This window comes from Notamacropus eugenii, chromosome 1 (genome assembly GCF_028372415.1).
Source record: "Notamacropus eugenii isolate mMacEug1 chromosome 1, mMacEug1.pri_v2, whole genome shotgun sequence".
Classification (NCBI taxonomy): Eukaryota; Metazoa; Chordata; class Mammalia; order Diprotodontia; family Macropodidae; genus Notamacropus; species Notamacropus eugenii.
The window spans coordinates 592,962,888-593,034,976 of NC_092872.1; the positions used below are offsets into that span (position 1 = coordinate 592,962,888).

At 40.0% G+C, this 72,089-nt stretch overlaps 1 protein-coding gene across 2 annotated transcripts; it reads right to left on the bottom strand.

Moving 5' to 3' along the window:
• Window positions 1-5,264: 5,264 nt before the first annotated feature.
• Window positions 5,265-51,823, bottom strand: OVOL2 (ovo like zinc finger 2). Of its 2 annotated transcripts, XM_072634530.1 has the most exons (4): window positions 51,501-51,823; window positions 50,397-50,656; window positions 32,425-32,614; window positions 5,265-6,370 (listed from the first exon to the last, which is right to left on the bottom strand). In XM_072634530.1, the coding sequence occupies exons 1-4, from the start codon at window positions 51,598-51,600 to the stop codon at window positions 6,060-6,062; spliced, it is 861 nt and encodes a 286-aa protein (XP_072490631.1). In that variant the 5' UTR covers window positions 51,601-51,823; the 3' UTR covers window positions 5,265-6,059. The 2 variants fall into 2 exon arrangements, with proteins under 2 accessions (XP_072490631.1, XP_072490632.1); XM_072634531.1 differs by lacking the exons at window positions 50,397-50,656; window positions 51,501-51,823 and adding an exon at window positions 50,065-50,273.
• Between the last annotated feature and the right edge of the window lie 20,266 nt (window positions 51,824-72,089).

The following is a 72,089-nucleotide window of genomic DNA, read 5'->3' on the forward strand; positions in this document are numbered from 1 at the left end:
TCATGATGCGTTCCCTCTATGATGAAATCAAATCACAGGTCTAGTCTCTATCCTTTCATCCAAAATGGTGTATTCTTTTGAATGTTGCTGAAACCATTTTTTCTGATTTCCAATCTAGTGCAGTATCCAACAACAGCAGCCCAAACATCTCCTTCAAACATCACCTCCTCTTTTTCCCCCTTTCCATATTTACAAAGACAGACTCGTAGTTTTGAGTTCTGAGTTATTTGAAGTCTGGCCTTGATTAAAATATACATTAAAAAAACCAAAATGCCAAAACACACCCCTAAGAAGCTTAAGTCTGAACCAACTTAATTGATCCCTAAGAAGTTAGGAGGAAGGAGATAGGAGGGAGACTGCTGTAAAAAAAGGAGATATCCCTAAAAACATACTGAATATTTTGCCTTATGTAGACACTCCCCTTTCCCTAAGTTACTGTCTCGTGATTTTGGATTACTTACTGTTACCTATTCCCCCAAATCTTTCCTCTTCCCAATTTTCCTATCCTGTGGAGGACACCACCATTTTCCCAGTCACATTCATATTACCCCCCATATCCAACCTGTTGTCAAGTGTTCTCAGTTCTGCTTTCAGATCACATCCCCTTTTCTCTCCTCCTACAGCCACACCACTGGTGTAGACCATCCTCACATACTGTCTCTTCTGATAGAATGTAAACTCTTTGTGGTCTAGGATTATTTCCCTTTTGTCTTTTAATCCACTGCACCTAACATTCTCTGGAACACAGTAGGTAGTTAATATATATATTGAATAAATTCCTTCAGTCCTACCTCCTCCATTTAACTAGCTGTTACTTTGTATTAGCATCTTGACCTCTCTGGGCCTGTTTCCTTAGCTAAAAAATGAAGGAGCTGTACTAAGGTTCCTTTCCAGCTCTAAAATTCTGTGATTTATAGCATAAAATTAATTTAGGAAGGTAAATACCTCTACCTGATCTTATTCATTTGGAAGCTGGGGAAAGGGAGGCAAAATACAAGTTAGTCAACCAACCAAAAAAAATCCATTGCCTTTTACTGGAATTGACCCAATTGCAAATAAAAAAAGGTTTGCCTTAATTATCCATCATCTTACCAGTATCTTGCACTATTTTATATTGTTCTAACCAACAGGATTCTTGACTTCAAAGAGAGATAACCAAGCAATGTGCTCAGAAAAAGATGATCAGTCATCTGGGGTGATAAGCTGTGGCTCCCAGTCATCCCACAGTTGGCTAGAGCTTTGGCTGCCCATGGAGGTACATTTAGGCTGCAATAAGCTCCAGCTCACAGCCTTAGACTGAAAGCTGAGGTTCCTAGAAACTTCTCTGGGCTCAGGTGAGAATGGGCAGATGTGAGAGGACCTGAATTTAACCCACAGATTCACTCTGGTTCATGGACTGGCATTAACAATACAGAAGGGCTAGAGGGAGGATGGGAAGACTGCTTGGCATTCTCTCCTTCATTCAAGTCAACAAATATTCATTAAGTACCTACTATGTGCCAAGCCCTATACTAAATGCTGTGGAAACAAAGAATGACAGGGGAAAAAATTCCTTACTCTCAAGAAACTTGCAGTCTAACAGGACAGATGACATACAAGTGGCTATTTACAAACAAGGTCCACATAAGAGAAATTGGAGGTAGTTTCCAATAACATTAAGGAGGATCAGGAAAGTCTTCTTTCAGAAGGTGGGATTTTAGCAGAGATCTGATAGAAGCCAGGGAAACTAGGAAGTGGAGATAAGGAGGGAGAGAATTCCAGGCTTGGGAGAATACCTGTGAAAATGTACAGTCAGGTTATCGATTGTCTTATGTGAGGAAGAGCAAAGAAGCCAGTGTCATTGTGTCTCCAAGTGGAGGGGAGTCAGAAGAAAGAATGCAGGAAGGTAGGAAGGGGCCACCAGGTCATGGAGAGCTGTCAAAGCCAAAGAGGAGATTCTTTTAGGGAGCCAAGGGAGTCCTCGAAAAGTGTAAAGGGGTCTTGGGACTAAGAAGATCATAGTGGTTTGAGGACCTTTGCTCCAAAGTTCCCAGGTAAGTGGTAAAACTTTGAAAGCAACCTTAGGGACCTCAGTAGCTTCCCAAATGAGGGCATTGCCTAAGAGGCAATGACGTAGAGACAGGATTACAATGCCTCTAGAAAAATCTCCTTAAGGCTAAAGGGGGGGAAATGATGTCATTGATGCTAAAATTCAATAGTAACTCTAGATAAACACTGATAAACAAGATAGCAAGATAAGAGTAGAAAGAGCAGTGATTTTAGAGTGTGAGGCCTGGCCCTAGACTCAAGGCAGTAATCTAGAGGCAGCTGGTGGTACCGTGGAGAGTGCAGGGTCTGGAGGCAGGAAGATGTGAGCTCAGATACTTACTAGCTGTCAGTCAATCATGCCATGGATAAGTTCACTTACCTTGGTAGTGTACTTTCCAGGGATGTACACATTGACAATGAGGTTGATATACACGTTGCCAGAGCTAACTCAGTGTTTGAGAGGCTCCAAAGAAAAGTTTGGGAGAGAAGAGGTATTAGACTGACTACCAAACTGAAGGTCTACAGAGCCGTTGTGCTGACCTCATTCTTGTATGCCTGTGAAACATGGACAGTCTACCAGCGCCATGCTGGGAAACTGAATCGCTTCCATCTGAACTGTCTTAGGAAGATTCTAAGGATCACCTGGCAGGATAAGGTACCAGACACTGAGGTCCTTGCTTGAACTAAACTGCCAAACATTCAAACTATGCTTCAGAGAGTCTAACTCTAATGGGCTGGCCACATTGTTCAAAAGCAAAATGTACACTTGCCAAAAAGACTGTTTTATGGAGAACTCCATGGAGCAGACAATCACATGGTGGTCAGAAGTGATATAAGGACACTGTCAAGGTCTCTCTTACGAACTTTGGATTTGATTGTGGGACATGGGAGACACTGGCATAGGACTCCTCAGCATAGTGTGCCCACATTAGAAAAGGTGCTGTGCTCTATGAGCAAAGCACAATTGAAACAGCACAAAGTAAACATAGGATGCACAAATTTAAATGTTCACACGGACTATCTGTGCCCAACCTGTGGTAGAGCATTACGAGGTCGTATCAGACAGATCAGCCACAGTCATATACATCATGTCGATGTCATTTTGGTCCTCTTTGAGAACAAAAGACAACCACCATCATCACCAGTAAGCACCTACTATGTGCCAGGTTCTGTGCTAAACTCTAGAGATATAAAAAGAGGCAAAAGGCAGTCGTCTCCCTCAAGGAGCTCATGGTCTAATGTGGGCAACAAGCAAACGAACAAATACATACAAACAGGCCAGAAAACAAAAGGAAATAAAGAGAGGGAAGGCATTAGATTCAAGAGGGGTTGAGAAGCGCTTCCTATGGAGTTTTAGTTGGGTCTTAAAGGAAGCCAGAGAAGGCAGTAGACAGAGAAGGGGAAAGAGAAAAGCGGGGAAGTCAGAGAAAATACCCAGATTCTAGAGATGGAGTGTCTTGTTTGTGGAACAAGGAGGCCAATGTCACTGGATAAAAGAAGATCTCAAAGAGAGTAAGGTATAAGACTGTGCAACCTGGGTCAAGTCACACAACTTGTTTGCCTCGGTTGTAAAACAGGAATCATAACAGTACCTACCTCTCGGGGTTGTTGTGAGGATCAAATGAGACAATATTTGTAGAGTGCTTAGCACAGTGACTAGCACATAGTAGGTGCTTAATAAATGCCTTCCCCCCCTTCCTTCCATAAAATGAATTATTACTTGTAAAGTACTTTTTAAACTTTAAAACTGTATAAATGCCAATTAATCATTATTATTCAGCTACTTTACTGATGACCATGACCATGGGCAAGTCATCTAACTTCTCTGGGTCTTAACTTCTTTCTCTATAAAACAATGGGGTTGCACTAAGTCCCCTTAATAAAAGGATTTGTTCTGTGAAGTTTGGATTCAAAGGGCCACCCTTGAGGACCTAGAGGGCCACGTGTGGCCTTGAGGTCAAAGGTTCCCCATGCCTGGACTAGATAATGCCAAAGGCTTCTTTTAGCTCTAAATCTGATGGTCTCTTCCACCAATCTTTCTTAAATTGTGAATTCCAGAGATTTCCAAAGACTTGCATTCTGGTTCACTGTTATTGCCCAACTAGTATTGATGGAGATCTAGACAACACAGCCTGGGGCCATTAGCACCTCTCACTTTGTCTTAGTTAAGAATGTTTAATTTGTTTTTCCTCACAAAGTGGGTTAGCCTCATTCCAGGTACAGAAAAAGAAGCAGACAAAGGTCAATTATCACACATGCTAGTGATAAGACACCTAACCTTGTGTGGATTCTGTCCCCCCACCCCCGTTTGTTTAGTCATAGACACAGGCTTTAAAACAGAACTTTCTTAGAAAAGCACTGGATCATAAAGTCCACCTCCTATCTCCTCAGATCTCAGGGTAGGGGTGGGGGCAGAGGGCCCAACTCCTGCCCTTTTCCCAAACCTTCCTGCCAATGCTCTTTTTCCCACCCCATGGAGAGGGAACCCTAAGTCTCCTTTCCATCCCAAAGTTCAGATGCACTCCTAACCTCCCAGTAGTGGTGGGTTGAGCCCCTCCATATCCCTCTACCTTGCTGGTCAGAGAAGGTCACTCGTGTGTATAAGCAAGATGCTCCTATCTACCATCCTGCAGGCAAAATGGAGTACCACCAAGCCTAACTATCTGCCCTGTTGTTGCACCCTCCAGACCTCCCAAGAATGTCTCCCCCAATAAGAATACAAATTCTAAGAGAACAGGGACTGTCTCAATTTTCCTTTCTGTAACCCTGGAATTTAGTGCACAGTAACAACTTAAATGCTTTTTCATTCCTTCCTTTCTAGATGAAGAACTTCTCCCTAGGAAGAACAGGTCAGTTATCCAAGTCACATAGGACGTATCAGACCGTAGTCATCTGAGATTGGAATTGGGGAATTCTAGTAACATAGGAGAATGGAAAGAGCTCTGAATTTGAGATTATAATCCTGGCTACGCTGGATAGCCCATTTGCCTCTCTGGGCCTCAGTTTTCTTATCTGTAAAATGAGAGAGTTGGACTAGATGGCTTCTAAGGTCCAATTCAACTCTAAATGTAAGCACTTGGAGATATCCTGGCATCCATAACAGACACAGAATTAGGACCCATCCTGCCTACCTGTGGGATAGATAGTGCAGAGAGAGAGAGAGAGACGGTCAAGTCTCAGCAATGTCTTATGTACGTTGTGGAGCTGCCTCCATGAAAACAAAACAAAATGAAGGGTTTGTGAATTTGCCTTCTTTTATTTTATTTTAATTTTTTTTACAGTTGCAGCAGCACCTTGCCAGTGTGACAACAAGGTGCCCACACGACTGCCAAGGGAAGGTGGGGGATCTTGAAGATCTGCATTTTGGATGCTTCATATTTAGCTCTGATTTTTTTTTTTTTGCCCCAGCTTTCAACTGCCTCAATTCAAAAAAAACAAAAAACTCCCTTCCCAACCAATCACAAAAACAATCAAAAAACATAATCTGAAGTCAAAGTCCACACCATAAAGCCTGACTTGAAAATATAGTTGGTCTCTTCTTAGAAAAAAAAGGTTCATAGGGCCATTTCATTTATTAAAATAATTTCTGTAAACTTGGTCAGAAAGGAAAGAATCCCATTCTCTTTTTATCAACATGTGAGTGAGGACACTTTCCTTCAAGGATCTCATAGAATAAAAATAATAATGTCTTCAACAAGACCTTTACCCATTTTTACAGAGTCCTAACAATGATTGTACAAAACACAGTGACCCCTGTTTAAAAAAAACAAAAAAACCTACTTTTTTTGCAAGTCTTGCTTCAATTTCTCTCAGTTTCAAGACCAGACACCAACATTACAAGTGGTAGTGTCATGAAGGATCAAAGGTGAATGAGGCCACCCTCTTGAGGGGACCAGAAGGGACAGAGAGATCTCTGAACTTTTCTTAATTTAAAAAAATCTAAAAAGAGAGGGGAACAAAGCTAGCATACAAACTTTTCAAACATGTAAACTTCATAACATCAGTCCCTCTCTTTTTCTCCTTCTTTCCCCTCATTTGTCTTCCTCATTTAGTTTAGCATTCCTCTGGAGAACAGAAGTCAGCTTCGTCTGTAATATGGCAGCCAGTTTTTTCGACGTCTTTTTGAGGAAAGAGCTTCCTGGGTGGGCATTGTTCACATGCATGTACAAGTCCTCTTGCGTAGGGCCTGTGTAGCCGCAGTCCTCACAGACATACAGCTTGTCCCGACGTTGTTTGTAGGCATACTGCTGCTGCACCCCATGGATCTTCTTTAGATGAGACTCCAAGGAGCAACGCTGTGTGAAGGCCTTGTTGCAGATCTCACATTTGTAGGGGCGGATACCTACAATAACAAAAATCAGAAAAAATATGGAAGCCCATCAGCCACTGACCAGGAAATGGAACCAATGCTCAACTCATGTTCAACTTTGAGGAAACCAAGCCAGGTTGAGTAGCTGAGCTCTTGCATATACATATATACTTCCTTTGGGGGGTGGGGAATCAGATTTCCCATATTACATGCATTTTTATTATTTCATTATATATTTCCTAATTAAAATTTTAACATTCATTTTCTAAAATTGAGTTCCAAATTCCTCCTGCCACTCTCCCATCCCCAAAGAAGGCAAACAATTATGATCTTGAATATACATGTGAAATCATGCAAAACACATTTCCATATTAGTCATGTTGCAAAAGAAAACAAACACCAAGAAAAATTTCAAAAGTGAAAAAAATATGCTTTAATTTACCCTCAAAGTTCATCAGTTTTCTTTTCTCTCTAGAAGTGGATAGCATTTTTTATCATGGTTCCTTTGTAATTGTCTTAGAAATTGACTTGATCAGGGTAGCTAAATCACTCACAGTTGATCACTGAAAAATATTGCTGTTACTGTGTACAATGTTCTCCTAGTTCTGCTTACTTCACTTTGTATCAGTTCATATAAAGCCTTCCCAGGTTTCTCTGAAACCATCTTGCTAGTCATTTCTTATAGGACAACAGTATTCCATCACAATCATACATCACAACTTGTTTAGCCATTCCCCAACTGAGGACATCCCCTTAATTTCCAATTCTTTGCTACTACAAAGAGTTGTTATAAATATTTTTGTAAAAATAGGTCCTTTCTCCTTTTCTTTGATCTCTTCAGGATACAGATGTAGTGTGATTAAAGGGTATATACAATTTTATGGCTCTTCAGGCATAATTCCAAATTGTTCTCCAGAATGGCTGGACCAGTTCGCAATTCCACCAACAGTGTATTAGTGTCCCTATTTTTCCACATTCCCTCCAGCATTTGTCATTTTCCTTTTTCTGTAATATTGACCAATCTGATAGATGGGAGGTGGTATCTTGGAGTTGATTTAATTTGCATTGCACTAATCTGTAGTGACTTAGAGAGCTTCTTCATGTGATTATCAATAACTGATTTCTTCTTCTGAAAATTGCCTGTTCCTATCCTTTTATCCATTTATCAATTGGGAAATGGCTCTTATTTTAAAAAACTGGCCCAGTTCTCCACATATATTTGACAAATGAGGTTTTTACCAGAGAAACTTGCTATAAATTTTTTTTCTTCAGTTTCCTGGTTTTCTTCTAATTTTTGGCTGCATTAATTTTGTTTCACATGTGTATTTTCAATTTTAGTTTAAGCTCAGGCTCCTAGCACTGTATCTTCATGGGACAGGTACCTTAATTGAAGTCTACTGAATTGAACTGAATGACAGCATAGGGTGTCAGTTCCTGTGTTATTAAGGGACAATCAGTAACCAAAAAATCCCAGTGAGGGAAATTCTCAGAGGTCATCTCCATCTAATCCAACCTGTACAAGAATCCCTTGCAATGGATAAAGTGCCAGACCTGAGGTCGAGTAGCCTTGAGTTCAAATTTGGCCTCAGACACTTACTAGCCGTGTGAGCTGGGCAAGTTACTGAACCCTGTTTGCCTCAGTTTCCTCATCTGTAAAATGAGCTGGAGAAGGACATGACAAACCATTCTAGTATCCTTGCTAAGAAAACCTCAAATGGGGTCATAAAGAGTTAGACTTAATTGAAACCCAGTTCCATCAACCAGTCATCAGACTGCATGATTTTGAAGTGCTTCACAATCCTCATCACTGCCCTTTATATAATCCCCAGTTTATCCCTATTTTTACTAAACTGTAGCACTGAATATGGTACTCCAGATGTTTCTGACTAGGAAAGAGGGGAGAAGGACACAATCTAGTAGAAAGAGATTGTAATCTGGAGTCAGGAGAACTCCTCTTTCACCATCTCTTCCACTTACAACCTGTGTAATCTTAGGCAGGTCTCTTTACAAGGACGTCAGTTTCCTCATCTTTATAATGAAGGCTTTGTATTTGGCCTTTGGGGTCCCTTCTGGTTCTTCATCTATGATGTTATGATTACTACCTGCTAATTCCTGAAAGCTATGTCTCTGTAAATTTAGTTTTTGAGGCTTCCATATTATGGAACCACCATTTCCATGGTGATTTGAAGTGAGCATGCAGTGCACTCATTCCCCTGCATCTTGTTCAGGTGAAAGGTCATTTGACCACATTTTGCCCATCTTGTATGGGTGAAGTTGCTTTCTTGAACCCAAGGCTCTACATGCATGCATATTAAATTATCTTAGTAAGTTCAACCCCAAGAACACAAGAAAACAAAACCAGTCCAGAGTTCTTGGGGTACAGGGAGGGGTCCAGAGGACTAAAGAAAAAATGATCATTAGAAAATGGTATTGGGCAGCTGGTGCAGTAAAGGCAAGGATTCACCTGAGCTCTCCCCAAGACATCCCCAAACCCTTCCACATGCCTTTAAATAATGACTCTAGGCAAATTCTAGAGCAGCAGAAACCACCAAAAAAAAAAAAGGAATGAAATAATTTCCCAGCCCAAGACAACTTAGAAGATCAGCAGGAAATGTCTGCTGCACCAGGATGAGAGAGGAGTACAGTCCAGTGCAGGCCACACCAGTAGGGACCAAGGCCCCAACAAAGCAGGAGTAGGCCTTGGGGCAACTAAATCAGTGGTAGCAATAGCAGTTTCCAGACCTCTCAGCCCACAAACAGTGAGGGGATTAGACAATGGGTCAGAAGGAGATTTACAGAGGTCCCTTTGCTGGCACCACGGGCTTAGTCCCGGAGCACTGACACACTAGAGCTTGCAGTGGCAGAGGAGTAGGGACCCTGGTCACAGTTCCAGAAATGAAAAGAATGCTTGTGGCTGTTCACAAAGCAGTGCATAGTACAGTAGAGTAGACAACACACTTCTCCCTAGATCATACCACCTTGGAAGAGGTGAAAACTTACAGGTCCCCAGAATTATCTCTGAAAACAGCTGCACAAAAAAACATGAAGCTTGGAACAGAGTCCCACTTTAGCAGAGTCAAGAAATAGGCTAAAAAATGAGCAAACAACAGAAAAAGATTCTGATCACAGAAAGCTACTATGGTGACAAGAAATATCAAAATACACACTCAAAAGAAGACAACAAAGTCAAAATCCCTTCATCCAAAGCCTCAAAGAAAAATCTGAATTGGTTTCGGGCTATGTAAGAGCTCAAAAGGGATTTTAAAAATCAAAAAAGAGAGGAAGAAGAAATATCAGAAAGAGAAATGAGAGTGATGCAAGAAAATCATGAAGAGTCAACGGCTTGGTAAAAGAGGCACAAAAACCCAATGAAGAGAAGAATGCCTTGAAAGGCAGAATTGGCCAAATGGAAAAGGAGGTACAAAAGCTCAATGAAGAAAATAATTCCTTAAAAGTTAGAATTGGGCAAGTGGAAGCTAATGACTTTATAAGACATCAAGAATCAATCAAACAAAACCTAGAAAACAGACCCAGGAGAGATAATTTAAGAATTACTGGACTACCTGAAAGTCACAATCAAAAAAAGAGCCTAGACATAATTTTTCAAGAAATTATCAAGGAAAACTGCTGTGAGATTCCAGAACCAGACAGTAAAATAGAAATTGAAAGAATCCACCAATCACCTCCTTAAAGAAACCTCAGAATGAAAACCCCCAGGAATATTGTAGTCAAATTCCAGACCTCCAAAGCTGCAAGAGGTCAAAAAGAAACAATTCAAATATCATGGAGCCACAGTCAGGAAAACATAAAAGGTAAACAGAAAAGAGAATTATAAGGGATTCAATAAGATTAAACTGTTTATATTCCTAGATGGGAAAATGGACAAGTCACTGAACCATGTCTGCCTCGGTTTCCTCAACTGCAAAATGGGCTGGTGAAGGAAATGGCAAACCACTTTAGTAGTTTTGCCAAGAAAACCCTAAACTGAGTCACAGAAAGTTATACATGACTCAAAAAATGACTCAATACCTTTCACATAGTTTGGACAAAAAAACTTGAACATAGTACTATTCCCATAAATTCATTTGGAACTACAAGGTCATTAGTCCCATTCTCTCTTTTTATAGATGAGGGGACCCTCTCATCATCACTCTAAATTACACATTTTCCATGATATCCAAAAATAAATTTAAACACTTAATCTGACCTTTATAAGACAAAAATTTTACCTGGTTTCATCCAACTATTTTATTTCCTGAAGGTCTACAAGCTACATAGGGTCTGTCTTAAGATTAGTTTAGAAAGCAGAAACTGTAATTTTCATTGAGGAGGGTTTAAAACAATCATGTACTTAGTAAATGCTTTTTTTTTTTTTTTTATGAGGCTCATGATAATAGACTTAAGAGTGGAAAATACCCTTAGAGGTGATCTAATGAACAGATTCTAGACTCGACTAGATTATCATCCAATCATTTCATTTTACAGATAAAGAATCTGAGGACAGAGAGGTTAAATTACCCGCCTATGGCCACAAAAGTAGTCAGTAGCACAACCACGATCTGAACTAAGGTTCTCAGATTCCAAATCTCTACAGGTGTTCTTAAAAAAAAAACAACTTACTGATGTTTTTTGCTTCTTTACATCACCTTTCCCACCCAGAGCCCTTTCATGAAGTCAGGAAGACCTGAGTTCAAATCCTGCCTCAGACAACTTGGTAACTGTATGACCCTGGGTTAGTCACTTAACCTCTGTCTGCCTCAGTTTCTTCACAGCTAAAATGAGGATAATAACAGCACCTAGCTGTTGTTGGGAGGATAAAATGAGATTATTTGTGAAGAGCTTTACAAGCCCTGAAACACTTTATAAAAGCTAGCTATTATGATTATATAGCAAAAATAGTATTTTGGAAAAGAAAAAGAAAAAATTAACACATCAATACATTAAAAAAGTCGGAAAATATGTGCAATGTGTAATACTTATGGCCCTTCCATATCAGCGAAGGGGTGGGGTGGGAGCGTCTTCTCTTCTTTCTTACCACAGTTGTTCTTTATACATTTTTCAAGAAATCTTACTTTTGATTTTTTTGGTGGTGGTTCTTTTTGTTTAGATTGTTGTGGTCACCATATATAGTTTTCTTGGCTATTCTCCACACATTATCAGTTCATGCAGATGTTGGAATGCTTCTCTATATTCAATCACATTTCTCATTTCTTAGGACACAATAACATTCCAATACATTCATTTACCATAATTCATTTAGCCATTCCCTGACTGAAAGGCATCTACTTTGTTTCCAATTCTTTGCTTATACAAAAAGTGTTGCTATAAATATTTTGGTGTATATGGGCACTTTCCCCTTTCTTATCAATGACCTCTTCAGGTTATGTCTAGTAATGGAATCTGTGGGTCAGTGGGTATTTACATAATCCCAAAGTGCTGTCCAAAATGACTGAAGTGATTTTGTAGCTCCATCAACAATGCACTAGTATGACTACGTTGCCATTACCCCTCCAACACTTAGTATATCTGCCATAGGCAGATAACTCATCTTTTGTAATTTTGCTCCCTGGCCTCTCCTTTTCTATTTTGCCTTAAAAATAATGTTTCCTGAAGGTGATAGAAAGGATGTTGTCCCCATGATAGTAATTCTTCTAAGTCCCTGATTGGGCAGTTCATTATTAACCCTTGCCCTCCCCACGGTTATTTTTCTGCCATTTATCATGAAATATCCCCCTTGGGTTCATGCCTTCCAACCTTTCTGGATGTCTACTGCACCCAGGAAGCTTGGACTAGTCTTCTGAGACAGGACCAGTGTTTTCTCTAGGTACTAAATCTCTGACGATTATATGCACTGTAAGGTCCCCTTCTCCCTTTTATATCTTTTCCCCTTCACATAAGCATTAATCAGTGGTACTCCCTCCCCAATAAAATCAGATTTTTTTCCCTTAACTTTCATCATTTCAATTCTTCCCTTTGTATCTTTATCCACTTTTCTCTAGGCTCTCTTCCTCTTAAGAGACTAAAGGAGTTATTTCCCCATTTGTTAACCTGAGATTTGATTATTTGAATATTTGATTTATTTTAGATTTGAATTACAATTAGAATTTTAGATTTGAATTATTTGAATAGTATGTATTCCCTTCTCCCATTAGGTAATTAATTCTTTCCTACAAAAAATACTGATTTCCCTATATGTGAATCATTGTACGGTTAGTCTATGATGTTTCAGACCTGTTTCTCTATCATCATTTCTATTTGCCTTCTTTTTTCATCCTTGCCTCCTGGTGTCCTTTTAAAAAGAAATCTCTTACTGATCTCTCTCATTGTTTTGTTGTTGTCCTTGGCTGCTCTATTTGTTTACCTTTCTGCATTTCAGTTGTCTAGGGTATCTGCAAAGCAAATAATTTGTTCAGGCCTCATTTTATTTCTAGAGATGCTTCAAAGGGCTCTTTTTTTAATTGAACATCTCACTTTTTTCATTAGAGGTTAGGTTCAGGTTTGCAGGGTAGGTCACTCTGGTTGGCGTATTGAATTTTGCTCTTCCAAAAAATTACTCCATCCCCTGTAGCATGGGTAAAGGATAGTTTTATGCTATTCAAATTAACTTTCTATTATATTTGAAGGTCTTTCTCCAGATAGGCACAATTTGTTGTTAGACACTGGAAATGTTAAATTTAACAGCTCTGGGTCTCAGAGTTTGTAGCACAAAGTTATTTTCCTAGAGGTGATCTGTGGTTTCTTCCAATTGGAACTTTGCTTTCTGTGCTCGAAATGTCTGAGCAGTTTTCTTGTATTATTTCTTACAAGTTTATTTAATGCATATTACACATAATACACATTCTTAAGTTGTTTAGGTTTTCTTTTAATATCATTGCTTTTTGTTTCTTCCATATTGTCCTTAACTTCCATGTATTTGAATTCTCAATAAATTATTCTCTCTTTGAGACTTGCTACTATGGATTCATATTTTTCTATTCTGCAAATTATTTCAGCTGTGCAATCCATAACTTCTGTCTTCACAATTCTGATTTGTCTTTTAAATCAGACTTCTGAGGGTGGAGCCAAGATGGCAGAAGAGAGGAAGCCTTCAGCTGAACTCTCCCACCATTCCCCTCCAAACAACTTTAAAATAACACCTCAAACTGAATTCTGGAGTGGCAGAGACAACAAAAAGTTCCAGACCAAGAAAAGTCAGAAGGCTAAGCGGAAAGATCTGTGACACAGGAGTGGAAGCTGGCCTGCAGAACACATATAGGCAACCCCAGTGGTGGGACTGGGTGGTGGTGACAGAAGCTGCAGCAGCTTCAGGCGCTGTCAAGCCAGAGAAAAGGGACCAACAACTCATCAGAAAGAGATTACAGGGGTCTCCTTGTGTCAGCACTTGGTTGTATGACTAGAGCTCCATTGCCTATTCTCACTTCTGCATCAAAATTCAAGGGCAAAGAGGAGCACTCTTGGTCAAGAAGGAGCAGGGGCCCTGAGCAGCAGATTTGTTTGTGAACTCAAGGGAGCAGAGGCTTGAAAGAGCAGGATTAATTGCAATCCCAGGAGATATGGGGCCTTTCCTGAATAAGGCTCAAAGCACAGCTTGGAATAGCAATTACACACCTTTCTCCAGATCACACCATCTTGGAAGCACTGAAAACATCCACACCCCCAAACCAGCTCTGAAAACAGGAGGAAAAACTGTGAAGCTTAGGACAGTCCCCTCCCCCCTGCCAGGGACAGGGTCCAACTTTAACAAAAGTCAAGAAACAGGCAACAACTAATAAAGAACCTGCCCCATTAAAAGCTAACGTGGTGACAAGGCAGATTAAAAAACAAACTATAAGCAAAAAATCATAAGGGATTCAATAAGGTTAAATGGTTAACATCTCGTTTAAACCATTCAGGAATATTCTGTTGTGTTTTTATGTTCTCTTGGAAATCTATAGTGTCCTCTGCCGCATCAGGTATTGGTGCCTTTTCCTTTGTCTTACAACATTTACTGATTCCTGAATAAATCTTTTCCCTGATCTGAAGGTTATTTTCCCTTCTGCTATTAATATCCTTCTTGTTGTTTTGTTTGCTTATGCTCATATTTTTTAACTGAGCTTCCTTCTTCCTGACATCTTTTCAGATTGTTTTCCTTTCTATATTCCCCTATTACTCACTTTCTGACTCTCTCTCCTTTGACGGTGATTCCCTTGGGGCTAGACCTCAAAGTCATCTTGGCCTCCTCCCATGCTGGGCAATTCACATTTTGCCAGCCTCAGTCTCTACCCCAGATGACATCGGAGTGCACAGAACTGGCCCCAGTTGGATTCTGGGCATTTTCCTCAGACTTACTGGAATGCTACACCTGTCTACTGATAGTTCCCTTGCTGAGCTCTGCTGTAGTAGACTACTGATATACTCTTGTCCCAGCTAGGATAAGCATCTGCCTTTTGGATTTCTATAGCAATGGCAGGAGGGAAAGGAGACAGCTGAATTTGTTTGAAGCTGAGGGTTGGTTGGTACAGCCCCGCAATATACTGAGTAATAATTATGTTAGGGATTAGCATTCTCTGATATTAGTAGAATAGACGGTTACTTCATTACAGTCCTTGGTGACATGGACCAGAAATGTCTAACTTGTAGTCTCCAAAACTCCCAAATCAGACTAAAATATAATTGGGAAATGTTTAACAAAATAAAGATAAAGCTAATTTGTAATTTTCTAAGGGATTCGTATCTAGCTGAATTTGACATCGCTGTCCTAGACCACCGAGAAAGCTAAAATTGCTTTATCTCTTACACATAATTCTTATTTTGGAGAAGTATGAGAGATCATGGGAATCTGAGAAAATGGCTAGCCCTCCATCTTGTTGACACAGCAGATAGAGCATAAGGCCTTAGCGATTAATCTGACTTATCCCTCAAGGCCCAGGTCAAATCCCATCTACTCCATGAATGAGAAGCATAGGCTTATCCAGAAATATGTTCACATTATGACTGTCTCCCTTTCTTTCTTTTGGGGATGATACCTAGTGTACCTTCTTCCTCATTTCCAGGGTTTCCATAACTTCCCTACTCCCTTCCGTCAGCACTGTACACAACAGGTATTGATCACTTTCCCCTTTCTATTCTAACCTCAGGGTCAAATTTGATGTCTCAGGATAAAAAGATATTATTATTATTCTAGGCTTCTTTTGGGAGGGGAAGTCAGAGGTGGGGAGGGGGAGTGCTTCAGAGAAAAATAAATCACAAGGAAAGTTCACAGGTAAGACAAATTTTGAGACTACTCTGTGGTTGTTTAGTCATTTTTCAGCATATCCAGCTCTTTGTGACCTCATTTGGGGTTTTCTTGGCAGACACTGAAGCTGTTTGCCATTTCCTTCTCCAGCTCATTTACAGATCAGGAATCTGAGACAAACAGGGTTAAGTGACTTGCCTAGGGTCACATAGCTAGTTAAGTATATGAGGTCAGGTCTGAACTCAGATCTTCCTGATTCCAGGCCCAGCACTCTAACCACTGCACCACCTAGATGTCCAGAGAATCCTCTGCATAGGTCTATTACAGATAATAGTCATTCTCTCTCCTTTTATGTAACACAGCTCAGTACTAGTGAATAAACATCACTTGAAGCTAGGCTAGGCACTGAAGGGTGAAAATGTAACTGAAAACATGCCAGTATTAACAGGTTTAGTTAAGTTACTGAGAAAGCTATTGGGAGCAAAGCTTATAGTGCACAATAAAAATATGAGTTATGATGATTATAAAAACATAGGCACCATAGGGTATATTGTAACAATCAACCAAGAGGCAGAGAACTTTGTCTACTTTACCTCTCTGACTCAGTTTCTTCAGTTGCAAAATGGAGGATAAAAACTATCCTAACCTAGCCCAAGGTTATTGTGAAGGTTCAGTGAATAATACTTTCCATATACTCCTTTTTTATAAAAAGCTTTAAAGTCTACATTATGTCTGAGTAGAATCAGTGATATAAACTGTAGTAGCCCAGTTTAAGAACTAGAAGGAAGGTCAGCAGCTGATTAATCCAACTCTCTCATTTACAGACCAGTAAAAAAGAGGTTAAGTGACTAGCCCAAGGTCACATAGCTAGGCAAGTAACAGATTCTTTCATTCCAAAACCTCCATTCTTTTGATTGTATCGCCGTACACTTCTCCCCACCCAAAATGAAGTTCTTAAAGCTATTTTTAAAATGGGTTACAAAAGGAAAGTCTTTCTTAATTATTTCTGCTCCAGCTATAAGCAAATCTAGATGTTATGAGTTACATATCAGTTACCCAAAATCAGGGGGGAAGTATCTGCTGCTTAAAAAACTTCCTGCTGTATCTTTCTTTTCCTTTTTCATAGGTAGGAAAATTAGACAAATTAAGTGATTTGTCAAAATTTCACTGGTAATAAGTGCCAGAAGGTAGGTACAGTGGATACTGCTGGCCAAGTTTAGTCAGAGAGATCTGAGTTCAAATATGACCTCAGACACTTACTAGCTGTGAGACTCTAGACAAGTCACTTAACCATGTTTGCCTCAGTTTTCTCATCTGTCAAATAAGCTAGTGGTATTTTGGCCAAGAAAACCCCAAATGGGATTATGAAGAGTGGGGCACTACTGAGCAACAGCAAATAAATAGGCAGAACCAGGCCTCGAACCTAGGGTCAGTCTCCATATTTAACATGTGGCTGTCTCCCCTCACTTTGAATATTTCTTTTTTCCATTTTAAAATGGAGCTTTTGTTCCTCCCTTGTGGTGGGCCAGGTGGTAAATGAAGGTCATCCTCTTAACTGATGTGTTTTGTTTTTCTCATCTGCTTTTTTTCCCCTCTCACCTTCTTAAAATCCTTATTATAAGGGATGGCTTACAGATAAAGAAAAAGGAAAAAACAGATTCAGAAGTGAAAGTTATTAAAAACAAAAGGCTTCATTAAAATAAGATTTTAAAGAATTTTTAAAAGAATTGTCATTATAAGCTATTAAGTAGGAGGACAGTTAGAAAAGATTAAAGTTTACTTAATTTTATCATTAGTTATATTATGTACATGACATGATATATAACATTATAAATAATTATTATTAATTTAAATTTTAAAATTCTTTTTCTCCATTGGCAGCCTGGAGCTAATCCTCTCATCCCAACCTTTTCTTTTTGCAGGCTCAATACCCAGCATCTCATCCCTACAGTTCTAGAGAGGTAGTAGTCTCTGGGCAAACACTATTTACAGACTTCAGCTTTTCCATGACTATTTACCTTCTTATCAATCTCATTGTTTCCTGACCCCCAAACCCAAGCAAGATAAGGCAAGCTTGGAGCACCAGCTTCTTCAGAGCAGAAGAATCCACATTTCTGAATCCCCCAGCCCTTCCTGATTTCCCATAGACAGCTGCAGCTACACTCTCTCCACTCTCCCACCTCAAACTCTGAAGTGAAGAAGGGAGGGCTAGGTTTATATAATCTAGGTTAGGGTTTGGAGGTTAGATCCTCCTGCCCTCTGGGCTTCTCACATGTCACAAGGGAGAGTTGGCTTTTTTTTAAGGCTTGCAAACTGCCCTTATGGCTACAGCTCAACCTCATACAAATGGATGACCTGGAGCAAAAAGGGAACTGGGTGAACCAAGCAAGCATGTCTATCCAGGGGACAGCAACAGCAGCTACAATTAGCGCTATTTTATCCTGGGGATGGGGGAATTCACTGTAAAAATGGGGGAGTATATACATGCTAATGAGAGAAGGAAAAGAACACAGAGGCAGCAGGAAAAGCTCAAGCTAAGGAATAGATGGGACTGTGGCACTTCAGCTGAGCCTCTGGAGGCAAATACAACTCCTGCTTGCTAAAGGTAAAACAGGACAATCCTCTTCATATAGTATTAAAAAAAAACTGAGGAGAGATCACTAGTGAAATAAATTACCTTGGATCATCATGGGTTTTTGCATCTGGTATGGTTCTTGGTTCTAGCTTTGGATCTGCCCTCTAGAATGGTGGTTCTTAACCTGGAGTCTGTACAGTTAGTCTTTTCTTAAATTTTGACAACTGTTTCTCAATATAACTGGCTTCCACTGTGATATTAGGTATTATATTTTATGCATTTAAAAACATTATTCTGAGAAGGGGTACGTAAGTGTCACAAGACTGCCAAAGGGGTACATAATACAAAAAAGGTTTAGAATCCTTACTGTAGAACAAACAGAATCATGATTTTTGACCAGCTGCTTTTACTCATCTACACCATAGGTAAGGCTCTGGCTGTGGCCAGGCAAAGCAAAAGTTGTAGGTTCAAAGCTGCCATAATAACATTCTTCACATGGTGAGAGCAACATACTCCAGGGGAGGCTTGGAGGAGGAGAGTAGTAAAAGACGGTGGACACCAATTCAATCCTTGTTGGTGCAATGAGTTCCCAGGGGAAATCCTTCGGCCAATCCAAGCTCCCAGGTTTTCAGGACTAAACAAAATGGCTCATGGACCCATGTGTGCCCCTTATGACCTAACCCAAGGAATCCTATTTCAACTGGACAAAGGTGGCCTATGTTACACCACAATTACTAGAGCAGGCTGCTCATTGGTTCTTTGGAAGATTTCATCCAAAAGTTCTAGACTTTTGATGACCTCCAGCAATCAATCAACAACAATTTATTAAGCACTTACTATGTGCTAGGAACTGTGGTAAGTGCCGGGGAGACAAAAGAAAAAACAAGGGGGGGGGGAAGGTCTACCTCCAAGGACAGCACATTCTAAGGACAGAAGCAATTTCGGTAAATCAGCACATATAAGACTGCCAACTGCCAAGACAATGGCCTTCAGTCCAGAAAACTCAGTTTCCTGAGCTCAAATCTGGCCTCATTTTCCTTTACTAGCTATGTGACCCTGGGCAAGTCACTTAACCCTGTTGGTCTCAGTTTCTTCCTCTGAAAAATAAGCTAGAGAAGGAAATGGCAAACCACTCCAGTATCTTTCCCAAGAAAATCCCAAATGGGGTCACAAAGGTTCAGACAGCTGAAAAAACGATTAATCAACAACAAAAATATGAGAAACAGGAGAGAGAATGCGGTACAATAAACAGAAAATGGGTTTCAAAGTCAGAGACCTGGTCGTCTCAAAATGAGTGTGAATGGCTTTGGAATCCATGACATGGTAAGATCAGTTAAAGGAACTGGGCCTATTCACCCTGACAGAAAGAAAACTCAGATGAGGATATGATCAAGTCATCTTCAAATATCTGAAAAACTGTCATGTAGAAGAGATATTAGGCTTTTTGTGTTTGACCTGAGAATAAAACTAGGAGTCATAGGCACAGCTGCAAAGAGGAAAATGTACCCTTAAGACCTAGGAAGCCTTTACCATAAGAGCTATCAAAAAGTTGAATAGCTCCCTTAAGAGATAGCCCCCAACCTTGGAGGTCTTCAGGCAGAGGCTGAATGACCACTTGTCACCTGTCATCCTGAGGATTCTTTTCATGTAGGTGAAGCTGTCTGAATTCAGTAATGTTTATTAAGCACCTACTATGTGTCAGACTTAGTGCTGGGGATACAAAGACGCAAAGGACAATCCTTGCCCTCAAGGAGTTTATAATGTAACGTGGTGGGTGAGGGATACAAAATGCAAACATAGATACAGAGCAAGCTATATACAGGAAATAATTAACAGAAGGAAATACCAGAATTAAGAGATAGCTAAGGCTTCCTATAGAAGATGAGATTTTACTGGGGACTTAGAGGAAGTCGTGGGAAGTCAGTATTTGGAGTGTAGGACAGAAAGCATTCTAGGCATGGCAGACAGTCAGAGAAAATGCCAGGAACTAAGAGGTAGTGCCTTGTTTTTGAATAAATGGGCAGCTTCTCTAATTAGCTTGTAGCTTCAGCAGCAGCAGGAGATCCAGTAGCTCTTGGAGATGGAGTGGGGAAACATCAAATACCATGGACATTGCATATTCCCCTGTTCCTGGTTGTATTCTGGTTTTCCACCTAAATGACTTTTGGTTTTATGAATATTACCAGTTCATTCACCAATTTTTTCTGTGAACAGAGTCCCTCACTGATCTACTAAAGAACCAAATAGAATTTTCATGGGCTAAGGCCACTTTTTTGAATTTTAATGTAGTTTTATGTCTCCTTCCCACCCACAACACACACACACAAACACACACACACACACACACTCACTCACAGATACACACACACCCCTTAATTTATGAGAAGCTTTTCATGATGCAGAATAACCCCTATAAGGTTGTGATAGGCACCATCCTCAGGCTGGCCAATGGGTCCTTGGATCTCTCTGGTACTACAACTATTTTTCCTGAAAATTAACTACTAAAAAGAAACATTATACTTCAGGGAATGCAGACTGGTGAAGGGTGGGGAGGGAGAAGAGCAAGAAAGGGAGAAAGAACCTCACAGTCACAGCTACATTTTAGAGGAGAAAATGAAACTTCATAGCCCATGCAACCTTATTATTTTATGGAACTACCACATCCCTTTGCACACACTGAGACTGCCCGCCACCTCAACGAGCGTAAATCATTGATGGGCATTACTCTTTAATTGTTCCAGTTTTTTCAAACAACATTTATCAAGCACCTGCTATATTTCAGACACTATGCTACAAACTGGGAAAAAGACAAAGACAAAAAGCAAAACAGCCATTTGTCCTTGAGAATTTGATGTCCTACTGAAACGACACATCCTGTACACAGAGGAGTAAACCCAAAGCGTATAAAACTAAATGAGAGGCAGAGAGAGTTTCTTGAACTAAGAGTCTGATGGGGCAGTGGAGGGGGAGCGGGGAATCAGAGAAGGTCTCATTTAGGAGGTGGTGCCTATGGTAGAGGGACCATATTTGTGGTTCAGTCATTTCGGCCGTGTCTGACTCTGTGATCCCATTTGGGGTTTTCCTGGCAAAGATACTGGAGGGGTTTGCCATTTCCTTCTCCAGCTCATTTTACAGATGAGGACCTGAGGCATCCTGGGAGATGGAAATTAGTCACTATACATTCTATACTTGAGGACTAGACTGCAAAGCCCCACAGGTGGGAAATGGAATGCCATGGATGAAAAACAGCAAATAGGTCCATTTGTTTTCCTCCACTGAACACTGGACTGGAAAATGTGTGAAAAGGAGTAACATGAAGCTAGAAGTTTGTGGCAACCAGTATGTAATCACCTTACCCAGGAAATTAAAACACAGGTTCTCCACTTACCAGCAAGGATGGCTGGGCAGTAGACTTAAAGTTCTGTCAATTTTACAGCAATTTCTGGTCTGACATGTCAGCAGTATCATCCCAGGCTCAATGAGTCACTGTTCAGTCGTGTCTGACTCTTCGTGACCATACATCCATATGGACCATATGGACTATACTGTCCATGGGGTTTTTTTGACAGATACTGGAGTGTTTGCTATTTCCTTCTCCAGTAGATTAAAAGGAAAAGGGCTTAAGTGACTTGCCTAGGGTCACACAGCTAGTAAGTATCTGAGGCTGGATTTGAACTCAGGTTTTCCTGACTCCAGGCTCAGCACTCTATCTGCTGAGCCACCAACTATCTCCTAAAGAGCTGTTCCAGCTAGCTGCCTCAGATGGCTCTGAGCCAACAGGACCTTCACACCAAAAGTGAGGTGGGGTGCTATTTCCAAGGCACCCTATATTCTATTCCCAATATCTTACAGGGAGGATTCATTGCACGGTACTCCAGCATTCTTGACACAGGCTCCATTAGGCCTTGTAGGCTGTGCCTGAACGTTTCTGGTGGTTATATGCTAGGTATAACATCAGATACTCTGGACAATCAACCAAGGAGTAGGCTTAAATAAGAGAAGACAGCAGGATTTTATGACTACTACCAACACCCTATCTCCCTGTGCAAGAATGAGCTAGACAACAATCATGAAGCAATTACAAGTAAATGTTGCAAAAATAGAAAAACAAGCAAAAGTAGAGATAAGAGAAGACTTCCTACCCCAACACCCACCCCCCTCCACCATCACCATTTCTTGGCAGAGGAATATGTGAGAGTGGTACATGTGGGTAGAACACGGAATATATTTCCAGATTTTTTTCAATGTATTGATCAGTTTTGCTCATTAGTTTTTTCTCTTGTTTCACTGTAAAAATATCATCTGTAATAGAGGATGGCTCTCTGAGAGAAGGAAATTTAGGTGCAATGTAAAAACCAAATGTATCGATAAGATTTTATTTTTAAAAAATCGACAAGCATTTATTAAGTTACTACTGTGTGTGAGGCAGCATGCAAGGCTCTAGAGATACAAAGGTGAAAAAGGAAGACAATATGAACATACTAAGATATATGCAAATGATAACCTGAGGGGAAGGGCACTGGGTAAAGGACAGGAAAGGCCTCATAAAGAAGATAGTGCTCCAGATGAGTCTTGAAATATATCTGAGATTCTGTGCCAAACAGAGAAATTAATTATATCTGATCACAAAGGTAACAGGGAGACAGTGGAGTTTGCTGAGAAGGAGAGGGACCTGATCAGATCCATGCTTCTGGAGAATCATTTGACAGCTGAGAAAAACATAGAGCGAATTGAGGAGACAACAATTAGTGGGCATAGTGTGATAGTCCAGGCATGTTCGGCTGTATGGGGGGAAAGAAGGGGTTGGATGTGGGAGGGGTTGTCAAATTCACCGGATACGTGGGACTGGGGAGAATGGCTCTGAGGCTACAAACCTGAAATGACTGGGAGGATGGAAGCACGAACAGAAATGCAGTTGTTCAGAAGAGAGGCTGAGCATCTACAGTGTTAAATGCCCAACCATGACCATGTGATGCCTCTGGATCTTTGGACACATGCTCCACCTCCAGTTATATCCCCACGTGGGGTAAGCAGGACACTATAATAAGGCACTGGAAGGAGGTGACAGGATGGGTTTTGAGGAGACATTAATGTTAGTGAATGGATAGAATTTGTGCAGCTGTACAGGATTGTGAGGTGAATTCCAAACTAGGGGGATGGAAGTAGGGTGTGGGGGACAGGGAGGATAGCCAAGCCAAAGGAAAGGGTAAGAAAGAGAGGGGTGGGTTGAATGTGAAAGCACAGTCTACAAAAAGAGCCAGCTTCCACATAAAATAATTAAGCCAAGGATGTTTGCTGTTGATGTGGAAGTGCAGCTTTCATTTCAAAAGATAAAAACTTCTTTTCAAAAGGCTGAATAAGATAATTCCAAAAAAACAAAACAAAACAAAATACCTACACTAGCTAATAACAGTTTACATTTACAGAGCTCTTTAAGGTTTACAAAGCTCTTTATTCACAACAACACAAGGGGATGGGTAGGGCGAATATTATACTGAGGACGTAAGATAAGTAGATGAAGTCCAGGACCACACAGCTAATATCAGTAGCAACATAGAAGCTCAAGTCTTTCTGACTCCTCAAGGCCTGCCTTCTTTCCACTTCGGAAGGAGGCATTCTTATTTCTTATGTAATATATGCTTATACCTTTGTTCCTGACACTGATTATGAACAGTATTAATAAATATTATTATATTTAATATAATTTAATATGTAATACATATAATAGTATATAATACATAATATATACATGCAAATACTATATGATACATAATATAATACAACGTGAATATAATATAGTCGTATATAATAAATACTATAGATAGTATTAATAAATAACTCAACATTTCATGGATGGGATCTCAACCACTCATCCTCCAATGATTCATATCACAAACTATGGGTAATATAACACATTGTCTATGTTATTTCACAATTAAGACACATAGTTATCCATGTCTATTCACAAATCATCTGCAAGGATCTATCCTGAGGAACAGAAGCTGCCCTCTAGTTTAGGTCTTTTAATATTCTGTAAATACCAGTTTCTACACTCAGGTTGCATTACTTTTTACTTATGCTATACCTCTAAGAGGCAGCTAAATGGACAGATCACAGGACTTGAAATCAAGAAGACCCAAGTTCAAATTCTGCCTCAGACAGTGCACTAGCTGTCAGGTCTATCAGTAACTGGTCAAATCAATTAACATCTCTCTGATTTCGTTTCCGCTGTCTGTAAAATGAGATGGTTAAACTTCAGATCTTCTAAGATAAGCAGTTGATCATTCTGAATTTTACAAGATATGGCCACCAGAACTGTTGTATCATTATGGGACAAATTTATCTTATTAAACATAGAAGAGAAGAATTTGGTTATTAATCATAAGCTAAAGGTAGGGTGGTTCATAGTCTGACCCAACAAAATAACAGAGAAAAAGATGAAAGGGAGTTTTTAGTACTGGATTGGCTGAATTGGAAACCAGAAATAATGGATATTACAGTTGCTGTTTAGGAGTTAAGTTCAGCTAAGCAGAAAAATAATCTGAAAGCAGAGAATCAGAGAATTCACTGGGTAGATCAACTGGTTTGGCTGAGCCTAGTAAGATATTAGCAAAGTGCAGCATGGACCAAATCAGCTTAGCAGTAGAAATACTGGTTCAACATACAGGTTATGTTTATCAAGAAACTTTTTTAGACCATTCTTGAGACAGAAAAAAGGACACTGACTGAAATTTATAATTCCAGAGTTGTAGAATTCCTCAACCATATAAGTTTCCCTCCTTTTGGGGGTATTTCTCTGTGCATGCCCACTCTCCTCAACAGCTACTAGCTACACTGATGCAGCCTAGGATAATTCCTACATTGACTGTAATATCAGTACCTGTGGTGTTTATTCTAGGTTTCAAATCTAAAAGTGTCATAGTTATGAACATCTTCTTTTTGTAAGTGGAAACACACTGGCAGGGGCTAAAGTGGTGAGCAATGAAATTATAATCCCCCACAACCAATTATTCTAATACTCTGAGAATACTGTGTGGTGATAGGATTTCTCTGTGAACCTAGAACAGTCAGCATGAGGGAATGACCAAGTTAACTTAGAGCCACGCCCACATGGGAGGTGTAAGACACTCCTGGACACTGTATTTACCCTTACCCTGGCAAAACACTTTTGGCAACCATAAGTTTCCTTATTTTATAACCTCAGCTGAGACTGATGACCAGAGCTTTAATGAAGAGTTATCTGTTTTTTTCATCTACGCAAGGAAAATACCTTGTGGAAAGACTGTAAGCCTACATTTGCTCCATCAAGTCAATTTGGTTTTTTTTTAATCAACATATCACAACTACAACTATAGTGGGAAAGTGGCAAATCATGAAACATAGAAAATATTAAATAAGAACAAATCCTGCCGTGTCGTCTAACGACAGTATTACTTTTCTAGCAGTTCTGATAAGGTACCTTTGGACTGCTGGTATGGCAGAGGCAGGAATCCAGGTACTCTGATGAGAGACCCAGTGTTCTCACCACTATAATATGCTACCTTCTGGTTGACCCACACTGGGGTCTTTTGTGATAGACAAGTTGTACACTGACCAGAAAATATGCAAAGCCTCAAATTTCTGCCCATGATCTACTAGTACTATTTTATATAAGAGTAGGACTGAGTAAAACTAAGAGGGTAGGTGGCACTGTGGATAGAGAACCGGGCCTGGAGTCAGGACGACCTGAGTTCAAATATGGTCTCAAACACCTGCTAGCTAGATGACCCTGGGTAAGGCACTTAACTCTGTTAGCTTCAGTCTCCTCACCTGTAAAATGAGCTGGAGAAGGGAATGGCAAACCATTCCAGAATCTTTGCCAAGAAAATCCCAGATGGGGTCATGAAGTATCAGACATGACTGAAATGACTCAACAACAATAGAGGAGGAAAAGTAGTGGAGAGGCCCAAAAAGGGTCTTCTCTTACTGCTAGTAAGGAATCCCAAGGAAGTATTTTTATACCTGGAGCACAATTTTTAGTTGTTCCTGGGCCAATTATCCAGGCAGACAACAAAATGTAGCAAGTGCCTAACAACATACTAGGCAAAGAAAGCACTGGGGATACAAAGAAAGACAAAATAATCCCTGCCCTCAAGAAGCTCATAGTTGAATGGGGGAGACTATGAGAACTATGTACAAACAAGCTATTAGACAGGATAAATAAGAAGTAATTAATAGAGGGAAGGCACTAGAAATAAAAGGAACTGGGAAAGGCTTTCTGTAGAAGGTAGGATTTTAGCTGGACTTGAAGGAAGCTAGGGAATTCAGGAGGTATTGATGAGAAAGGAGACTATTCCAGGCCTTAGCGTTGGCTACAAAAAATTCCAGGAGCCAAGGGATGGCATATTTTGTTCAAGGAACAATAAGGGGCCAATATTCCTTGACAGAAGCTTGGGGATCACTTGAGCCCCTCTGCTCTTTTTTTTTTTAAATCTACCACTTTAATACCTAATAGCACCTCAACCAAAAAATTGAGGCAGAAAGAGGAGGGAAAAGTCAGTCTACCTATTTATTAAAAGCTCTGTTAAAGTTACAATTGATTAATAATGAAATGTCTTAAGCTGTAAATTCGATTTAATTTCTACTATCCATGTTTTGCAGATTTTCTAACCTAGTTGTATCAAACTCATAGAAGCCAGCCACTTAACCCAACATAAAAGATTCCTACAGGCTACATATTGACTTAGAAAACCGCAAGGTAATATTATCTATGTTGTATTGTATTTTCATTAAATATTTCTATCTTCTCTACTCTAGAGTCAAGAGTTGAATATCTCTGCTCTAGACTTCTATCTTCGAAATGGGAATTATCTTCTCTCTTCCAATAAGATTGTGCATACAAAAACCTTTTTTTAAAAAAGGTAGAAGGACTCTATGTAAAGATAGTGTATTTTTTTTAAATTTAATACTATATGTGTTAATGTACCCTCTAAAAAGAAACATTAGTATTATCCTCAAGTGAAACATGCAGAAGCAAAATCCCACTATGCCAAGATCTGTAAAATACAATTTATCTGTATCTTTCAGCTCCAAGTGGGACTCAGAGGAACAGGCTATCACTGTGTATTCAGACCACACCTTTCTCTCTGTCAGCCAGCCATGGCCAAAGAGCAAGAAGGGGGGATAAACTGTACTACTCCACCTCACTCGGAGAGTCAGGGTTAATCCCACAGGTGCTAATTGGGGGTTGTTTTTTTTAACCCTTGAACCTTCAACTGAAACTACAGAAATAAAGCAGAGGAAACTGAACTCAAGTCCAACATTAACTGGCACATCCTTAAGTCCTAGACCCAAGGAGCTGAGCCTCCAGGGCTAGAAATTCTAGCCTGGGTGATCTATCTCCCAGGATTGATGTTTTTTCAGGCAAAACCAAAAAAAATCTCCTGCTTGCTAATCATCGAGTCATCTTTCTCAAAAGGCCAATTTATTTCCTCATTCCAGACTTGACTTCTTTTGTAATTCTTGAACATTTATTTTATTTGTTTCATTCTTTGTATTTGTAACTTGCCCTCCCAATTATCATAGACACTTAAGACTGACTTACTGATCTGAGTTAATAGTTATTTGTTAACCTACAGGTTTTTACTGTCACTTCTTCTAGCCTGTAAGCTCCAAGAGGACAAGGATTCTATCCGATGTGTTATCAACCTCACACAATAGTCACTTAATGAATATTTGGTGAACTGCTGGAACTAAAATAAAATTAATTTAATTGCAGGTTATTTCACCATCTGGAATGCCATCTCTGTTCCTCTACTATTCAACTCTGACCTTTTCCCTCCCTCACGACCAACTCACATTTAACCTCCTTTACAAAGACTTCTGTAAGTCCAGTTGGCTAACTCCATTTAACCCCAATTCCTAGGATTACGGATTGAGAACTGGAAGGAACTTTCGAGGTCATCTAGTCTAAACCTCTCCCCCATTTTACAGATGAGAAAACCGAAGCCCAAATATTAAAAATGATTTTTCTAAAGTCACATAGATAATAAGCAGCAAAGGCCAAGATGCAAACCAAGGCACTGTGTTTAAAAATCTAGCCCTCCTCACTGACTCTCCCATACACATATTCTGAGGCTCCTGAATTAAGTTTACATTTTGATTTAGCAAACTAATATGTGAAAATCACCATATTAAGCTGAAACTACAAAGACAGCTTAGTCTACAGGGGGGATAGCATATACAAAGAGTAAATATTTAGTGTCCCATCTTCTTTTTCTCTTGTTACACTATAAATTCCAGCTTAGGCATTCAGCACAGTTTTTAATCCACAACGAACACTCAATAAATGTCAATTCACCAAACTTGAGGGGCTGGCTAAATTTTGGCTGCCTCATATTCTGTTGAAGGAGGATGCAGATAGAGACACATGAGATCACACACACACACACACACACACACACACACACACACACACACACACACACACATCATTAAATTCCATTAATGGAGCTCTAAATCTGTAATGAAAAGAAAAACTTTTCAACTTCCTATGCCCTGAGATTTCAATTTAGGCACGATAGATTTTAGCCTATTATGGTGGAAGCGACTTGGAGTCTTTCTTGATCAAAGGGTGACTTGCTCCACTACTCCATCCACTGTAATTGAAGTAAAATGTAATTAACTGTATAATTAATGTCACATAGAAGGCAGCTTGGTATACTGGACAGTAGTGTAATAGAGAATACAGGCCCAATACATACTGGCTCTGGGAACCTCCATCTCAATGTACTCCAGCCAATTCTCTAAGACAATGAATTAGAACAGTTGTTGGTTTGTATCAGCAGAGGGAGTTTCCTCACTGGAAAAGCCCCATACCAAAGAAATCATATAAAATAATGTCACACATCCTAAAAACACACGCAGATTTTTCTTCGTTATCATTATGATCACTGACATTTACGTAGTTCTGTCAAGTGCTTTATATAATACCCAATGTGATCCTCACAACAACCCTTTGTACAAAGTAAAATGCTACAGATATTTTTAATACTACCAATTCACAGATGAGGCAAATAAGGCTGAGATCAGTAAAGTGACTTGCTTTGCCAATCATCAGACAGCTAGTATGTGAGGCAGGATCAAATCCAGGCTGTCCAAGTTCACCATCCACTATTGTCAAGTCTCCTCTGTCCACTCCAATGATGAAGAGACAACTATTGAAAAAAATGCTTCCATTACACCCACTGAATGAGAAAAGAATTACCCCAGAAGTCCACCAAATGGAGAATAGCAAAGATTGAGGCCTTCAGATGATATCTGTACTGAGCAGAACCTTCTCAATACTACCTGGATTCTAGCTATTTTAATTAATTCTTTTTCCTGAATCGGTTGTCTATGCAGTCCAAATACAATGACTATTTGGCTAGTCTCCAGTCTCCTTGTATACTGTAGAGACTCAACCTCAAAGAACCCTTCCCCTCACTTTAGTGCTCAAATCATTTTTTCATTACCAGTGTCAAACACTGGCAAATGCAGCTAGAACCAGATTATAATGTAATTGGGAAATATTTTTTAAAATAAATAAAAATACATTAATACCTTTACATTTTAAAACTAAGTCAGTATTTGACCTTCAGAGAATCCTTATGTATGTATGATTAGCAGGCCCCCTTCTATTTGAGTCTGACATGATTGGGATGGGGCAAGTAGTTTGGTGCTATGGATAGAGTCAAGAGGACGCACATTGGGCCTCAGACACTTACTAGCTGTGTGACCCTGGGCAAGTCACTTAAACCTGTTGGCCTCAGTTTCCCTGTCTGTAAAATGAGCTGGAGAAAGAAATGGCAAACCACTCCAGTATCTCTGCCAAGAAAACTCCAAACGGGGTCAGGAAGAGTTAGACATGACTAATAACAAAACACCATCACCACTGGGTTAGAAGACAAGGAAAATGTTATGCCTTATCTAAATAGGGACACTAAGGGACAAGGAGTTAAAAGCAGTGTATGCCAGGTCAGAGTGGGAGGCTGGGGCAGAATCTCAAACAGAATTAAGATCTCCCTTCTTCTGTTTTTGTCCTTTCAACAGGAACAGAGTGCCATTTAGAACTAGGCTCATTTCCCAGGAAAGTTGTATAAAATATCAGTGGGAACAGTGCCATTGAGAACTACATCTTAGTAGTCAAAGAAGACAGAGGAACACAGAATAATTAACAGTCACTTGGATTTGTCCAGTTCTTCACACTTTTCCAAATGTTTTCACCTGTACCATCCTGTTTTGTCCCCACAGTAACTGTGAGGCAGAGAGAACGGGTTTTATTATCCCCAGCTTACAGATGAGAAAGCCAAGGCTCAGATCACATGACTTGCCCTAAACCCTGTAGATGCTGAGCTGCAGAGCTTGCAAGAAAAACCAAAACCTCCTAATTTCAAATGCAGTGCTCTTTATTCCACATTGAGGGGGTGGGAAAGGAAGGGCAACAACTATTAGGTACCTACTTTGTGCCAGGCACTGTGCTAAGCCCTATACAAACATCTCATTTGTTCCTCCTAACTCTGTGAGGCCAGGGTGATTATTATCCCCATTTTACAATTCAGGAAACTGAGGGAGACAGAGGTGAAGTAGCTTGCCCAGGGTCACATAGCTAGTAAGTACCTGAGGCTGGATTTGAACTCAGATTTTCTGACTCTAGGCCTCACACTCTCAACCCACTACCCAATTGGAAAAAGAGCAAGATTGTAAGAAACGATGACTGAGAAGTACAAAGAATGGGAAAATCTGCAAGAAATAGCTCAAAGTGAAAAACAAAACAAAACACCAGGCAAACAACATATACAAGGCCTAAAAATAACAATATGTCAAGATAATTGCTATCATATTTCTTCCTTTCTCAATGGGTGGGGAAGAAGGTAAACAAAGAGAGGGGAGAGAATCTAGAACTGAAAATAAAGAGAAAAAAATATTTATAGCAGCTCTTTTTTTGTGGTGGCCAAGAACTGGAAATTGAGGGTATGTCCATCCATTGGGGTATGGCTGAGCAATTTGTGGTGTATGAATGTAATGGAATATTATTATGCTATAAGAAATGACGAACAGGAAGACTTCAGAGAGGCCTGAACAGACTTACGTGAAGCAATGCTGAGTGAAATGAGCAGAACCAGGAGAACATTATACACAGTAACAACCACAGGGTAAGAGGACTGTTTCTGATACGCTTAGCTCTTCACAACAATGCAAGGACGTAAAACTTTCCCAAAGGACCCTTGAGGCAAAATGCCATCCACATCCAGAGAAAGAACTATGGAATCAGAACGCAGAAGGAAGCAGACTATTTTCTCTTGTGTTAATGTTTTGTTTTTTCTCATGGTATCTCCCAAGCATTTTAATTCTTCTACGCAACACAACTAATGTGAAATGTGTTTAATAAGAATGTTCCTGTAGAACCCATACAAGATTGCATGACATCTTGGGGAGGGAGGGGGAGAAAATTTAAAACTTATTAAAGTGATTGTTGAAAACTGAAAACAGATAAATTAACTAAATTTTTGAAAAGCTGAAAAAAAAGAAAAAAGAAAACAACAAAGAAAGGCAGCCTCAATTCGGGGAACAATCTTGACCCCAGAAAACCAGTGATGAAACCCAATTCCCCAACTCTTAGTCAAAAGGTAAGGGCCTAGGAACTACGAATGCAGAGCATAGCAAATGCATCTGGACCTTGCCCCCACCTTGACTGTTTCGTTTCACTGTTAGGGGGTTTTTTTCCTTAGAATTAGGCAGGTTGAACGGGCTAGAAAGAAGCATATCAGGAAGGGACTGCAGCATAAAATAAGGTCATTAATAAAACTTTCAAACAGAAGGAACGGGTCCCTTCCATAAAAGTCCAGTGAATCATGTATGCTTTTTTCTTCAAACACATCCCTTCCATAAAAGATCACTGAGTCACCTATGCTTGTTTCTTTAATGGTCTAATGATTTTTCATCGGCATGGGCACTTCCTCCACCAAAGAAGACCCATCACATTTCAGCACTTTAAGAGAAGGAAGTATTTTAAGAGTTGCTGTGGCCAAAACATGAACCATCTGGAGATGAGTGTCTGCACTTGGTCAGACTGGTTCTCTGAGGACAGACTCCTATCAAGTGTAGCACCAGGCCCAGAACAAAGTCTTTCTGGATTGGTAGAACAAGTCAGAGTTTCTGTGATCCTTACAGTACCCCTGAGACTCCAGAGTCAATTCTGTACCAGGAAGAGACATGAGATGACTTGAGCAGAATTTGCAACTTTAAAAACACCACTACCACCACCAAACTCTTCCTTACCTGTGTGAGTCCGGACATGCCTTTTCAGGTCAAAAGTATCATTGAAGCCTTTGCCACAGAAGGTGCACAGGTGCCTTTTCACCTGGTTGTGGCACTTGAGATGCCTGTTGAGCATCCGCTGGAGACGGAAGCCTTTGCCACACAGCTCGCAGCTATACACCGTGGCTTCGTTGCAGGTCCCTGTTGTGAACTAGGAGGCAGAAAAAGAAGCCACGTCAGGAGAAAATGAGAAACTGATGAGAAAAGAGTGGATGGGGGAATGGAGGGAGGGGGAACCAGGTTCTAATTCAATAAGCTCACACTAGGTGCACTGTGCTAGAAGCTGGAGATATACAGACCAAAAAACAAAGGGAAAAATAAAAATCCCTACCCTCAAGGAACTTAGACTCTTCTGGCTTCTCAAGTTCTCCCAAAGGGCCTTATAAAAAGAAGTCAATAATCAAATGAAGGAAGTGTAGGCAGGGGCTTACTTTGAAGCATGTTTTGCCTAAAATAAGCCTCGAGCTTTGGCTGCATGTGGTTTCCACTATCTAAAAATACCAGGCAAATGGTTCATGTTGCATCAGAATCCAAATGGGAAAGAGGAAGGCGTAAATTATTTGTATTCTGTTTTTCCTCATCTTAAAAGTAAGTCTGAAAACCAGAGCAGGGGCAGGAACAAATCATGGGATACTAGATTTTGCACTGGAAGGGTCTTTTGAGGCCAACTACAGATGAGGAAACAAAGGCCCAGACGTCAAGCAACTTGACCAAGGTCAACAATAAGAAAGCTTCATACTCCTGTCCTTCTTAAAAAGTTATAGGGGTTAAAATTGAGGAGACAGTATGTGATTTAAAATAAAACCCTAGGGATCCAAAAAGCAACATTTTCCGTGGTTTCCTATGTAATGAATGAGACTGCATAACCGAACCAATCACTTATCTAAGGACTCAGTCTCTGTGACCACCGAAGGCCAGAACTGGAAGAAGTTTTAATGATCACTTGGCCAGATGAAGAAGAAGGTCCAAGGAAATAAAATAACTTGCTTAAGCTAGTAAGAGGCAGAGCCCAGACTGCGTGCAAAGATAAATAATTCTTCCACTGTACCAGCAAAGGTAACTGCCAGAAAAATTATTCTCATAAGAATAACTGTGACTGTCTCAGCAACAGGATAACTGTGTCTCATGCTGGTGTTACTGTAACCACAGCCTGTAATGCCTCCTCCTCTCCTTACACCAACTGTGCCCACCCTGCAGGATGCAGCCCAAACTTTTCCCTCTCCCCCCGCCACAAAGCCTTCCCTGACAACCTGCCCCACACAGTAAATCATAGATGTTCAGATTTGGAAGGAATATCAATCGAGCTCAAAACAGGAAATCCCCACAGCACCACACCTGACAGATCAGACATTCAACTTTGTCTTGAAGATTTCCAGCCCAACCCACTTTTGAATAGGTCTAAGAGCAACCAGATGGTAGAATGGATAAAGCACCAGGTCTGAGGTCAGGAAGACTCATCTTCCTGAGTTCAAATCCAGCCTCAGACATTTACTAGCTGCGTGACCCTGGGCAAGTCACATAAACTTGTTGGCCTCAGTTTCCTTATCTGTAAAATGAGCTGGAGAAAGAAAAGGCAAACCACTCTAGTATCTTCATCAAGAAAACCCTCAATGGGGTCACAAAGAATAGCAATGAAACAATGACTCAACAACTCCCACCAATTGTCTCTGGTCCTGCCCTGTAGGGCTAAGCAGGACAAGTCTTTCACAGGGTAGTTTTTCAAACCAGACCTTGGCCTCCTCTTGGCCAGAAACACTTCCTATCTGTGACACCCAAATTAGCACTTAGATTATCTGGTGTGTATTACTGCAGTCTAAGGGCTTCCCAACTGTCTAGTTTCTGCAACTAGATTATAAGCTTTGAAGATAGAATCTTATCTTGTATTTCTCTGTATCCACAATAGTGCTTACTTAATCCAGACCTGACGTTGAATAGACTTTCAGTAAATATCTGCTTTTTAATTAATACCTTAAATTCAATATCTTTCCCCCAAAACTCCATTCCTGTCCTTTCAAGACTGAATCGGAAACCTAGGCTTCACCTCTGACTCTTCCCTTGCCTCCATCTCATTTACTGGTCTACAAGTATTGCCGATCTAAACTCCACAACATGCCTACCATCTATCGTACTAATACCACCCTACTTCAGAGTTATCTTGATGGTTCTAGTACAGATATGCCTCTAATCCAACCTACACACTACTGCCAATTTAATTCTCATAAAAATGCATCCCTCTAAACACCTCACATCAAAAACCTTCCATGGTTCTCCACTGTTTAATGAATAAGGCCAAACTCCAGTATTTCCAGGCCTACCTTACAGTATACTTCTTGTACTATACACTCTGTTTGGCCAAAGTAGATTAATAAATATCTCAAGTTTTTTTCCGCCATTTCAGCCTCCCCTCCTCCCATCCCACTGTTCCTCAGGCCTAGAGTGAACTCATTCCATCTGTTGACTGCCATCTGAACCATCATTCAAGGCCAAGTTAAAATCTAATCTCATATTACTGGGGGAGGAGCTATTGGGGTTAAGTGACTCTCCCAGGATCACACAGCTAGTTCGAGTCAAGTGTCTGAGGTCTGATTTTGAACTCGGGTCCTTCTGCCTCCAGGGCCAGTGCTCTATCCACTGTACCAGCCTAACTGCCCCTCTCATTTTGTACTTCCCTTTTGCATTTATCTTTTCTTATTTCTATATATATTTGCATATATACTTGTACTAAACGGACAGGGAGGACAGAGACAGTGTCTTGTTTTTCTTTCCTCAGTATAGATCACTATGGTGAACGACACATAAAAGGTATTTAACAAATGTGTTCTTAGTGCAATTCTTGGCACATAATGGGCATTTAACAAATGCTAGTTTTTGATTAGTCAAATGAATAGCTATCAAGTCACTTGTGAAAGTGACCCTGTGCAAATCATATGTCCTGACTGTTTTATGCTTTCCCTATCCAAATGAACTTCTCTTTCACTAGGATGTGAAAGGATTGATTCCCACTTACTGACTATTTATAATCAAAGAGGGTTGCCTGAGGCTCAGAAAGGTTTAAAAAACTGGCCTATAATCCTACAGTATCAGAGGCAGCATCTGAACCCAGCTCTTGCTAATTTTAAGTCCAGCTTTCTACCCATTTTGCCACAATGTCAAAGGATTCGTATTTTAAGGAAATGTACAACCCAACCAACCTCTTTTGGCTTCTTCATCATCCCTGGAACTTCCTAGACCAAAGCATGGTACCTTTGGGTACCACATCCCTGTTCGTTTTATCTTCCTTTATTAGAATATAAACTTCTTGAGGGAAGGTTGTTTTTTCAAAAAATGCTTTGACATTTGTAACCCCAGGGCGCAGAACAAAAGTGCTTGGCAAATGACAAGCTTCAATAAATTCTTTTTCATTCATTCATTCTTTGGCCTATGGGTAGTCTACAGAGTGTAATGGAAAACAGAATTGACAAGTAATCTAATAAAGTCTAGTTGCACTGAGTAAAGAAAGCAGAGGAAATGCTCAGCTCCTAAGAATAATTCAGATGAAAACACTAGGAGGCAACAAATTTGAGGTCAAACACAATGGACACTATTTGCTCCAAGTTACTGAAATTCAAACATGTATCCTTCCTATCAATCTGTGAACAAATGGTAAAATGCAGACTGTCAGACACAATTTTTGTATGCCATAGTCTTGCTTAACAATCTGGTTTGTTGGTTTGTTTTTTTTTAAATGATATTTAATTCTTAAGTAACTGAGGTGTGCTCCGAAGAGGCCAGAGGCAACTTCATTTGTCTCTGTAGCTCCAGCACTGGTCACAGCACCAAGCAACATGAGTCAGAAGCTTTGTCAAATACTGGTTGATTGATGTGTTGAAATAAAGTACTGATTTCTAAAATAGTAGATAACCAATTCATATAAGATGTGAAGGAAATCTCCCAAAATTTTTTTTTTAAACTTAATGATTATAAATTTGAAAAAATTAAAATAAAATAAAGTTGTGTAGACAGCTGCTGTAGCCAGACAACCTGAGTGCTGCACTGGAACTAACATAAGAGCAGCAACACCAAAACCACAGAAAAATCTCCAAATTTCCATTAAGTTGAATTCTCTAATATGGAACCTCCTAAGCAGATAAGTTGGGCTGGGAGAGGAAACAGGACATAGCCAGTTCATTAGCTAGTCCTGGGGGTTTTAATGACTTGTCAGCTCATTAGAAGTCCACAATGCAACATGGCAACTGGATCTCTAAACTACATTTAGAGGGGCCTAGTGTCCAGGGCAAGGAAGGTGAGAGCTCTTCTGTACTCTGGCCTGGTCAGAGTCAGGAATGTGGTGTTCAGTTCTGATCTGAATTTTGGATACAACATTCAATAAGCTGGAGAATGCCCAGAGAAGGACCTCACTGGAAGTGTTCAAGAGAAGACTGGATAGACTTTGTCAGGTATTTTGCAGCAGACAGTCTCATGTAGGTATAAGAACTGATTGAGCTGTATGTAGGCCTCTGAGGTGCCTTACAACCCTTAGATTTTATGATTTCTGGAAAAACTTAGATAAAAATATATAGGATGAAGAGGAGATCAGTTGTGATCTGAAATAGGAGAAGTCTCAACACCAGACTCATCCAGACAATTCAATAAAGAGTGGCCAACGGACAAGGTAGACACTACAACAAACTGATTAAGTAAGTCTTTCTTCACAGTGGAGAAAGAATCCTGATGGCCCAAATCCTCATTTTTCTCCATTCAAAATCTGTGATTGTTTCACCCAATAGTGTAAGTACAGAATCATCCATGTTTCTTGTATTTTTATAAATCCCCATTTAAAAACAAACAAGAAACATAGTTTCTTTCTCTTTACAATCACACGTGTTCAGATCCAAAAAGCCTAAAGAAATGAGATTCCCTCAGTAGTAGAAGTTGGAGGGAAATCACAGTCAAGAGAGCAAAAGCCCCTAAGAATGCCCCTATATAATCAGCATCAGGAAAAGATAACAGCCTCCAACCAGGAGGAACAATGAGTATGTATTCCCATTCACAAAGTGTGACCTTTCCTCTCCTTTCTGCATTTATCCCTTTGCAAAGACCTGCAGCTTCCACAGTTTTCCTGGGCGCTAAAAGTGGGCAAACAGAATTATCTTCATTTCAAAAAGGAGAAAAAATAAGGTCCTAGCAAATCACTAAGCTATAAAGAGCTTTGTTTTAATTCAGCAATAGTTTTGTAGGTTTGTGGAAGTAGACTGGTTACTAACTACTCAATTCTACCCCCAAGTTTCATTTTTCCTATTTGACCCACCTCATCCCTTATCTTTCAGTTCGGATTAGGTGACCCTAAACCCATCAACAAATATATCTATTATAATCTAATCATCTTCATTATTAGCGTTGTATCTCTAGTGTCTAGCATGGCTCTTGGCACACGGTAACTCTTTAATAAATAGAATAAAAATTCTATTAACCTAATCCATTTATTATGACTCCTTTTTTTTTTTACTAGTGAACCTAGAAGCATTTATTAAGTGACTACTATTTGTCAGGTACCCTGCTTGATGATGGGGAATCAAATACAAAAATGAGATAATCAGCTCACATCAAAGAAGTTTATATGATTGACAGTAGGGAGCTAGGTGGTAAAGTAGATTGATTGACAGGCCTGGAGTCAAGGAGACCAAAGCTCCAATCCAGTCTCAGACACTTACTAGCTGACCTGGGTAAGTCACTTAAACCTGCTGGCCTCAGTTTCCGTTTGTAAAATGAGCTGGACAAGGAAATGGCAAACCACTTCAGTATCTTTGCCAAGGGGTCAGGAAGGGTGGGGCACTAAACAACAGGGAGTTACATGGTCAATTAAGTAAATAGGATACTATATTTAAGTAAATATAAGATATTGTACATATAAACTAAACATGAAGTGATGGGAGTCAGGGTGGGACATAATTGAGAGAATAAGGAAATGCCTCTGAAAAGAAGTGAAAATTCAGTTGTTCTAAAGAGAGCTAGCAGTTTTGTTGTTTGGGGTTTGGGTTTTTGTTTTGTTTTGTTTTTTGAGTCAGTCAGGGTTAAGTGACTTACCTAAGGTCACTCAGCCAATAAGTATCCCAGGTCAAATTCAAACTGATCCTGATTCCAAGACTGGTGCTTCATCCACTCAATCACCTAGCTGCTGCAAGAGACCAATGTGAGGCAGGAGAGCTTTCTGGACCCACCTAGCCTGGGTAAAGGCAAGGGCCCAATCACTAATCATTTACCTTTATTTTGATTTGTGGTTTTGATAGATTTTTGTGAGCTCATGTGGGAACCTAATCACCATGAAAAACATTCTTTCAAGGGGAAAAAGTTTTCAAGGTCCAACAATGCCTTTTCCAAGTCCTTCTTGTTCTTGGTGCCTTCCCTCTGAGAGTCTCCAATTTATCTCGTCTGTATCTTGTTGGTGCATACTTGTTAACATGTTATCTCCCCATTGGACTCTGAGCTCCTGGAGAGCAGGGACTAGTGTGCTTGTTTGTTGCCTTTCTTTGTATTAGCGCAGTGCCTGGCACATTTTGTTGTTGTCGTTGAGTTGTTTCAGTTGTACCGAACCCTCTGTGATGCCATTTGGGGTTTTCTTGGCTTGGTACATAGTAGGTACTTACAGTCAGCTGACTAGATTTGTCTCTGTTGTAATGAAATTTCACTGAGGGCAAGGATCATCACTTGGTACTGTGGTTGGTAATTGGTAAATGCTTAATGGATTGTTAATTGGTTGATGACTTCACCATCTCTCCAGTCTTCTGAAAACTCAGTAACCTTTGACTTTTCCTTCTTCCTTATTCCCAATATATGGTCACTCTCAAAATAATCTTAACACACAGGTCTCTCCGTGTCAATCTAAAACCTTCATTGGTTCACTCCCTATCATTATATTTTCTGTTCTTCATCCTTATTCCTTCAACCAGTTGTGACATTTAAAAAGATCAGTTTCTAGGTAATTTAATCATTTTATTAATAAGGCCAGCAGGTTATCTATAAAAGGATGGTCGTATGGCCATCTCTCTCAGACCAAAGACCCACTCCCAGACCCAGACTTTTTATTAAAAGGTCCAGTAATATTAACAAAATATGTTGGAAACAATCTCACCAATCTCCCTGTGACAGTTTCATTTTTTTTCAAAAATCCCAAAGGGAACTAAATCTAAGTTGCTCTTGAAATTATTCCCAAACACATTCTTTCTTAAGTATTGGTTATCATTTTGTCTTTGTTACCCTCCACCCCATGCCTTACCAAAGTAACTGGCTTATTTAATAAATGCTATTCAAATTGAATTGTGTGTGGTTTTTTTTCCCCCAAAATAGGGACAGTTGGTCCCTCACTTCCTAGTGTCTACCACACTTCCTTTAGTGTATAGGTTCACATTTTTTTTTTATCTCTTTAGGTTCATACACACTTATTCTCCCAAAGCTCAACATGGACCATCCAACCATAGTGTCAGGTTTCTGTGAATTGTAGACTTTTTCAGGGCAAGCACATCATAGTAATCTCAGCTGCAGGACCAGATTTTGCTGGGATACACTCCCAGTTACTTAAGACATGGCTCTCATAAACTTTTATCATAGAGCAAAGAGGTCCACAGAAGGCATCTAGACCCTTATTATTACAGAGAAGGAAAATGAGGCTCCCAGAGTTTTTCAGTTACTTGAAAGGCAGCTAATGTAATAAAGTTTGGGTGAGGTCAGAGAACCTGGATTTCGGTACAGTTTTTAGTCCTTAGAGCCAAGAGAATTTCCTCATCTGTAAAATTGGGATAATGATACTTTCACTGGCCCTGAGATAAGAACTGTGAGAGAAGGTCCTCCTTCTGAAACCCTAGGACACTAAGAGCTACGATTACAGTGCTAGGCCAAGGTCATCAGACAGAGAATGCAGCAGGGCCAGGTTTCAAACTCAGTGCTTCTGACCCCAACTACAGTGCTGTCTGAAAGACTGATTAAGTGAAAAGGACATACTGTCCTGAGGGTAAAAAACAGAGGCAGTCCAAGGGGACTAAGTCTCTCTCTAGATACAGGGAGAGAAAACATAAAAGATGAGCAGTTTGTGGCAAAAAGCCCCAGGGGCTTAAACGTTTTCTTGCAGACTGTCCAGTCTGTTACAGAATCTCAGCTTTCATTTTAAAAACATGCTAAGTTTCTTGCTTGTTCTTCTCACAAACAAAATCTCTGTGGCACAAACAAATGTCCTATTGTCTTACCTGGACTGCAGTGACAATAACAGCCAGAAAGCACTGGGAACACACCGAGGGGCATTTTACTTCAAAGCTTTCCTAAGAACTGACCGATAAACAAATCATACCAAAAAAACTCACCACCTTTTTTTTAAATCAACGATTCTTCCCCCAGATTAAGTTAATTAAATTAACAGGCCTATTTCCAGAGGGTATACATTTTATATCTCTTTCAGACTGCCTCAACCACCCTGGGATGTAGTCCTGGGCCTTCTTTTCGCTTTTTTGCAATAAGGCAGGCTGTTTAAAGCACACTAAAATATGTTTCCTCCCTTCCCCTCAGGATCACAGAGAGCTACGTCTATGTAACATTTTATGATTCTTTACCAATCCTAGGTGGAACAGAACATCCAGCTGCAAGAAACTGACATTTAAAGAGGTCTAAAAGGACTGGTGGGGACAGCTAGGTGGCATAGCCTATAGAGTTTGGTGTCTGGAGTAAGAAAAACTGAGCACGGAGCACGGAGCTTGGGGGGTGGGAATGGGGGTCCTGGTAGTGTTAAAGCTAGGAAGCCTTGTGATACCACAAGAAGGCTAGTTCTTCACCTGGGTCAATGAACTTATGTCCTTTTCAAATATTCTGATAACTGTATTTCAATATAATTGATTTCTGTTGTAATCATATATTTATGAATGTAAAAACCCATTTTTTTCTAAGAAGGGGTCCATAGGTTTCCCCAGACTGCTAAATTAAGTCCCCCCAGTCCCCCAGAAATCCTTCCTTTGCCACTCTTTTAAATTATATTATCCTCTATAACCCAGTGCCCCCCTTTAGGCATTCCACTTGTTAATCTCGGATGATTGATTTCATTTCATCAGAGGGATTTTTATCTTGAATTCTGATCGATCTGGCAAAGCCTTTTCACATTTAATTGCCCTCCCTTCACCTAACCTAGTTAATAAGATATGTAAGTACCAGGGCCCTACACATTTCGAAGAGCCCAGTTATAAACGATTTGGCTAAGTGTGGCTGTAGCCATTCCCAAATCATTTACTTAGATTTGGTCAGGAAGTTACCCCTACGCCATCCCCATCCATGTGTCCCAGTAAAGTCTCATGAATTGCCTGGGACACTGAGAGATCCCAAAGCCAGTATGGGTCACAGTCAGTTAAGTATGAAAATTAGGATCTCAAGTTAAGCCTTCTTGGCTCCAAGGCTGATCTTCAGTCCTTTATACCACAACTGCATTTTTTCATCATAGAAAATTTCCATAGAATAATACTCGGATTCTGTATCCCTCTTCCAAGGTAGCACACTATCCTTACCACTAGGGGAAGGGCGGAACAGGCATTGACATTTTATACTCTGGTTTTTATGAGGTGCTATGATCAAAGAATTCATCAAGATCTGGGTTTTCCCCCCTAGAATGAATTTTAAATATGGGATTCAAGAATGACCACAGGGTTATAAACAGATTTCTGGGGGTCCATGAATTTGAATACAAAGAAAAATTACATCCTTAATTCCATTAACTTCTAAATAAATTTATCATTTCCTCCAATGATGAATGGGTGCAACAAACCACAGTATCCAAGTTAACTGGGACTCTCTCACCTATAGAAATCAGATATTTCATATCACATTATAGTTTTTATCTCAAAATATCTTTTCTGCTCATTAGTACTTCAAAGTTATTTGACCTGCCATTAGAATGAGCATGATTTCAATCTTCCTGTTTACAGACTGTACTTCAATATAACTAATTTCCTTTGTAACCCAACATGTTTTATTTTATGCATTTTAAAAACACTCTGAGAAGGGATCCATATACTTTACCAGATGGCCAAAGGGCTCTGTTTCACAGAAAAGGCTAAGAATTTTTGAGTTGAGTCAAATCTTGTAGAGAGATCATCAGTTTCTATCCTACTGTTGGCCAGCTCTTCATACTTAGCTAAGGTCATTCCAGCACTGGCAGATCCTATATAGAGAAAGGGCTTTTAACCTGGGGTCAGTGAAATAATTTTAAAAATACTTTGATAACTGTTATTTGGTAACTTCGTTAACCAAAATAATTGGTTTCCATTGTGATCCTATGCATTTCATTCTGTGTGTTTAAAAACATTCAGAATGACATCAGTCTATAAGTTTCTCCAAAATGCCAAAGAAGTCCATGACTCAAAACAAGTTAAGAATCCCTGAACTTGGGGAAGCTAAGTGGCAAAGTGAATAGAGCACTGGGCAAGGAGTCAGGAGGACTTGAGTTCAAATTGGACCTCAGACATTTGATACTAGCTATGTGACTTTGGGCAAGTCACTTAACCCCACATGCCTAGCCTTCCCCCCATTCCCCCCCAAAAAAAGAAAAAAGAATCCCTGAACTAAACAGAGGCAGGAATAGCAAGTTGTAAGGGGGGAAAGCACAGGAATAGTAGCAAGAAGGCCTGGCTTCCAGCCTCACCTCTTTCTCTTGCTAGCGGAAAAGTCATAGGCTTAAGTGCTGAGAATTTTAAAAAAAGATAAAACAAAACACAAATATAAAGATAAAAGTTCCTGTCCTCAAGGAGCTTACAGTATAATAGAGCAGACAATACACACACCCCCAAGAAAACATGCCAGACCTGGAGTCAGGAAGACCCATCTTCCTAAATTCAAATCTGGCCTCAGACAGACAAACCGTGTGACTCTAGGCAAGTCACTTAATCCCCCATTTGCATCAGTTTTCTCATCTATAAAATGAGCAGAAGGAGGAAATGGCAAACCACTCTAGTACCCTTCCCAGGAAAACCCCACATAGGGTCAGGAAGAGTTGGACATGACTGAACAAAATGTCAAACTACAGATAAAACAGATATAGGGTATCCCTGGAGGGGAAAGCTGGGCAATCCAAGAAAGGTTTCATGCTGAAGGTGATGCTTAAGCTACGTTTTGAAAGACGTGAATTGGACCACAATAGCTGGAATGTAGAGGCAGACAGAAGGGTAGAAAGACAGATAGAGTGATAGATACAGACAGACAGAAGGATAAATAGGATATAAACAGAAGGATGGGTAGCTAGATAGATAGCATTTATTAACACTACGTGTGGGGTAGGCTGAATAACACTAAACAATGGGGACACAAATGTAAGTAATCAAGACAGTTCACCCTCTCTCAAGTAGTTTACCTTGCTAAGGTGAGAAGACAATATATAAAGGGGGATTTGGAAGTTAGTGAGGCAGTAGACTCATAGCATTGTCTGGTTGTCCACAGAAAGTGACACAGAGGACTGACTGACCTATCAGAAGCCAGTCAAAAGTAGAATCCAGGGTGAGAATCCACCAAGGACAGAAATAAAGCTGGAAAGGTAGATTGAGTCCAATAGACTTAAATGCCAAAAAATAGCTTGTATTTGCTCCTAGAATTAATAGGGAGTGGGTGGAATCTACTGAAGTGGGGAGTGAGGGGAAGGGAAAATTGGCATGGTCATATCCACATTTTAAGAAAATCATTTTGGTAGCTAGGTAGAGAGTGGATTGGGAGTCTGATAAGTTTTCTTTCTCCTTTTATTACTGAGATCCAGTCACACTGGCCTCCTTGGCATTCCTGAACACAATTCTCTCTTGTCCAGCGATAACTCCTATGCCTAGAACTCTTTCCCCTTCATCTTTGACTCCCTACTTGTCTGGTTTTCTTCAAGTCCCACCTTTTGCAAGAAGCCTTCCTTTGTAAGATTATCTCTAATTTATCGAACCAAAATCTTGTTTGCATGTTGTCTCTGGTATTAGACTGTGAGCTTCTTGAAGACAGGGGACTGTTTTATACCTTTTGTTTGAATCTCCAACACTTAGCATAGTGCCTGGTCCTTAATAAATGCCTGCTGACTTGGGTTGAAGTTCAAAATTAAATACACTGAAAAAAAATTAGGAGAATGACTTAGAGTAGGGAAAGGTTGGGAGAACCATTCATTCAGAGGCTATTTGTAGCATGCTGGAGGTGGCAAGGGCCTAGGCTAGGTTGATGGTCCTGAGTAAGTGGAGAGAAGGAGACAGATAAAAGAGATGTGGGGATATAAATAAGACCTAGGAAAGGACTGGATACATTGGGTGAAGGAGAGTGGCAGTGTTCTGTTGCTTCTCCTTCCTTCTGGAAGACGACCAAGGAAGTGACGCCATGCTGGGCAAGTGAATTGAATTTTAGGGAGGGAGGCTGTGCAAAGTCCCCAGACTTACTTGTTCCTCCGGAACCATCTGTGTCCAGTGACAAGATATAGATTAGGATGGCTGGAGATGGCCCTGATGCAGTGGGAGACCTTGGCCTTTTTAAGTCAAGGTCTTTCACAGGTCCGTTCAGTAAGACTAGATAAGATATGAGAAGAAAATGGTCTTTTTTATCTAGTAAAAAAAAAAAAATTACTCTGGGAGGAGAAGACCCTCAGGGTTTCTGGCCACAACAAAAACAACTTCAGTTTACATTCATTCTGAGCCAGTCAGGGCCCAAATAATGACCAAGTGGGGCTTGGCCTGACACTACTGTTGGCCAATCAGAGAAATGTAAATTTTGATCACTGAAACCTCAAAAGGTATCTTGGGATTTACAGGATAGATTTCTTTCTTAAGGACAGTCTCTGCAGAATCAAAATTGAAGGAAGGTACACTGAATGGATATTAGCAGTCTACAACACATAACTAATGAACTCCAAGGAAGTATGGGAATAAAGGATGAAAAAAGACTAACCATCAAATAAAGTCAATAAGCATTTATATATGTATATACATGCGTAATATATATATGTATATAACATATATACATACATTAACACACACATATATCTTGTATTTTTTTTAATACAATCAACAAGCACCAACTATGTGCCAGGCACTATGCTAAGCCCTTGGTCATGAGATAAAAGTGAATGTTAACTCTTTGCCTATATGTTCCACTGATATCTTCAAAGTATCAAGAGAAAATGGGGATGACCGCCAACACATTGGACAGACCCCAAAGTTTATGGGATGACAAGGACAAGTGCCACATAGGATGGATCGGCATGGACCGGTAGGTTGTGATCTACAGTTGGAACATCCCCTTGGATGTCTCCTCTCCACTCTGCATCTGCTGCTCTGCCTGGCTGAAGGGGAGTGAGGAGTCAAGAATATTACTGGGTTGTGAAAAGGGAAGGACAGCAATGCTTCAGAGAGCTGTAAGCATGAAAGGTTTTGCAAGAAAGTTGTTCTGAATATGAGCTGAGTTGCCAACAGGACATATAGCCTAAAACGTATTTAGTAACACAAAGGATTGGAGCTCAGAAGGGAATACCAGGGACAGATATGTAGATCTAGGAGCCACCCATTCAGAGAGGGTAGTCGACACATGAGATTTGATGAGGTGATCCAAGGACAGCCTTGGGGTACATCCAGAGTTAAAGGAGTTGGCACAGACAATGAAGCAACAATGGAGACTCAGAACAAATGGTGGGAATAGTAGAAGCTGAAGCGTCACAAAAACTCAGAGGAGAATAATATTGGGAGGGATAATCAGTAACTTCATATGCTGCAGAGAGGTCAAGAAGATGAGGCCTAGAAGAGGTCACTGGCTCTAGCAATTAAGAAATCACTGGTAACTATGGAGAGTAATTTCAGTTGAGTGATAAATTTAGAAGCCACATTATAGAACACAAGAATGAGAGGAAAAGATGAGTGAAGAAAACTTTTTCAAGAATTTTCAATGAGCAAGGGACATCCAGCAGGGATGGTAGGCTCCAGGGAGGGTTTGATTTTTTGTTGTTGTTTTAAGGAAGGTTCTGTGTAGTATTACGTAAGCTCTTAGAGAGCAGAAACTTTTTTGTTGCTGTTGTTGTTCTAGTACTGGTCACATAGAATTGAATGAACTCTGTAAGATTCCATCTAGCTCAAAAAATACCATAATTCTAAACCAAATATGACTTGGGGGTGTGGGGGTGGGATGAGGAGAGAAAGGGATGGGGAGAGAAAGAAGTTGTTGCTAGGAATCAGTGAATCGTATTCTCATCAATCCTTCTAGAGTTTTCTTTGGGTTCTGATGAAAATTAGCAATACCTCTATAATTTAGAGACTTAAAAGGGGCTCAGGGACTAAAAGATTAAATTACATGCCAAGGATTGTAAAGCCAGTGTAAGGTTGGCAGCCGCCTAGAACCCAGGTCAGCCAGACAGAGAGGCCGGATCTATCTATTCTACTCAACTAAGGCAAACAAAATATGCAACTGGACTCAGTGCGATAAATAAGCAGTGAATAAATAATGCCTCCCACATATACTATTTTCAAACGCATGTAAATATTGTGACTAATAAAATGCAAATTCACTTCAAACTTTCTGGGATGCATGGTAGCTTTTTGGTATCATGTATTTTTCTCACTCAAAACATAATAAAAGTATCATTTTCACTTGTACAACATTTTCTGACAGACAGAAAGAATCCTTCATACGTGAAAAGGTAAGCAGAGCACTCACAGACCTAGGTCATCCACTAACCAAAGAAATGAACTCCCCTCCTGCTATTAATATAATGCCCTCTCCCACCATAAATTAGCACTCCAAGTACAAACACCTGAAAAGGAATTTTTTAAAGACTTGGCCAAACAGGTTTCTGATATTTTCCTCTTTAGTTACTAAAGGAAAAGTAGAGCAAGGAAACTGCACTGAAAAAAAAAATTATTCCCTTTGAAGAATTCTGTATTAAGGTCAGTGGTTTATCTTGGACTTGGAGCGTCAATTGCCCATGTAACACGGACTCAGAGATGATTTTAATATCCCAGTGCATATGCTTGGGAAGTCAGAACCAATCAGATGGCTTCAGTAGCAATGGCTTTTTTTTTTAGCGGGGTAGTGGGGACCACAACAAAGGAGCCCTTCTGCTTGTTGGCAACAATTTTGTTGAAAAAAAGTTAGGAGGCCTGACACTCTTGGGATAGTTATTTTCCTGGATTAAAGATATATGCATATATTTTAAACATATTATTTAAATATACATATATTTAATGTATATAATGCAGTTATGTATATTATTTAAACTATATGTAGTTAATATATTTAAATAAATAAAAACTTTCCCCCATATATATGCTACTTCTTTCTTGAAGCCTGAAGCTAGATGATTTCCAAATCCTAAATTTCCAACCCAGATCACTCTCCAAGTGCCTAGAGAAGATCCCCTTACATGGACAGCCTACTGCTGGCAACTCAGACCCAAGCCATCTCAAATCAAGCTTATTATCTTTCCCCCAATCCAGCTCCTCCTTCTGACCTCATTATTTCTGACATCATTCTCAGAGTCTGCCATATTGAAACTAATTCTTTTTTTCTCTCTCTCACTTTTCCTATCCAATTAGTTACCAAATGCTCCATGATATTTCTCAAATTTGTCTCCTCTCTTTTCCCTCTGCCACCACCTCAGTAGAGGCGTATTCTCTACCATCTGCTTGTACTAGAATAGCTTCCAAACAATCCTGGCTAGGTTTATCTTTCTTATAACCTGGTCAAATCAATCATCTTTACTCATTACCTTTCTGTTGCTCTATGACCTACCAAATAAAGTTCCAACTCCCTTCCCTGGCATTAAAGGTCCTCTTCAACCTGGTACCTCCCTACTTTTCTGGCAGTACACCATCCTGCTCCCCTCCACTTATATGCTTTAACCAAACCGAACTACTCACCATTCTCAAGACACACTCTCCGTCCCCCAAATCTTTGCTGTTCACCATGCCTGGAAATCTTTTCCCGATTTCACCTGTTGAAACTCTACATGCTTTTCTTCACTGAATGTACAAATTAAACTTCCTATCTTCCCCCTGCAAACTACATAATGTTAGTGTGCATAACTATTGGCACTTCATAAAATGTTGGGTGAAAATTGCTTCTACTTTCCAGAGTCTTTTTATCATACTAGCTGGCTGACCAAGAATACTCAAACTAGACACATAATTCTTCCCGTTAGGCAGTATTCCCCAGACAAGCTTCAAGTGATTACTCCCTTTGTTTTAGAGTTAACAATTGACACTGAAAGGAATTCTAAATTTCTGGAAATTCACCAGTCACATGGGTTAATGTTAATCCTACATATACCACAATCCCACAGGCCATTCTGAGATATTCCTCACATTTTGAACTACCTAGTACTGTGGCTGCATAACAGAAAAGAAAGAAATTTTTTTTTTTTTGTCCAGTGGGGGCTAGGAAATCAGATGAGACGAGATACAATTAAGTTGAAAAACTAGAAATGCAAAGAGAGAGGGAGAGAATTCCTATTCTGTTCATTACGGACTTGAGAAAAATGGAAATTATTCTATAAGAGCACAAGGTGCCACTAAAGCTAAATTTGCACTAAAGCCAAATCAGGATGAAAGCTTTAATCCCTAACCTTGTTCCCCAGCAATTTATTCTCCCTTTAACACAAAGCTGTGGGGAGGAGGGTGAGCACGACGGTTAATTGCCCCAATTAGAAAAAGATCTAGTAATTCTGACAAGTTTATGGATAAAGTGATTGGGTTGCTCTCGGGTATTCCCACACCTCCCTCGACGCCTTTCACTTTCATCAAGTGGGAATAGTGTGGAGGGAAATTGGAAGTATGGGGAATAAGTAAATTCCTTCCTCTCTTCCAGCTCAAGTAAAGGATTTAATAATCACTGAATAAGACCAAATTAATGTAATCAAAGATATACATAGTGATTCAAGACAAGCCACCTCCCGCAAAGAAGATTATTACAGAAACTTCTCTTATCGACCCAATGTTTGGTGCTACTTGCCCACCTCCACCTCTCACAGTCCTAACAAATGGTGAAAAGACTTAGTCCCAAATAGCCCCCAGCAACCCCTCCCAACATCCAACCCCTCCCAACAGAAAGCACACAGAATTAAAGACTAGTCAGTTTCCTCGGAAATAAGTGTTTCCCTTCTGAAAATAACTCGGCCTCACCAATTCACATGGAACCACATAAAGCCGGAGGCTCGATCAAGGCTGGAGAACGGAGCACTGAAAAAGTTCTGTAGGAAAGCTACTATCCCATTTTCCAATTAACTGATTTCCTCGACCTTTGGTAGGCCCCTTTGTCCTTCCATTCCCTTTAAAGGAGAATGTCAGTCTGCCCTCGGCGGAAGGGTGGGAATTCCCTCCACCTCCGACTCTACTAAACACCCAGAAACAACAGAGATCAATGGAAATGCAAACTACTTCGGATTACAAAGCCACCCCTTCGGTGGTCTGTACAAAAAACCCAAACATTTTCAATATGGATTCCCGGCAACTTTAGATGTGCAGATCGCGTGGGGTCTAGCTCCGCTACAAACAACAGTTACTGAACTGCAACAAAAATTGCACCCGACGCCTCCACCAATGACGCGCGAGGGCCATTTTGTAACAAGCAAAAAGCTACAAAAGGTGTAATAAAAACACCTACTACTCGAGCGTACGTGGCTACGCTCCCCTTTGTGCACACATCCACTGGTGATGAGAAAGCGATCCATCTGGGATCGTGACGGTGCCCCAGTCCCGGGGGCAGCGGCTGCGGCTGCCACCCTGCCTGCAGGAAAGCGCAGCTGGCCCGGGCCCAGAGTCAGGTGCACCGACCCGGCGACGGTTGCGTGCACAGGTTCCCGGGCGCGGCGCGGAGCGGAGCGGGCTTGGGGGCGGGGAGGGGCGAGGAGCAGGAGAGGGGGAGACGCCAGGGCGTGGTGGTGGTGGCGGCGCGGCGGGGGCGGGGGCGGGGTGGGGGCACAGTCTATCGCCTACCTTGATTTTAGACCTGGCGGTGGGGCGCTTTCCTGCCAGGTGCAGCACTGGCTCCTCGTGGGTCCTGGGCTCCGGGGCTCCCGGCTGGGAAGCGAGATGGTCCCTGGGCTCCGGCTCCTGCCCGGAGCCGCCACTGCTACTCTCCAGGCAGCAGAGGTCGGCGCCCCCGGGGTCCCCGCCGCCGCTGCTCTCGCTGCTGCTGCTGCTGCTCTCGCTGCGGTAGTCCTCCGTGCTGTAGCGGAGCATGCAATCCAGGCTCACTAGGGGGGAGGGGAAAGCACAACACCGAAGAGGGGCGAGTCAGTCCCCGAGGGGGTCCGTCCTGGGAGCCTGGGGCAGGGGGGGAACCGAGGGGGTTGGACTAAGCAAGCTGTTTGACCTCCGGGCGGTGCCTCGGTAGCAGCAGCCGCCGCCTCGGCCCCGGCCCGGGACCTGGGAACGGTGCCAAGTATTCCCAAGTGGGAAAGGCGTTTGGGTGGGGAAGCTGGGAGCCCCGGGGAGACGACAAAGTGGGTTCTCTCGCTTTGTCCGCAGGAGACGAGAAGGGGGTGGGGGGAGCGGGAGCGCGGCCCTCCCACTCCCTATTTTATCCCAACAGCAGCTCCCGTGGGCGGCTCTGGGGGTCGCCACCGAACCTTGGCAGGGCAGTGTCGCGTGGGCACACGGGTGGGCACCGTGCGCCAGGGTCTGGGAGCAAGCCTACTAGGAGAGGCAGCGGGCGAGCTGAATTGCATCTCCCGCTTCTAGCGGAAATGAGTGAGGGGAAGGTCTCTGGGCAGGAGCGCCCGGGAAGTGGAAATCAAATCAGGGAAATAGATATCTCTCGTAGAACCCACCCCACTTCATTCCGTATAGGCTTCCCCCCCATCTACAGCAGGGGGTCCCGTCGTGCCTCGGTAATAGCGCCCACTGGGGACACTTTGTCCAATGTCCCCGCCCCCCCTCTTCTACCCCTCCTTGGTCTTTCCAGTCCTTCCACCCCCCAAGCCCCTCAGCGGGGATGGGAAGCCATGCCCCGGCCCATCAGCGCCCCCGCTTCCTTCCTATTTGGGGACTAGGGGCCCACGCGGTGAGATCCCAGCTCCGTTCCGTTTCCCCGCTCACCTGGGATGTAGGTGTCGGCTCTTTCCTCGTCTGGAAGCTCATCCCAACTGCGGATCGCAGCTACGGGGTTTCTTCTCTTCACCAGGAAGACTTTGGGCATGGTGGGATTTGGAAGGATAGTGGAGAGCCCTTCGAGCAACCTTTACCTTCACCTGGTTCCAGCTCCCCCCTCGGAGTGGCGAGCTCACGTCCCTGAACTTTTCCACGCGGGTAGCTGCCCCTTTCTCCCCCTCTTCTCCTCCTCGCTCTCAGAACTCCGCAAGAGGCGGCTGCTTCTCCTGCTTGGGGATTCCGGGGCTCCCCACCCCACCTTCCCGCCTCGCCTCGCCTCGCCTTTCCCCTGCACTCCCCCCCCCCCCCCGGGCCCCGAGCCCTCTGGTGTCCTGTCTGGGCCCCCACCCCGGCCTCGATCTCTCCGCCAGCTCCTCGCTTATTTCTTAAATCGTGGGTGAGACCACACGGAGAAAAAAAAAAGTTTCATAAGGTGGAATAGAAAATGCACCAGGAAACTTGGGAGTGAGCATGCGCCCTGCAAACATAACGGTGTCAACAAGCCTCCTTACCTGTCTGACCGGTTCAGGCGGCTCGGGTTTGTTCCAACCCTTCCTTAGGCATGAATGTTTGCAAAAGAATTTAACGTCTGAAAATTTTTTTTTAAAAGGGAAGAACATTTTTTCATGACTCCTCTCCCCCACCCCCCACCCCCAACGCGCACACACGCTCCTGCCCCCATTACATGCATAGTCGATGCAAATCCGAGAGGGAAATCCCAACTCAGGTTATTTTTTTTTAAACTGGGCATTGTGCTCTCTTCCCCACCCACCCACCCCTCATGCGAAATGGCCGGGGAGATGAGTGGGTTTGTCTCAGATCGCTTTGCAATCTAATGGGTCCGTTCTTTCGGGTGCTTGAGGATGATTCCCTGGGCTTAAGTCGTGGCGGGAGGGGGAGAAGAGAGGCAGAATTTCATGAGACTGCAGATGCAGTAGCTTTATGGGGAGGGGGTGGCAATACCTGGAAAGAAGGGGCTGAGAAATGCCCTCTCTTGGAGCTTAGGAACGGGGATATATACTTATTTCTCCTTTCACTGGACCTCTCACCCCCCGTGATGATAGTGAGATTCTGCTTCCTTTCTTGCTGGGTTGGTAGAGCACAGGTAATGGGGGGTGGGGATGGGGGGTGGGGATGGAGAGTGGGGAAATAATCCCGAAGCGTTATTTTTATATTTAGTAAAACATTCTTAAAGAGAAATTGACGCAGTTTGGGATCACAGGTCTGCCCCTTGAAAAAGGTAATTGAGGCAGAGGAGGGAGGGAGTAGGGAGATGGCCAGGCTTCTGAACCCATCTGCACACATGTGAGATCAGGGCTGGCTTTGTGGGAACATACAGTACATTCCAAACTTATACAGTAGCAGCGTGGCTGGGGTTGGAACCCGACCTCCGAAGCTCCAGGCACTTTGTCGTCTGCTTTGCATGGAGCGATCTTTTAGATGTCTACGTCCTCCCGAGCAGGGTGGCTGGAGGTGCCGGCCGTGCGCCGCCGGAAAGGAAGGCTGGATTCTCCAGCTCCTAGATCTAAAAATCTCACCTGTCTGTGTTTTCCGTAACCCGAGAGGCTTCGGGCCCTTGCAAACACAACAGGGAAATAAACACAGCGGTTTTTTTCTCTCTGTCTCTCGTCTTCCGCCTTGAAGTGGACCTTTAGAAATGGCAAACCCGTTAACGGATTTCTTTGTTTTGTCCTAGGCTGAGTCTTTAGTGGTGTACTTTGAGCCCTCAATATACAAGTCACTATGTAGGAGTCCCTTTCCTCAAGGAGTTTACGTGCAGGCAGGATTCCTGGCCTAAGAAAGCAAAGAAAATAAGGGTTCATCTTGCTCGTTTATGTCCTTTTTTTCACCTGTGGCTCAGCTATGGAAACTGAGGTATTGTTTGGATCCCAGATGTGACCCACGAAATTCTGCTGACAAACAAAAGGGCTTTGATCTCAAACAAGCCACCCGAAAGATGTATAATATTCAAGGCAAAGAGATGAAACATCGGCTTTCTTCCTCTACTGGACATATTTATATAGAACTTTGAGATTTGCAGAGCATGTACCTAGCAACGACCAGTGTGTTATTATCTTTGTGTTAGAGGACAAAACTGAGGCTCAGAAGTTACTTATCCTACCTGGATCTTTCACATAGTAAGTAAGGAGAGCTGCAACTTAGAATGCAGGCCTGCCTACTGATAGGAGAAGGCATTCTTTCTACTATCTCACAATACCTCTATTACAGCTGATCTTTCCGAGGCAATCCCTTCCCCCACCGTACCCCACTTCCAATGAACAGGGAAATATCCCCAAACCATCAGCATGGCTGGATGAAATTGTATAAAAGTAGAATCACAATTATCCAGTAGGTTAATATGAGGGAGAGCTGGGTGTGAACTCTGAGAATATGTATGTAATCCAACCTCATGGTTTTATGGTGGAGCAAATCAGTCAAGCCAAAAACATTTATTAAGTGTTTACTGTGTGCCAAGTCCTCATATTCTTTAACACGATATTTGTGGCTTATTGCACCTAATAATTGCCAATGATGATGTGCTGGTAAATGTTTAACAGCCTGTTCTAAAAAAAGTGTACACGCTTTTAAGTTTAATCTGCATTATTATTAACATTTTTTCCAGGACTTTCTTAAGACTAACAAAAAGGTCACAAAATAATAAATCAAGCCTTGATTTTTGTTGGTTTCTGGGGTGTAATACACTGAAAATTTAACAGTCAACAGAAGGGGTGAGGTAAGAACTGGCTTGAGCACACACAAATACTGTAGCCATGAGTCCTTTATGGGGGTTTTTGCTTTATTTTTTGGCCAGATGGTTAGCACTTACCACTTCAGTAAATGAACCCAGAGGCATCAAGATATTCTTATAAGACGTGAAGAAGAACAATTTGAGAAATCTGTGACTGTTACATGAGGCTTAGCAGAGCATATTCACAGAAAATTCATAGACTAAAACAAACTTTTTGGATCATGCACTTCTATCAACACTTTTTTTTAAGCACACACCCTAATTTGGTATATAACATCCCCAGACCCTTAGTGAAGTTTTTAAGCTATTATTTATAAATCACATATACGTACTATTGCCCTTCTAATTATAAGCGTACATCATAAAATAGAAAATAAAAATGAAAAGAACATAAAAAAAGGAAGACTGGACTGAGGAGAATAACTGGCAACTTTGTTGGAGGATGATGGATGGGAGTGGAGAGAGGCTTTAGACTGAGTTAATTGAGGCCTTTACAGTGGTTCATTGGAGAACTGACTAGGGCCTATTTGTGTGAATGCAGAGCAGTTGGATATGAAAGATATAGAAAGAGAATAAGACTTGGCAGTTTACTCAAAGGGTAGGAGGATAAGGGAAAGGGAAGAATCAAGAATGACACCAACATTGTAAAAACCTGGGTGACTTTGACAGTGATTAGGAAGATGGTAGAGTGGGGAAAGATAATGAAATATCTATGATATGTCACACTCCATTTCTACCTCCTGATCTTGTATGACTGGAGCTGTCTCACCTAAAACTAAAATGGGCAAGGCTCCCTGGTCACTATCCCTAGAATGTAGAGGTGGGATTTTCCAAATGGCATCTCCACAGGTGCTATGGAGAGAGGTTGGCTTAGGCCCTATAGGTATTTAGTCTATAGCTGGGGGTGGGGGTGGGGGGGTGGGGGCGGTTTGCAGAGAACTGGGAGGGAACTATAAAAGTGGTGGAGATAAAGGTAGACATGATTGTGTTGGAGACAGGCCCCAGGATTAGCTATTGATTTGCTATTCAGCAAGGGTGAGATGAGAAGGCCCTCTGATTCTTTGGTAACACTAGGGTCTAGATGTCCCTATTCCCTCTTCCCCTTCCCCCAGCTCCCCAGGAGACCCTGGCACTCGATTTGGGGACCATTGGACTAGAAAACAATCATGCATTCATTGCTGAATTTTTTCTTTAAGCCTTTTGGAACTTTCACTAAGGCCTTTTATCACAGTCTTGAAGTCCTTTATATCCCTCATATTGATTTGTCTTTAGGTGTGGGAGCTGGGTTAATGTGAAGAGCTTGATAAAATGATAATTGCATGAAAAGTTCCACAATACCTTTCTTTTCTAACCTCATGTAAACATAGAAGTCTTTTTGAAAGACAAATTTTATTACCTCTTGTTTTTAAGTCATTCACTACCAGATAGCCTGACCATATAACAAAAAAGTTTAATAAAACCAACCAAAACAGGGACTGTGTCTCATAGTGTATGCAGCTTTCCAGACCTATAATCCCCCACCTCTGTCAAAAGGAGGAAAGTGCATTTCATCCTCTGTTTTCTTGAACTAAGATTGGTCGTTACGAAATATGGTTTAAATACTGATCCAAGGGTATTGAATTTATGATTGATGATATATGTTATGACTATTCTGAGTATCTAATATCCATCAGGCTGGTCCTATCCATTATGTGATGGTACTATTTGTTTCATTAAACATAATAACACCTCATTTATAAAACATCTATTTCTGAGGAGCTCAAAGCATGATATAGATTTTTTTTAAAAAGGTAATCCATCCTCATCATATCTCTGTGAAGCAGGCAGAGAAGAGTGTAATACTATTCACTCTTTACAAATGAGAAAACCCTAGGCTTGGAGAGATTAGGTCTCTCATTCAGTCAAACATTGCAAAGCCAAAACTACAACTTCTGCAGCTAAATTAGAAGTCTAGAAAAACAACATTCATTCATTCAACAAACGTTTATTAAGTTTGACCAAGAAATATTGGCATTCCTATCATGTGCAAAGTACTGCATATCCCTGGTTTCTTACTCTAAAAATTCCTTTGTCAACCAACAATATTTGAAGGATACCAGTTTTTTTCACAGGTTGATTTTGCCTCCAGTTATCTCCATCACCAAGATTGGGCAACCTTTCTGATAACATAATACTGTGTAGCCACTCAACTTGTGCCTACTAAAGAATGTGGAATTACCTGCAAGGTATCTCCACCTGGATGCAACATCATCTCACATTTATGTCCAAAAGTAAACTTCTCATCTTATGCTCAAAACCTTCCCCTTCCCCTAAATTCCCTATTTCTTTTGATGGCACCACTTCTAAATCTCAGAATTACAACCTTAGAATCACTTTTGGCTTTTCTCTCTCCATTTACTTCACACATCCAAACAAATAGCAAGTCCTTTTGGCCCTGCTTCCACATCTCTCAAATATATATGCTCTCATTTCTACTCCTGATAGAACTATCCTGGCTGAAGCCCTCATCAATTCTCACCTAAATTATGGCAGTAACTTCCTAACTGATCTGCCTGCCTCTAGTGTTTCCCCTTTTGCAATCCATCCTTCATGCCACTGCCTGAGCAATTTTCCTAATGCAAAGCTAATTTTATACCTTTTCTCTATTCCAAAATCTCTAATTGTTCCCCATAGCTATCAAACAATGTAGAAAGTCATTATCCTGGCATTCAAACCCTCTATAATCTGCTTCCAACCAGATGTGGCATCGATTCTCAGCCTTATTTCAGGCTGCTTCTCTTGACATTCTTTATATTGCTGGTCAAATAGACTACTTTCCTTCCCATTCCTTTCTGTCTTTCTTCCATCTCTATGTATTTGCTCATGTTGGTCCTCAAGACTGGCATGGACCCGTATCATACAAAGCTGTCCCACCTATGAAGCCATCCCTAACAAACTTCTCTTACCCCCTCCACTGAACTCAACCGAAAAGGATTTTTCTCCCTCTTTGCCTGTCCTTCTTTGTACTTACCTGCTTCTTCCATGTATCATTGTTGTCTCCTTTTTTACCACCCTCAACCCCTTGTCACTTGGATTATAAACTCCTTGAATATAGTCCCTACATCAACTCTCATCCTTGCCACCTAGCCAAGTATTGATTTGAATGTGACCTGGTGAATATGGTATCATTCTTGATTATTTGGTTTTCTGGTCTTATGATTCAAACTTTAGGGATATTTTGTTGTTCATTTAAGTCACCCTGAGAGGACTGGACAAGCGGAGGGCCAGGGAGAAACAAGCATAGTTTACTACCTGACTGACCTAAATCTTCTATACGTTTTGGTTTTGTTAACTTCATGATTTCTAAATCTGCTTATCACTGTCTTCTCTCTAAACAAGCCACAGATTAGGAAAAGAGAATCTGTCAGCAAGGCTTCAACTGAGAAAGACAGATTAATTTTATACTTAAAACCAGTGTTGCCAAGTAGTCAAAAGTGTGTGAGCTATTGACTGAGAAAAAAAGCAATTTGCATATTGCTTTGCATATGATTTGCAGGTGATTCATTTAATTTTAAGAGATTTGTATTGATAGCTTTTGTCTTTACTTTCCCTGGATTTTCCCCGGTATCCTTTCCTCTTCCCTCCCACTTACCCATTATAAAAAAGAATTTGTATAAAAAGAGAAAGACTAGAAAAACATTTAATGAAACCTATCAACACAAGGTAAAAAATAAGGTGGTACATGGAGTGTGGACCCCAACTTTTTCAAAGAAACAAGAGGAAGTATCTTCTCATATCTCAGGAACCAAACATTCTTTTACAACATTTAATTTCAGTTGTTTTTAGATTCATTAATTTTAACTTAAATAAATAGGGCTTATGGACATCTATCTCCCACTCTTTTTAAAAAATAATATTTTGGTTTTCTTCCCCAATTACATGTAAAAACAATTTTAAGCATTTGGGTTTTTTTTTTAAGTTTTGAGTTCCAAATTCTATCCTTCCCTCCCTTCCTTTATCTTCAGGTCTTAAGTCTTTCCTTCTAGTAACCCACAATTCTTTTTTTTATTTAATTTATTTGTTTTCAGTTTTCAACAATCACTTCCATAAGTTTTAAATTTTCTCCTCCTCCCTCCCCAAGATGGCATGCAATCTTTTATGGGTTCTACACATACATTCTTATTAAACACATTTTCACATTAGTCATGTTGCATAGAAGAATTAAAACAAATGGAAGAAACCATGAGAAAAAACAAAACATAACACAAGAAAAAACAGTCTGCTTCATTCTGCGTTCTGATTCCATAGTTCTTTCTCTGGATGTAGATGGCAGTTTATATCAAGTCCTTTGGGAATGTTTTGGGTTCTTGCATTGCTGTGAAGGACTGAGTCTATCAGAAACAGTCCTCGTACACTGTAGCTGTTACTGTGTATAAAGTTCTCCTGGTACTGCTCATTTCATTCAGCATCAGTTCATATAAGTCTGTCCAGGTTTTTCTGAAGTCCTCCTGTTCATCATTTCTTATAGCACAACAGTATTCCATTTCCTTCATATACCACAACTTGTTCAGCCATTCCCCAATTGATGGGAATTCCCTCAGTTTCCAGTTCTTGGCCACCACAAAAAGAGCTGCTATAAATATTTTTGTACACATGGGACTTTTTCGCATTTTTATGATCTCTTTGGGATACAGCCCTAGAAGTGATAATGCTGGGTCAAAGGTTATGCACATTTTTATAGCCCTTTGGACATAGTTCTAAATTGCTCTCCAGAATGGTTGGATCAGCTCACAGATCCACCAGCAATGAATTAGTGTTCCAGCTCTCCCACATCTTCTCCAACATTTATCATCTTCCTGTTTCGTCATGATAGCCAATCTAATAGATGTGATGTGATACCTCAGAGTTGTTTTGATTTGCATCTCTGAAATCAATAGTGATTTAGAGCATTTTTTTATGTGACTATAGATAGCTTTAATTTCTTGCTCTGAAAACTGCCTGTTCATATCTTTTGACCATTTATCAATTTGACTTGTTTTCTTGTATATTTGACTCAGTTCTCTACATATTTTAGAAAGGAGACCTTTATCACAGACCCTAGTTGTAAAAACTCTTTCCCAGTTTTCTGTTTCCCTCCTAATCTTGGTTGCATTGGCTATGTTTGTGCCACTAACCCACAATTCTTATTTGTGAGACAAGATAAGCACATCTATGTAATAGTGAATGGCTTAACCAAAGCCAAAGAAAATTTTTTTTTGCCTGGGACCAGAGTATTTTTGAGGGAATGGAGAGGAAAAAGATTAGAAATTCATATTTTAACTATTCATGTTAATTAAGTGCTAAAATCAGTTAATTCCATATACAGCTGAAGGACTCCATGCTTCCTAAATTTAGGTGCCCAGGCTAGGAACAAAGTCTTGGTCATTGTGCTCTGATTGTGGCTCTCTGGTAGCAGCAAACCCCAGAATACTAGAGCTAGAGGACTTCCTGTGAAGCTGGAAGGAAAACATTTTAAGAATAATGCAAGGATATGCTACTTTACTCAGTAAATAGTACAATTTATGGAAGATATTACTTGATGACGCATTATAGATTTAAACAATAAATACTTATTTTTCTACTAACCTCCCCTCCATCATTTTGCAGATGAAAAATCTGAGTTCTGGAGGGGTTAAGTAAGTTGTTAAGTATGTATATATACATAAACATACACATACAAAATAGAAATGTTTTCAATTGAATTCATGGATAATTGATCCATAAGGATTAATAAGGAACATTAAGAATCTCTAACATTTTGTGGTTGTCATCACGGAGGACAATTGTGTCTTCCAACCAGGAATCATTGAGGGATATTTCTATCCCACAGGGACAGAATGTTAAAATATTCTATAGATCTTCTACATGTCAGTCATTACACTTCTTATATCCCCTCATCATCAACAAACCAACTGGTATTTATTAAGCACCTACTGCGTACTAGGCACTGTACTAAGTTCTGGTGATGCCAAGCCAAAAATGAAATACACTCGTTGCCCTCAGAGGATTTACAGTCTCTCAGGGGGCATAATATGTACATATATAAATATATTAAATAATTTGTTATTTGGAAGAGGAGAAACTAAAAAAATTAGAAAATCAACTGATAAGAACCCCCAAAACACTCAAATCCTGAAAATCAAAGGAGGTAATAACACAATTAAAAGCAAAAAATAAAGCCAATGAGTTAATAAGTGAAATTAGGAGCTGATTTTTTTAAGGAAAAAGTTAAAAAAAAAAACCAATAAAACACAAGCCACTGACTATTTTAATTTAAGAAAAGAAGGAAGAAAACCACAGTATTAATCACAAAAATGAAAAAAGAGGACAGGAGGCAGAGTTTAAGTCGTGGAGTGGCAGGTCCTATTTGTGCTGGAGGAATATCCATTGAGCAGTAGTGTGGAGGAGGGAGGATTGCCAAGACAAGAGATATGAGGTTGGAAGACCAGTTAATAGACTACTTATTGCATGAGGCCAGGGGAGAGGTGATTAGAGCTTGTACAAGGGTGGTGGTGTGTTAGTGGAGAGAAGGGGACAGACACAACAGAATCTACAAGACTTGGGCTTATAATTGGATTGGATATGTTGAGTGACAGAGAGAAGAAGTAAAGGATTACTTCTAGTTTCCTCATCTCAATAACTAAGATTAGTGGTGCCCTCATCAGAAATATTTATAAGTTAGGAAGAAGGACTGGTTTTGGGGAAAAAAGAGTGAGGTCTATTTTGGACATAGTGAATTTGAGATTCCTATAGTACATTCAGTTCAAAATGTTCAATGGGCATTTGGTTCTATAGGACTGGAGCTCAGGAGATCTCTGGGAGTCATCTAAATAGAAATGGTAATTAAATTATGGGAACTGATGAGGTCAGCAAAGAAATAACATCTAGGTGATACAGCAGGTAGAATATAGAACCTGGAGTCAAGATGATTTGGTTTCAAATTCAGCCCCTGACTCTTATTAGCTGGGTGACCTTGGGCAATTCACTTAACATATCTCACCTTTGGTATCCTTATGTGTAAAATGAGGATGATAAAAGCATTTGTGAAGCACTTAGCATAGTACCTGACATATAGTAGGTGTTATATAAATGCCAACTATTATTAGAGTACAGAATGCAGGTTCTTAATTTTTTTTTTATCATAGACACCCTTGGCAATTTGATGAACCCTATGCATCTCTTATTATAGAATTATATATTAATACATGAAATAAACATGATCACAGAGGAAACCTATTATTGGAATAGTTATAAACAATTTTTTAAATTCCATTAAGTCAGATTAAGAACACCTTATATACCAAGAGAAGAGAGCCCCGGATAGATCTTTAGAATCTATGGCTCCATTAGGAGATGGATGCTAATCTAGCAGAGCATAAGAAGGAACAGCCAAACAGATAGGAGGAGAACCAAGGGTACTGTTGTGAAAACTGCATACCCCTGGAGAGTATCCAGGAGGACAGGAGTAGTCAACAGCATCCAGTGTTGCAAAGGGGTCAATAATGATGAAGTCAAAGAAGAAGACTGTCAGATCTGGCAGCATCAAGATCACGGATAACTTTGGAGAGAGCAATTTCAATTTAAGGACGAGGTTTGAAGTCAGACTGCAAAGTGTTAAGAGATGAATGAGAGAAAAGGAAATGAGAGTAATTCTTTTTTTTTCAAGGAGTTTGGCTGTGAAAGGGAAGACAGATATAGTATAATAGTTTGAGGAGTTGGTAGTGAAGGGAGGGGGAGACCAGAGTATAATTTTAGGCAGCAAAGGAGTCAGTAGAAAGGGAAAAATCAAAGATTAGAAAGATAAAGGGGATGATAAGAGGAGGTGGAGTCTGCTGGAGGAGGTAGGAAGAGATCGGATCAAGAGTATGTGTAAAGGGATTGTCTTGGTCAAGAAGAACCACTTCAGACGATCATGGTAAAGGGTTATGAGTTGTAGAGAAGGGGAAAATGGTAGCTCGCAGTGAATGAACTCAATTTTTTCAGTAAAATAATAGTTGAAGTCCCTTTTTGAGACAGTAAGTGGAAAGAAGAGAGAGTTTTGAACTCTTGTGGGCAATTCTGTAGGGAATTCTTTGGGGAGTAGATAAAGGATTGCCTTGCTGTAATGAGGGCCCCATTGAGATTAGATACAAATTTTTGTAATATTTTGACTTTTTTATTCTTTGTTACAAGGGATGGCTTTCTGGGTGGGAAAAGGTGGAGGAATATATTTGAAAATAACTATTGGAAGAACAAGAGATGTCAATAAAATATTTTTAATTGTTACAGTAAGATGGTTATCCAGGTAAAATAATCATTTAATTTCATCACCGTATAACACTTACTAAATATTTATATCAATTGAGAAGCTGTATAAATTCATATTAAAAAACCATAATTCCTGTTTGAATGATTTTACGATTTACTAATACGAAACATGTCAAAGTGGAAAGACCTCAGGGGGTTTGAGTCAGAGGATCTGTATTCAAATCCAAGGTCTCAGAGCTTTCTGTGTGACCTTGGATAAAGAACTTAATTTCTCTAAGCCTCATTATCCCTATCTATCAAATGAAGGGAATTGGATTAGATGACCTCTAAAGTCCCTTCACATTCTTAATCCTATGCTTATTAAACTGGTTTATATGTGATAAGCCCTGACAGAGGAGCAACATGGAATAGTAGAGGGCTAGACTTGGAGTTGGAAAAACTTGAGTTCAAATTCTGCCCCAGACACTTATAGCCACATGACCCTTGGTCAGTCACTTAACCTCTCAATTTTAGTTTTTTAATCTGTACAATGGGATTTATAGTATTGATTTCACAAGATTTTTGTAAGGATCTAATAAAACACTGTGTACAGCATTTTGCAAAGCTACAAATGTTAGTTCTTATTATTTTTTTTATTATAGTAAATAAGTGTTTAGCCTTGGAGGGAGAAAGACCAGAGTTAGAATCTGTTTCTCTAATACTTATTACCGGTGGGAACTTGACCAAGTCACTTAACATCTCAATGCCTCCAGACAATAAACTTTCTAAGACTATAATTTACAGATGCTTTGTTGATCTGCATTGTTGAAGTTTTTATACTTGGAGTTCCTCACACAAATAAACCCAGAAGACTGGGTCCCCTTCCCCCCCAAAAAAAGAAAAACCTAAAAAGCCATAATAAGCTCTTTCAAAAAAATTCATGTCTGATCATTGTTCTAGATAGTAAGATTTTCCACATGCTCCTGTTTGCAGATGACATTGTACTGATTTCATCAGGCTTCAGAATAGTGCAGAGCTTCCTAAATGAGATCCATAATCACACAAAAGAGATTTAGCTGACACAGGAAAAACTGAGGGGATGAAAAATGCCTATTGTTCATGCTATGATATTCAATTGGATGGACAACCTATTCACCATTTCTCCTTCTCCACTTATCTTGATCAAACCTTCTCTGAATCCTATAATCTTAGAGAAGTACCTGGAACACTTATGGGCAAAGTGACGTTCCGAGGGTTCCTCAGTCAGAGATGGGACTTGAAACCAGGCTTTCTCGGCTCCAAAGTCAGCTCTCTATTCACTATGCCATGCTACCTTTTGTACGTATTATTTAATAATATGTGAATATAATATGTATCTTAGACAGACATTGTAAATGGGCAATTAGCTGGCTTCAGAATTAAACAAGAAGAGAGCAAATTGAATTGCTTTTGGAAAATGGCAAAATTCTTTTCATGATCCCAGACTTCTCCTTGATACAGATTCATTTATTTTTTTGGGAGGGGGAAGTCAGTTGGGGATTAGGTGATTTGCCCAAAGTCACACAGCTAGTAAATGTCAAATGTCTGTGGTCAGATTTGAACTCTGGTCCTCCTGACTCCAGGAGGGGTGTTTTATTCACTGTGCCACCTTGCTGCCCCAACACCAATTGTCTGAATAACTGTATTCTTCTGATGTTGCAAATTATCGAACAAAATCACAAAATTTCCAGACTGCAGTGGCCAGAAGAGAGCTATCTAGCTGAATCCATACTTGAAAATGAATCTCTGCTACACCTTCTCCAACAAATAGCCATCTAACCTTTTCTTTTCTCTTTTTTCCTTTTAATTCCCTCTATAGGATCAGGAAGTTTGGCTTTTACACTGAGAGGGAATGCACCCTTAGCGTAACCCCAACAGAACTCATTCCCCCTTTTGTTTGTTTTTTAATTTAACCATTCTGAATTTAACAAATAAAAGGTTGTTTTTTTTTAAAAACACAAAGCAAAACACAAAAGATGATTATGCATGAAACTGAATCTCCACACCACTTATTTTTAATACACATATATTAAAAAACATGTTACTTTTAAAACTGTCCTGCTAATCTTTCCCTCCTTCTGAACTTTTTTCTGTTCTTGTGTACTTTCTTTTTTTTAACATTACTATTACTATTTCCTTCTCCATACTCCTGCAGTTAAAAATAGAAGAAAAAAGGCCCTCATAACAAATAAGCATGATCAATTTTTAAAAATCCAAACTATGACCATGTCCCAAAATATATGTCTCTTTCTATGCCTTTGGAGCCATTAGCTCCAGAACACAGACCCATCTCATTACCCCATGATTGAGTGAACCCTTCAGTTGGACTTCTGGATCACATTCGTTCACTAAATCTATAAACTCTTTTTAGGTTTTTGGTAATGACTTCTGGCTTCCATTGAAGACATGACCCTTTGCCTTTTGCCTTGTGATCATGAATACTAGATCTAGCCTTGCAAGTCCAGTCCATGTTTCTGGTCCTTTTAGAAAAGAGTGGGAAGGTTCTAAATATGGCCTGTCTTTTTCCTTGATCTTGGAAAATTCAAATTCTAGCTCATGGAAATTGCAGGTCCCAGGACCATTTTAGGGCAGTGTTAGGATCAATATTACAACATTACCATCAGAAAAAGGAACTGGGTGCTGTCCTTACCCTCAAGGAGTTTACTATGTAGTAGGGTTGTAAGAACTGTATATGAATAAATATATTAGAATAAGAAAAGTTAATTGTAAATACCAAAGAGGCATGAAAGAGATTGATTAGAGAGAGCTTCTCTATGTCTGGGGAGGGAGTCCTTAACCACACAAGGATAGAACAGACCACAAGTGATAAAAATAGATCGTTTTGATTATATGAAACTGAAAATTTTTATATGAAAAAAAGACCAGAATTAGGACACAAAGGGAAACTTTTGAATGGGAAAACAATCTTTACCTGATAAAATATTCTGATAAAAATCTGATATCTAAGATAAATAGGGAAATAACATAAACATGTAAGACCGAAAGTCATTCCTAATGGATGAGTCAATGGAACAAAAAATTCAAATGAAGAATTGCAAACTGTTAGTAACTATGGGAAAGAGGGCTCAGAATCACTAATAAGAGAAATAATTGAGAAAACTTTGAGGTTTTACTTCATACCTAGCAAACTGTCAAACATGACACAAGATGGGAATAGCCTCTTTTGGAGGGGCTGTGGGAAGATAGGTACACTAGTAGATTGCTGGTGGAGCTATGAGTCAGTGCAAACATTTTAGGAAGTAATTTGGAATCATGCAAATAAAGTGACTAAAATGTCCATGCTCTCTGACTCAGAGAACCTGCCATTAAGCATATATCCCAAGGAGATCAGACAGAGGAGGAAAGGTCCCAAATATGTCTAAATATACATAGCAATATTTTTTTGTGGTAGCAAATAAAGTAACTAACCACCATTTGAGGAAGGTGTGAGGAGAAAATATTGAAAGATGACTCCAAGATTTTGATACTCTGTGATCAGGAGAATGATGGTTTCATTAACAGAAATAGAATAGTTAGGAGAATGGATAAAATTAGATTTGTGGGCCAGGGCTGAGAAAGGAAGGATGAATTATTTGATGTGGGGCATCCAGATAGATGTCTATCAGTCCATAGGAAATTTGACACTGGAATTGCTAGGGGAGTTTAGAGAGAGATATGAATAGACTGTAAATTCCATGTAGCTGGGACTATCTTATCTGAACTTTCCATCTCCCCTAGCACCTAGCAAAGAGTTATTAGCATTGTAGGTGCTTAATAAATAATTATTGAATGAATGCAGAAAGTAATATACTAAGAGTCTGTGTTCTATGGTAGAACACTAAATCAAGTCAGGAAAGACAAAGGTTCAAGTCCAAACTGATACTTACTAGTTGTGTAACTATAAACCAGTAAATTAACCTCTCTGAACCTAATTTTCCTTATCTGTAGAGTGAGGATAATAGTAACTGTTTTACTTAGCTCAAAGGATTATTGTAAGACAAAAATGAAATCTATATAAAAGGCTTTGCAAACATATAAAAATGTCAGTTATTATAATCATGATAATGTTTGAGGAATTGTGTGCACAAAAATAATCTCAGAAGCCACTAGAGAAGATGAGATCACCAAGGGAAAGAGTACAGAGGAAGAAGAGAAGGGCATCTAGAATAGAGCCTTAAAGTATGTCCATATAAGAGTAAAAGAGAAAGCAGAGCCAGTAAAGGAAATAGAGGAGGAACAATCAGAGGAACTGAAGGAAAGCCTTAAAAAAAATCAGTCATATCCTTCTCACCCATTAAATAGATGATAAATGACCAAATAACTGAATTAGGAGGGCTAGAATAAGGCAGACATACCAGTTCACTGTTCATAGTACAATGAATTGGTCCAAGTATTTTGGAAAATAATGTGCAATTATTCAAGTTAACTCATTAAACTATTTATGACCTTTGATCCAGAATCCCAATCGTGGGCATATTACCTAAGGGAGAGGTGAAAAAAAAAGTTCCAAATATGCCAAAATATTGATACTAACACTTTGTCTAGTCAATAACTGGAAACAAATTAGGGGAATGGCTAACTAAATCGTGTCATATGAATGTAATGAAATATTATTGTTCCATGGGAAATGATCAGCGAATTCAGAGAAACATACATGCAAAGAATGAAGTAGGTGGGACTAAGTATATCAACCAATCAATGAGCATTTATTAAGCTAGGTACTAGAGATACAACTACAAAGAGTGAAACAATTTCCACTTATCAGGAGTTTACATTTTAAGACACAGGTATATTTCCCCACTATATATAATGACTGCAATAATCTAGATTATGAGAATAGTAAAAGGCAGCACAACCCTGAGTAATTATAATAATCAATCTTGGGCCCGGAGAACAGATGATGAAATGCATCTATGTCCTCCAGACAGAGTAACTGGGTCAGTTTTTCTTTGTTATAAGGGACAGCGCAATGTGGGTGTTTGTGTGTGCATGTGTATATGCAAATATGTATATGCATGGTCAAGTATGTTTACTCGGTATGTGTGTGTGGCAGGGGTAGAGGGCAGGGAGAACTATATCCAGAAATAACTATAATGTAAAAAGGCATCAATAAAAGGTTGTTTTCCACAGTGCTGCAGAAGCCAGGGAGAGGAGTGTTTAGAGAGAAAGGGATAAACAGCAGTGTCAAATAATGCAAGAAGCTCAAAGAAGATAAGGGCCAAAAAAAAATAAAAGGCATGGGATGAAAAGGCCATTAGTGACCTGGGAGAGATAAGTTTCAGTAGGATGGTGGGAATGGAAGACAGATTACAAGAGAATAAAGACGAAATAAATACATGAGAAGTGGTCAGCATAGGTTAGTCTTTTTTAAAAGTTTGTCAGTGAAGGGAAAAAGAGATAGGATAATAGCCTAAAAGGAATAATGGGACCAGTGGAAGATTTTTTTTTTTTAATAGGAGGGACTTGATCATATTAGTAGGCTGAAGGAAAGGATTTTGTAGAAGGGATAGATGGAAGATGAAAGAGGGAATACGGATGATTTACTAAGAATGATGCCAATGACTATTAACAAAAAACCCCCTCAAATCTCATGATTGTATTCATAAATACAGAAAAAAGCCTTTAACAAAATACAAAACCCATTCTTATTAAAAACACAAGAAAGCATAGGAATCAATGGAGTCTTTCTTAAAATGATAAGTAGAGTCTATCTAAAACCAAGAGCAATCATTATCTATAACGGTGACAAGCTTGAAGCATTCCCAGTAAGATCAGGAGTGAAATAAAGATGTCTATTATTACCACTATTATTCAGTATTGTACTAGAATTGCTAACCATGGCAATAAGACCAGAAAAAGAAATTAGAGGAAGAAAAATAGGTAATGAGGAAACAAAACTATCGCACTTTACAGATGGCATGATGGTACACTTTGAGAATTCTAGAGAATCTACTAAAAAACTAGTAGAAATGATTAACAACTTTAGTAAAGTTGCAGGATATAAAATAAATCCACATAAACCATTAGCATTTCTATATACTACCAACAAAACCCAGAAGAAAGAGATAGAAAGAGAAATTCCATTTAAAACTACCTACCAGGACAAACCCAGGGATTATATGAACACAATTACAGAGCAATTTTTCACACAAATAAAGATAGATCTAAATAATTGGAGAAATATTAATTGCTCACGGATAGACTGAGCTAGTAGAATAACAATGACAATTATACCTAAGTTCATTTCCTTCCTCAGTACCATACCAATCAAACTACAAGAGAATTATTTTATAGAACTAGAAAAAAGCAAAATTCATTCGGAAGAACAGAAGGTCAAGAATATAAAGGAAATCAATGGGGAAATGGTGTTAAGGAGGACAACTTAGCAGTTCCAAATTTCAAACTATATTATAAAACAGTAATCATCAAAACAATCTGAACTGTCCAAGAAATAGAATGGTGAATCAGTGGAATAAATTAAGTATACAGTAAACAATAGTAATGGACTGTAGTAGTTTAGTTTTTGATAAACCTAAAAATCCAAGCCTTGGGGGTAAGAACTCAAAATTTTACAAAAATTCCTGGGAAAATTAGAAAGCAGTTTGGCAGACTCTAGGCAAAGAGCAGCATCTCATACTGTATAACAAGACAACATCAAAATGGATAAAAGATTTAAGCATAAATGGTGATATTTATAATAATAAGTAAATTAGTGGAGTATGAAAAAATGTACCTATGTATCTGAATAAGAGAAGAACTTATGAACAAACAAGAAATAGAGAGGATTGTAGGAAGAAAAATGAATAATTTTGATTACATGAAATTAAAAAACTTTTGCACAAATAAAACTATTGCAGCTAAAATTAGAAGGAAATTAGGACACCTGAGGTAAAATTTTATAGCAAGTTTCTCTGATAAAGTCCTCGTTTCTCATATGGGAACTAAGTCAACTTTTCATAAAAATAAGAGCCATTCTCCAGTTGGTACGTGGTCAAAAGATATGAAGTCAGTTTTCAGAAAAAGAAATAAAAGCTATCAATAGTCATATGAAAACATGTTCAAAATCACTATTGATGAGAGAAATGCACATTGAAACAACTCTAATATACCACTTCATACCTATCAGATTGGCTAATATAATAGAAAGGGAAAATGATAAATATTGGAGGGAATGTGGGAATATTGGTACCCTAATGCACTCACTGCTAGTGGAGTTGTAAACTATTCCAACCATTCTGGAGAACAATTTGGAACTATGCCCAAAGGGCTATCAAATGGTGCATTCTCTTTGACTCAACAATACTACTGCTAGATCTGTATCCCAAAGAGATCAAAGAAAATGGAAAAGGTCCTATATGTATAAAGATATTTATGTAATCTCTTTTTGTGGCGGCAAAGAATTGGAAATCAAGGGGATGCCCATCAATTGAGGAATGGCTAAATAAGTTATGGATGGAATACTATTGTGCTATAAGAAATGACTAGCAAGATGATTTCAGAAAAATGTCAGAAGACTTAATATGAACTGATGCAAAATGAAATGAGCAGAACCAAGAGAACACTGTGCATAGTAACAGCAATACTGTAAGGATGGTAAACTATGAAAAACTTAAGTGCTCTGATCAAGACAATGGTCCAAAACAATTCCAAAGGATTTGTGATGAAAGATGCTCTCCACCTCCAGAGAGAGAAGTGATGAACTCCTAATGGAGAGGGAAGCATATTGTTTTCACTTTATTTTTACTGTTCTATTTTGCTTGTGTTTTCTTTTGCAACATGGCTAATAAGGAAATATGTTTTGCATGACAACATATAATCAATATAAAATTGCTTGCCTTCTCAAAGAGAGGTGAGGGGTGGGAAGGAGAAAAAGAATTTGGAACTCAAAACTTTTTTTAAATGAGTATAAAATTTTTTATATGTAATTGGGAAATATATAACAAAATAAATAAAATGATTTTCAAAAGGGGAAAAATAATTATTCCAAGGTTCCAGAAGAACTGAGAATGAAGACCATGAAAGATACAAATGGACAAGAGAAGTGATGGATGCCCTATCCTCTGAAATTGTAGAAATATTGAGAAACTAGAAGAAATTCTGGAGTGCGTTCAAAGAGAGGCTTAACGTATGGAAGAGATTTAAGGTAGGGAGCCTCACTCTTCTCCATAAAGCTAGAAGCAAAGTCATTGGCTGAGAAAGAGGAGATCAAGGTAGAGTTATAGACCTTAGATGGGAGGAGAAGGTAAAACTAACCTTCTCTATGAGGCATGTGATAGGGAGTCAAAAGACTAATTAAGAAACTGTTAGGCCATAAGGAACCCAGTTGAAGTTAGATTGCAAAGACTTGTAGGAGATCCACTCACTGGAACTTTGAAACATCCTCAATTTTTGACTACTTAGGTAGTTTTTTATTTTTCCTTGTTATATAAAGAGTAGCTGCAAACATTTTGAACAAATAGTTGGTGGGGGGGGGGGTTTGAAAGCAATTTAAAAAATTTTTTTAAATAAATTTATTTCTTTTCAGTTTTCAACATTCACTTTCACAAAATTTTGAATTTCAAATATTCTTCCCATCTTCCCCCTGCCCCCACCTCAGGTCAGCATGTATTCTGATTGCCCTTTCCTCCAGTCTGCCTTTCCTTCTATCACTCCCTGCCCTTATCCCCTTCCCTTCTATTTTCCTGTAGGGTAAGATAGATTTCTATACCCCATTGCCTATATATCTTATTTCCTAGTTGCATGTAAAAACAACCTCTAACATTCATTTTTAAAGCTTTGAGTTCCATATTCTCTCCCTTCTCCCCTCCCCCCACCCTCACTGAGAAGGCAAACAATTTGATACAGATTATACATGTATGGTCATGCAAAAGACCTCTGTAACTGCCATGTTGTGAAAGACTAATTATATTTCCCTCCATTCTGTCCCACCCTCCATTTACTCAGTTCTCTCCTTTGACCTGTCCCTCTGCTAAAGTGTTTGCTTCTGATTGCCCCTTCCCCTAATCTGCTGTCCTTTCTATTATCCCCCCTCTCTTATCTCTTTCCTCCCTGCTTTCCTGTAGAGTAAGATTAACTTTCATACCCAACTGAGTGTGTATATTATTCCCTCCTGAAGCCAAATCCATTGAAAGGAAGGCTCACTTATTTCCTCTCACCTTCCCCTTCTTCCCCTCTATTGCAAAAGCTCTTTCTTGCCTCTTCTTTGTAAGATGATTAATTACAGTCTACCTCTCCTTTTCTCTTTCTCCTAGCACATTCCTCTCAACCCTTAATTTTCTTTTTTAGATATCATCCCTTCATATTCAGCTCACCCTGTGCCCCCTCTCCATATATATATATGTATACATTTATACATATATGCACATACATACACACACACACATATGTATAGATATGCAGATATAGATATATTCCCTCCAACTATCGTAACACTGAGAAATGGCTCCTGTTTTACAAATATCATCTTTCTATATAGGAATGTAAACAGTGCAACTTTAATAAGTTCC

What these genes read in the sequence shown, in the direction of transcription:
- OVOL2 (XM_072634530.1), bottom strand. Translation starts at nt 51,600, where the DNA reads ATGCCCAAAGTCTTCCTGGTGAAGAGAAGAAACCCCGTAGCTGCGATC. An exon ending in AGCCGACACCTACATCCCAG is followed by an intron (nt 50,657 to 51,500) that starts GTGAGCGGGGAA and finishes CCTCCCCCCTAG; the next exon opens with TGAGCCTGGATTGCATGCTC. An exon ending in GCATGTCCGGACTCACACAG is followed by an intron (nt 6,371 to 32,424) that starts GTAAGGAAGAGT and finishes TTGTTATTGTAG; the next exon opens with GTATCCGCCCCTACAAATGT.